This window comes from Pinus tabuliformis, chromosome 8 (genome assembly GCF_031772625.1).
Source record: "Pinus tabuliformis cultivar Carrire ecotype Pingquan chromosome 8, CPIR1, whole genome shotgun sequence".
Classification (NCBI taxonomy): Eukaryota; Viridiplantae; Streptophyta; class Pinopsida; order Pinales; family Pinaceae; genus Pinus; species Pinus tabuliformis.
The window spans coordinates 242,293,444-242,365,532 of record NC_142294.1 but is presented as its reverse complement, the minus strand read 5'-3'; the positions used below and the strand labels follow the sequence as shown (position 1 = coordinate 242,365,532).

At 35.4% G+C, this 72,089-nt stretch overlaps 2 protein-coding genes and 1 pseudogene across 2 annotated transcripts; all 3 read right to left on the bottom strand.

Moving 5' to 3' along the window:
• Positions 1-36,402: 36,402 nt before the first annotated feature.
• LOC149235043 (fasciclin-like arabinogalactan protein 19) lies at positions 36,403-37,008 on the bottom strand. The gene has a single exon (XM_089368445.1). The coding sequence runs from the start codon at positions 37,006-37,008 to the stop codon at positions 36,403-36,405; it is 606 nt and encodes a 201-aa protein (XP_089224571.1).
• Positions 37,009-51,068: 14,060 nt separating this feature from the next.
• Positions 51,069-51,641, bottom strand: LOC149235042 (fasciclin-like arabinogalactan protein 19). Its single transcript, XM_089368444.1, has one exon. The coding sequence runs from the start codon at positions 51,639-51,641 to the stop codon at positions 51,069-51,071; it is 573 nt and encodes a 190-aa protein (XP_089224570.1).
• Positions 51,642-62,673: 11,032 nt separating this feature from the next.
• LOC149235041 (type IV inositol polyphosphate 5-phosphatase 7-like) lies at positions 62,674-65,242 on the bottom strand (annotated as a pseudogene).
• Between the last annotated feature and the right edge of the window lie 6,847 nt (positions 65,243-72,089).

Genomic DNA, 72,089 nt, shown 5'->3' with positions numbered 1-72,089 from the left:
TGTTGGCCTTGTTGCTCGGTTTATGAAAAACCCACATGAAATTCATTGGAAAGCAGCTAAAAGAATACTTCATTATGTTCAAGGTACAGTTCAGTTTGGGATTCATTACAGTGCCGAAGCAGCTCCTCTATTGGTTGGTTTCACTGATTCTGATTGGGCTAGTGACCCTGATGATCGGAAGTCTGTGCCGGTTATGTGTTCACTCTTGGTTCAGGACCTATTACATGGGCGTGCAAGAAACATGCTGCCATTTCTCTTTCATTAGCAGAAGTAGAGTATCGTGGTGTTGTAGAAGCTAGTAAGGAAGCCTTGTGGCTTCGTCAGATCCTGTCAGAGTTTGGCTTTCAGCAGCAGCATCCGACTACACTTTGGTGTGATAATCAAACTGCCATTCAACTATGCAAATATCCAGTCCAACATCAGCACAGCAAACACATTGAACTGCACATGCCCTTCATTATAAAGCTCATTCATGACCATGTTCTTGAAGTGCAATATTGTTCAACAGATGATCAAGTTGCAGACATCTTCACAAAGGCTCTCACAGAGGCGAAGATCACTAAACTTCAATTTATGGTTGGAGTTTAGGAAGTTGTCACTAAGGGGGGATAGGCTCTAGTGTCTCCTTCCTTCTCCTATTATGTCATATTTGTAAATCCTTCAATCCTATCCCAAGTTGTTCTTAAGGGGGGATGTTAGGATATTCCGACACATAGGAAATAGTTAAGTACAACTTGGTCTAGTATAGAGTTAGGTATAGAGTTAGGTATAGAGTTAGGTAAAGTGTGTTTCTTTACCGTTGTACATTTTGTAACTTACAATCCAACGGTCACGATATGTAGTGATCCGACGGTTCATTCTCTCCTCGGTATTACCGACACTTGATCCGTGGCTTGAGACCCGATTGGTCCATGATTTCTATTTAAAGCGCATGGAGGGTCATTTGTAGGGTAATCCATGCATGAGAGAAGCATATGTAAATTTTCATTCTTTTATTAGTAAATTGCCTGAAGTGGCCGTGTTGGCTCAGGCGTTGGACTGTTTCCCTCTTTGAGGGTTTTAACCACGTCAAAAATACTGGTGTATTGATCTGTGATCTGGTTGTGAGCAGTGTCCTTTGGTGTTCTGTCTGAGGAACTTACCCTGTAAATTCCTACAATAAATTTCCCATTTAAATTAATGTAAAAAATATGTGTTTACAAAATTGCAATATATTCACAAATTTGAAAGAACTAATTATAGATATACCAACTTAGATCCATCGTATATCTCGATCTACCAAGTGTCTAGAGGAATTAAGTCTAGATTTAAGAAGGATCTAAGCAGGTACTCTTGCATTTCATAATTGAATTCCTCAAATGTTTAAATAGGTTTCATCATAACAAATACCATGGACAAATACCATGGGTTCTGCAATATGATGGGCTTGTTGTTGGTAGAATGGGAAAAAATAGGAGAAGAAACAACAAAGAAACCACAAAAGAATGACCAAGACATGAAACTGAAATAAGAAACTGAATTGGAATTTGTTATTAAACAATGAATCTCCGCACATTACATTTCATGGGCATTTGTTTCTTTTATATCATCGACCATCGTTACATAACTAATATTTCGGTATAAACCTGTAAAAACTGTCTAGTTACATTTTACCCAAAGTTACTACTAATTCGTTGTCAAACTAACAAACTCCACCTTGACAACAATTTTCCTAATTTCTTGCCCATGCCCATTCATCATCTTTTCAACAAGCCAAGAGAAGCTAAACACCACCGCAACTTCTCTATTGTAACTAGCTTTGTGAACATATCTGCACAATTCTCTCGCGTATGGACCTTTTAAGGAGCTACTTTTCCGCCATCGATCACATGTCTCAGAAAATGATACCTTACATCAATGTGCTTGGTTCTGCTGTGATAAGCAGGATTTTTATCCAAGTGAATAGCGCTTTGATTGTCACAAAGTACATTTACTTTCTCTTTTGTCCTTCTAATCTCATCGAGCAGACCCTTTAACCAGATTGCTTCTTTACTGGCATCTGAAGCGGCTATATATTCAGCTTCAGTAGTGGACAACACAATTGTTTCTTGAAGCTTTGACATCCAACTAATTGCTCCACCTGCAAGAGTAAAGACATAACCTGGAGTAGATCTTCATTTGTCCAAATCACCTGCATAGTCAGCATCTACATATCCATAGACTAATCCTTCACTACCGTTAAATACGATGCAATGGTCACTTATGCCTCTTAGATATCGAAGCAGCCATTTCACTGCTTGCTAATATTCTTTACCTAGATTTTCCATGAACCTACTGACAACTCCAACTGCATGTGAAATGTCAGGTCTTGTAGATACCATCGCATATATTAAGTTGCCTACAACGTTCGCATATGGTACATGAGACATATACTGCTTTTATTCATCAGCTCTAGGACTCAAAACCGAAGAAAGCTTAAAATGGGAAGCTAAAGGAACATTAACATGTTTCACATTATTCATAGAGAACTTTTCAAGTACCTTCTCCACATACTTCTGTTGTGACAACCAAAGCTTACCATTTTTCCTGTCTCTGTGTATCTCCATGCCCAAGATATGTTTTGCTGCTCCAAGATCCTTCATATCAAACGTCCTAGAGAGTTGAGACTTTAACCTGTTGATCTCTTCCATGCTTTTGCTTGCAATAAGCATATCGTCAACATACAAAGCTAAGATAATGAATATGCCATTGAAACTTTTCAAGTACACAAAATGATCATACTCACTTCTTATAAAGTTCTGGCTCACCATGAAGGAATCAAACTTCTTGTACCATTGTCTGGGAGACTGCCTCAGACCATACAATGACTTCATGAGCTTGCAAACTAATCTTCTGCTGTGACCTCGTACAAAACCTTCTGGTTGCTCCATATATATCTCTTCGTTTAAATCACCATGTAGAAAAGTTGTTCTAACATCTAAGTGTTCTAACTCAAGATTAAGCAACGCAGTTAGTGCCAACACAGTACGTATAGAAACAAGTTTTACAACTGGAGAAAAAATCTCATGAAAGTCTATACCTTCAACCTAAGAATACCCTTTCGCTACCAGTCGCGCCTTATACCTTTCAATACTACCATCAACTTTCCGTTTCAGCTTGAAGACCCATTTACATCCAACAACACTTCTCCCTTTAGGAAGCTCTACAAGATCCCAGGTATTGTTTTTGGTTAAGGAGTCCATTTCTTCTTCCATAGCCATTTTCCATTTCCTGCTATATGTATCATCTACTGCTTCCTGATAACAAGAAGGTTCCCCATCTTCAGTAATCAAAGCAAAAGATGAAGCAAAATCTTCATACCTTTTGGGAGTTTTCCTTTCCCTTGTAGACCTTCTCAGAGTGACTGGTTGCTGAACTGGTTCAGAAACTTGCACTGGTTCAAAAGCTTCAACGGCTTCCTTTGTGTCTTCAACACCTTTTCCTCCAGAAGTCTCTCCTTCCTTTCGACTGTCACCGAAAGGTCTAGCCTCCAACGGAACTCGTTGACTCGACGATACATGTTCTTGTTCAATTCTTTCAACATTTGATTTTAACAAAGAGGATTCATCAAATGTTACATCTCTACTAATGACTATCTTCCAAAATGTAGGATCCCACAACCTATATCCTTTCACTGCATAGTCATACCCAACAAAGACATAACATTTCGACTTTGGATCTAATTTTGAACGCTGATTTTTCGGAATAAGAGAATAAGCATCACAGCCAAATATCCTCAAATGTGAATAGTCACAAGACTGACCTGTCCAAACTTTTTCAGGAATTTTACAACCAATTGCTACTGAAGGTGATCTGTTAACTAAATAACAAGCAGTAGATACTGCTTCTGCCCACAACTCCTTTTGCAAGTTAGCATTGCTGATCATGCTTCTGGCTCTTTCCATAAGAGTCTGATTCATACGCTCAGCAACACCATTTTGCTGAGGAGTATAAACAACAGATTTGTGTTTAACAATGCCCTCATCCTTAGAGTATTGTTCAAATTCAATAGAAGTGAACTCACCACCATTGTCAGTTCTTAGACATTTAATAGATTTGCCTGTTGTTTTCTCTACCATTACTTTAAATTGTTTAAAGACATTTAATACATCATCTTTTCCTTTTAGCATATAGACCCAAACTCTACGGGAGTAATCATCAAGGAATGTTAAAAAATACAATGCACCTCCATATGACATAACAGGGGAAGGCCCCCACAGATTAGAATGAATGTAGTCTAAAACATCTTTACTATTGTGATTTCCAACTTTAAATCTATGTTTACATTGTTTTCCATACACAAAATGTTTACAGAAATCTGAATTCAAGGATTTTAGACCGGGAAGAGATTTACGTTTCATCAGTATATGAAGACCTTTCTCGCTCATATGACCCAATCGCTGATGCCACAGACGAGTACCTGCTTCTTCCTTTTCTGACGCAACCACTGCTTCACTGACCTGAGTACATCCTTTTAACCTGTAAAGATTTCCGACCTTTCCTGCCTTCATAACCACAAGGGCTCCTTTAAAGACTTTCAAGACGCCATCCTGACCTGTAAACTTATAACCATCTGAATCCAACACTCCCAAAGAGATTAAATTTTTCTTCAGATCAGGTACATGTCTAACACTAGTTAATGTCCTAACTGTGTTATCATACATCTTAATCCTGATATCTCCCATCCCAACAGTCTGACATGACACATTATTACCCATAAACACAGAACTACCATTTACATTTTCATACGAGGTAAACCAATTTCTATGTGGGCACATGTGATGCGAAGCACCAGAGTCTAACAGCCAACTATCAAAACTCTGAGAGACATTACATTTAGGTGAAGTTTCATCTATCATACATAATTCCTCAGCAGATAAAACTTCATCTATCATACCTGAATCGACCTGATTCGCTTCGTTCTTCGGGTTTTCAGACTCCTTCCATTTCCAACAGTCCTTCTTCAAGTGTCCAACTTTACCGCAGTTCCAACATTTTGCCTTACACTTCTTGCCCTTCTATTTCGACCTAGAAGACCACCTTTCTTTTGCTCCTCTTTCCTTTGAGCGTCCTCTAGCGACCATGGCTTCTGATGTAGCTATTTCAGTGCTAGATTTCCTTCGTACTTCTTCAGACAGAAGAGCTCCCATGACTGATTCAAAATTCAAAGAATCAGCAGAGCTGAAGCTGATTGATGTTACGAAGTGATCCCATGATTCAAGCAGAGAACACAGCAAGGTTATGGCTTTATCTTCTTCCTGTATTTTGACTTCCATATCTGTTAATTGACAAGTTAGTGTATTAAAAACATTCAAATGTTCTGCAATGTTTGAACCTTATTTCATTCGAAGACTGTATAACTGTCGTTTCAGATAAATTTTGTTGGTTAATGATTTTTTCATATAGAGGTTTTCAAGTTTTTCCCACAACCCTGACGCCGTAGTCTCTTCAACAATGTTGAAGAGAACTTCATCCGCTAGACATAACCGGATGGTACTGAGAGCTTGGGCATCCAAGTCCTCCCAGTCTGAAGTAGTCATGGTTGCAGGTTTCTTAGTTACCCCATCCAATGCCTTGTGCAACCCTTGTTGCACAAGCAGACCCTTAACCTTCAGTTTCCAAAGCAAAATTTCTCTTTTCGGTGAATTTCTCCACCTCGAATCTTGCATTTGACATCTTGGCCATTTTTCCTCCTTCCTAGGGTTTCAGTCTTTCTAGGGTTTTATATTTCCTTTTTTATTTTAAGTTTTCCTTCAACTAAGGAGTATATCTCCTTATTTCTCCAAATAGAAAGAACCCTTAAAATTTTTCTTTTCTTAAAAAAAAAAACTGTCTTCTTTTCCTTCTATTTCACTCACACATTCCTTTATAAAAAAAAATAACAATTGCTGAATACAGGGCCAGAATTTATTTAGCAATGGCTGAAAGGAAAAATGATACTCGGTCTTTTACGCAGCTTTGATCAGCACAAAATTCTTCATCTCTGGTACGTAACAGTGCCACAGTTCCGGCACCCTTTAGAACCTCCACGCAATAGCACGCAGCCTCCTCTCACGCAGCTTCTGCTGGTCTTTACACAGGTTCTCAAGCTTCCCTCACGCAGACAAAGATAACTGGCTGCAAGCTCTCACGCAGCAACAAACAAGCCCTTTCTTCAACACGATAACTGGCTGCAAGCTCTCACGCAGCAACAAGCAGGCCCTTTCTTCAACGCGTTCTGGACTCTCACTGGATTTCCTTTTCTTCAACGTGCAGGCCGGTTCTAGACTCTCACTGGATGCCTGACAGAGATAACTGGCCGCAAGCTCTCACGCAGCAACAAGCATGCTCTTTCTTCAACACGTTCTGGACTCTCACTGGATTGCCTTTTCTTCAACGTGCAGGCCAGTTCTTGACTCTCGCTGGATGCCTAACAGAGATAACTAGCCGCAAGCTCTCACGCAGCAACAAGCATGCCCTTTCTTCAACTCGTTCTGGACTCTCACTGGATCTCCTTTTCTTCAACATGCAGGCCGGTTCTGGACTCTCACTGCATGCCTGACAGAGATAACTGGCCGCAAGCTCTCACGCAGCAACAAGCAGGCAAAGGATCTACAGGCCGATTTTGGACTCTCGCTGGATGCCCTTTCTTCAATGCGGGTTCGCTTTCTTTCACGCCCAGGCTCTGATACCACCTGCTGGTAGAATGGGAAAAAATAGGAGAAGAAACAACAAAGAAACCACAAAAGAATGACCAAGACATGAAACCGAAATAAGAAACTGAATTAGAATTTTTTATTCAACAATGAATCTCCGCACATTACATTTCATGGGCATTTGTTTCTTTTATATCATCGACCGTGGTTACATAACTAATATTTCGGTATAAAACTGTAAAAACTGTCTAGTTACATTTTACCCAAAGTTACTACTAATTTGTTGTCAAACTAACACTTGTAAGCCATTATCAGTAAACCCATCAAATTACTAACTCAAACTTATTTTCTTTTTTTTTCCTACAATATCATGGGCTTGTAAGCCATCATCAGTGAACCCATCAAATTACTAACTCAAACTTATTTTCTTATTTTTTTCAAAGAAACAAGTATGAAAATTTTATTAAAAAAGAAAGTTGGGATTTGGCCCATAACCATTACATTTCTTCAAAATTACCAATATTCCTTTTAGGATTGAGATTGATCATGGAGCTCGAGAAATTACCCCAGGATATATAAATTTCAGTCTCTTTCCAGCTAAAATTTTCCAAAACACTCCCAAGATCCAAATGCATTTACATTTCATTTTCACTAATCTGGTTTATGAAACAGAGGGGATTATGAGAAAGGCGATTCCATTTTCCAAATGTCATTTCCCCATGATTTTTTTCGTGGGGAAGGTCATTTTTTTTGTCTATAAGAAGCCTTAGACTAGTCTCTTGTTAACCACAAAGATATTTTTTAGTTGTTTGTTTCAATTTTTATGTATAAACTCAAACCTAGTGAAGCCCACTCTATGACTTTTAGATTTCAAACTCTTAGATTTCTATTGTAATTTTAATCTTTAGAAACTTCATCATTGGAGCTCTGAGGTATGAATCATTATTATTAACATATGCATTTCTTGTGAGTTTTTACTGGTTGATAGCCTTTGGTGTGCAAGCTAAGGCATGGAAGGCTCCCATTGTCTTATAGTTTATACTTCTTTTCTTTGTTGTTCATAGCTATAGATGTTGATAAATATTTCCATAGATTTTCCCTTTATGCTTATACATATTTATGCAAGCAAAGCATAACTTTTGCGAAATTTCAAGTATCTAGTTTTTATCGTACTTTTTCTTATGGATAATTATCCATAACTCCCTGTTCTGAATTACCAACATTGTTACTTTATTAGTAAATTTAGTTTTGTTGTTATTTATGAACAAATAAAGTCTTTTTATCATAGACCAACCAATTCTCTTGAAAAGAAGCTTATTGATAAACTAGGTAAAAGATTAGGGGAGTCCATCAATTAGGAAAAACCCCTAATTGGTGCAATATTTCCATTTTTGAGTATTTCCTTCTATTTTAGTACTTGAAATCAACCTTGATATATGAAAATGCCATCATGCTTGACTTACTCAAGAATTCTTTACATTTCTGAGTAAGTCCTTTTATTTTAATACTTCAAATCAATAATGTTGGATAAATACAAGATTGAGGAGTCAACCATTGTAGGGCATTGAATCTAAAGAATCTATAACTTGTGAGCTAATGCATGCTTGTTCTTCCAATATATTTTAAATAAGTTGTGTGATTTTACTTGCAAAAAATGTGATTAGTTTCTTTCAATTAGTTGAGTTGTTAAATCATAGTTTTATTTCATGCTTCTTGATTTTTCCAATTTAGAGTCTTAAATTTTAATTCACCTACTAGTTAACTTAAACAACCTAGCTCTAATATTTAGGAAAAATTATAATTTTCCATTTTTTATTGTGACACTAAAACTAAGTCTGCACATACAATGCATGACAACTCACAAATTTACAAACTCTTGGATTGATAAATTTATACCCTAGTTTATGCAAATAAATTAGGAACACCTAGATTGATCTGTTGGAATGAAGTCTTCATTTATAAATATATTTCACGAGCCTTTTAAGTTTGGATATTTACTAAGTATTCCATATCTATGGTTGTGATAACTTACCTTGACATGGATCAACCTATCTTTTTTGTTGGATTATTTTTATGTACATTTTTTCTTTTATGAAATAAGTTGTTTCAATTTGTGACTTATTTTTTAGTTCTTCCTTTGGTGTTGTTAAAGTGTACCCAACATTTTTCTCTTTTATGCACCAACGATTATGAGATTCAAGCTTCTTTTTTTGCACTCGCAATCCAACTCAATTAGTTTATTGATTCCTCTATGATAGATTTGATGTATGGTTGATTTTCCTTACTATTTAGTGCCAAATTATTACTTAGTTTTTCTTTCCAACTCTTTAAGTGTTTGCTTTTTTCCATTTCTTATAATATGGCCTCCATTTTTTGTGATCAATTCTTGAAACATAATATTCTATGCTCAAAAAATTTAACCAATGTCTTTAACTCTATTTGATGTTCTACTTATCTTCTTTCTCTCAAATTTTGCAGTGAATTTACTGGCCCTTCCTTACTAGGTTGAAAATTTCGCATATGCCAAAAATGCAAAATGAAAATGAATAAGTAAATAAGAAAAGGAATGTAAATAACAAAGTATAACTATAACAACATATAACTACAACAAATATTCACCACAATTAAAATTAATTACATTGTGTGACTATCAAATATTCAACCCAAGTTCAATATTCACCATAGATATTTAAGGAGTAAGATATATAACTACACCAAATATTCACCACAATTAAATTTGATTCCATTGTGTCAATATCAAATCTTCAACCGAAATTCAATATTCACCACAAATATTTAAGGACCCAAATATTTACCATCCAAATTTATCAAGTTCAATATCAAATACCCCTTCCATAAAGTCTATCACTTACCATAGGTTCAATATTGAAAGGTTCAATATCAGACAAATAAACCCCTCCAGGGCTTTGGAAGCAAAGTATCAGGGTCTCTTAATAAAATTTAATTAGATAAATTTAATTAAAATTTAATTAGATTAATTAAATCAAAATTAATTAATTAAATTAAAAAATTTATTATTTAATTAATTAAAAAATTGTAATTAATTCTAAATAAGAATTAAATAGAATTTCTCAAATAATTAATAATAATAAAATAAAAGAAAATAAAATTAATTAATTAATTAATTAGGCAATTAAGGCTTAATAGGTTAAAATGGTAAATATCAATAATTAATTAAAAAGAATTATGGTTATAATTAAATTAAATAAAGTTAATTAATCAATAAAAGTAATTAATCAATAAATTTAATTTAATTATTTAATTAAATAAAACTAAAATTATTTAATCAATAAGATTACTTAATCAATAAATTTAGTTTTTTTAATTAACTAAATAAAAATAATATTAATTAATCAATAATATTAATTAATCAATAAATTTAATTTAATTAATTAATCAAATAAAAACAATAGGAAGGATTATAAATCAATTATTTAATTAATTTAAGTAGATCAATTAAATCAAAATTAATTAATTTAGTTATTCTATTCTAATTAAAATAAAAATTAAATAAAATTAATCAATTAATTAAAAGAATTAATAATAACCAAGGATTAACATTGGATTAATAAATAAATAAGTAAAATTAAGATTATTAATTAATTAAAGTAATTAATTAATTAATTAATTACAATGGTAAATAACAATAAATTAAATTAATTAATCAATTAAATTCAAATTAATTAATTAAATGAAAATAAAAACAATAAGTAAGAATTAAATTAATTAATTAATTAATCAAATAAAATTAAAATTTGTCAAATTAATAAAAACAGTTGGAAGGAAATGAAAAATTAAACTTATTCATGAATCGGATATATCAATTAAAATATTTTAGGTTCTAGGTAAATTAATAGGAATAAATAATTTGAAAATAATAATAATATAAATAAATAAAAAATAAATGAAAAAATTATTTACATAAGTGTCGGCTTCGATCTAGGTTTATTTATACCCAGGTCGTTATAGCTCTTCTCTCAATAAGTTTCCATTCATACTCTTTCTGATTTAATCCTTATGATGGACCCCCTTTGGGGTTTGAAACGTCGACGGAATGAACATGATATTGTGGATAATCCGGATCATACCACTGCAAAAAACTACCACAGAAGCTTAAAATCTAACATAGGTTCAATATCATTTACCATAGGTTCAATATCAAGTTCTAGTAAAATATTCTGAGTTTAAAACCATTGCAAAAATAATACTTGTAATAAACCATTCACAAAACTACTAATGTAACTATTTTTAATGAAGATGATTGTACACTTTTATGTTGACGCTCTGGAATAGAATAACTTCGTTGTGTTGAATGAGTCTATAGGGCTGACCTAGCACTAATAGCCTCTCTTTTTCCTTTTGGTTTCGGTTCAAACAGAGGCTGGCATTCTCCTACATGAGAGGCAAATTTCTTTCCTAGAAATATAAAAATATAAATATATGTCATCATTAAAATGAGTTTTTTTTTTTTTTTTTTTTTATATGACATTGTTCAAAATAAAAACCTAACACCCTTAGAAAATTATGAAAATATTATTTTACAATAAAATCCCAATATAGAAAAATGATTTGATAATAATAAAAGTTATTATTATTACCATCATCCTAAAATAATAACTCTAATTAATAGAAGTCCAAAACACACAATATTTAAACCATTTTTGAGCCAGTTTAATATAACCAATAGCTTTCTCAATAATTATGTGAAACATAAGCCCCAATTAGCTAATCTTATTAAGGAATGGTGAGAAGATATATCCCACTATTTTAGGGAATGGGTTTGAGGGATAGGATGAAAATGCTTAGATCATGATGGAATCTAGATATGTCTGAGGGCTGTGGAAATTAGTTCATAGTAAAGTAAGGTTTATGATGTATAAGTGACTCCACCAAGGATATATGAAATTGTGGGTAGTGAAGCAACTCTTAGGCCAGGCAGTAACTCTCCAAGGGCAGAAAAATTGATTGGTGTGTTTATTCCATAGGTATGTTATTGTTTTATACATTAGGAGTGATTGTTCAGTTCATCTTCCGATGACTGTTCACATTCCTGATTTATTTATTTTACAAATTCCCCAATCATGAAGATTAGGTGTCAACATTCCCCCCCTAATCTGAAGGGATGTTGGTGAGTCCAAGCATCATTCTGAATCGTTCAAGCTTTTCCTTTCCAAGTGCTTTGGTGAAGATGTCTGCAATTTGCTCATTTGTGGAACAATGACGGAGATGGATTGTTTTAGCCTCAACAAGATGTCAAATCAGATGATATTTAGTATTGATATGCTTTGTTCGATCATGGAACTTTGTATTCTTGGCCAACTTTATTGCAGAGGTGTTATCAATCATGACTAGAGTTGATTGCACTTGTTTTACCTGCAAATATTCAAGAATTTTCCTAAGCCACACAATTTCTTTCGTTGCTTCAGCTGCTGCCACGTATTCTGCTTCAGTTGTGGAATCTACTGGAACTGATTGTTTGCGTGATCTCCAGGAGACAGCTCCTGATCCAAGACTCATAGCATATCCTGAAGTAGATACCCCAGTTTCTTTGTCTCCATCGAAGTCTGAATCAGAGTATCCAATCAAGCTGAAGTCGTCCACTCGTGTATACTTGATTCAAGGTCTTGAGTTCCCTTCAAGTACCTTAGAACTCTTTTTGCAGCAGACCAATTTCCCTCACAAGGCTTTTGCATGAACCTGGAGAGGATTCCAACAGTAAATGAAATGTTTGGTCTGGTAGTAGTGAGGTAGATGAGACTTCCTACAAGCTGTCTATACTTTGTTGCATCCTCAAATTTCTTTCCTTCAATAGATGTGAGCTTTAAGTTTTGTTCCATTGGAGTAGAAAGAGGATTGCACTCTGTTATGCCAAATCTGTTTAACAAATCTCCAATGTATTTCTTTTGAGAAAGAAATATGGATAGGATTGAAGGATTTACAAATATGACACAATAGGAGAAGGAAGGAGGCACTAGAGCCTATCCCCCCTTAGTGACAACTTCCTGAACTCCAAGCATATATCGAAGTTTAGTGAACTTCGCCTCTGTGAGAGCCTTTGTGAAGATGTCTGCAACCTGATCATCTGTTGGACAATATTGCACTTCAAGAACATGGTCATGAATGAGCTTTCTGATGAAGTGCATGTGTAGTTCAATGTGTTTGCTGCGCTGATGCTGAACTGGATCTTTGCATAGCTGAATGGCACTTTGATTATCGCACCAAAGTGTGGTTGAATACTGCTGCTCAAAGCCAAACTCTGATAGGATCTGACGAAGCCACAAGGCTTCCTTACTAGCTTCCACGGCACCACGATACTCTGCTTCTGCTGACGAAAGAGAAATGGCAGCCTGTTTCTTACAAGCCCATGTAATAGGTCCTGAACCAAGAGTGAAGACATAACCGGCAGTAGACTTCCGATCATCAAGGTCACCAGCCCAATCAGAATCAGTGAAACCAACTAACAGAGGAGCTGCTTTGGCACTGTAATGAATCCCAAACTGTACTGTACCTCGAACATAACGAAGTATTCTTTTAGCTGCTTTCTAATGACTTTCACGGGGGTTTTGCATAAAACGAGCAACAAGGCCAACAGCAAAGGAAAGATCAGGACGAGTATGGGTTAAATACAAGAGTTTTCCGACAAGTTGACGGTATAAGGTAGCATCAACTTCAGGAGAAGTACAAGAGACTGAAAGTTTGACTCCAGACTGAAAGGGAGAAGGGGCTGGCTTACAGTCTTCCATGTGAAAATGACGAAGAATATCACAAGCATACTTGGACTGGGAAAGGAAAATACCCTCTTGGGATTGCAAGACTTGAAGACCGAGAAAATAGTGTAAGTGTCCTAAGTCTGCCATTTCAAATTTCTTTTTAAGGCTGGACTTCACATGGTTTATAAGGTTGGGATCACTACCAGTAAGAATAAGATCATCAACATAAAGAACAAGGATGATAAGAGAGTTGCCCACTTTCTTGGTGTAGACAGTATTGTCAGAATGACACCTAGAAAAGCCAGATTCTAGAAGAAAGCTATCCATTTTGGCATACCAAGCCCGGGGAGCTTGCTTGAGGCCATAAAGGGATTTCTTAAGTCGACAAACAAGGCTGGAGTCTGTTTGTATGAAGCCAATGGGTTGTTCCATATAGATTTCTTCCTGCAAGTCCCCATGCAAGAAGGCAGATTTAACATCCATCTGATGGACTTCCCATTTTAAAGAGGCAGCAAGGGAAAGAACAAGGCGGATAGAGTTCATTTTGGCAACAGGGGAGAAGGTTTCAGTGTAGTCAATGCCTTCAACCTGTGAAAAGCCCTTAGCAACGAGACGAGCTTTATGTTTATCAACTTTCCCATCTGGTCCATACTTGGTTCTGTAAACCCATTTACATCTAACAAGTTTGCGTCCCTTTGGTAGAGGAACAAGATCCCATGTATCATTTGTCATCAATGAATGATATTCTTCATTCATAGCTGCTTCCCAATGTGGATGGCCTGAAGCTTCTGCAAAAGTGTCAGGATCATGATTTACTGGAGCTTGAGCCAGTAAAGAAGAGGCTCTTTCAAACTGAGAACGTGTACGTCGCTGATCTGTAGGATCACCGGCAAGATCACCTGCTGCATCCCGAGTAGTACGGACCCATCGTGGAAGTTGAGGATCCTGAGAAGGTGGGGGAGGATTATCATCCTCGCTTTCATCATCTGAAGAAGAAATGTTTTCAAAAGTAGAAGAGATAGGAAGAGGTGGCACATCCGCCGAACTAGGCTCGCAGGCCGATTTATTTTCATCAAACTTTACATCTCTTCTAATGATAACATTTTTGGACTTAAATGGAATAAGTCTATAACCTTTTACATCTTCAGAATATCCAACAAAAGTACATTTCTCACTCTTAGGTTCTAAAGCTTTATGCTTTTCATCTGGAATATGGGCCCATGCTTCACTTCCAAACACACGAAAGTGACTTACATCTGGTTTAATGGAACTCCAAGCTTCTTCTGGAGTGATGTTCTCTAGAACCTTAGTAGGAGTGCGATTGATTATATAATTTGCACAATTAATTGCTTCGGCCCAAAAACTAAGACTGAGTCCTTTAGATTGCAGCATACAATTAGCCATTTCCTTTAAGGTGCGATTTTTCCTTTCAGCTACACCATTTTGTTGTGGAGTGTATGGAACAGTATGTTGCATTTGAATTCCATTTTCGGTGCAAAAGTTGATGAATGTGTTTTTAACATATTCTCCGTTCTTAGCTTAAGAATTTGATGTCCAGATTGTTTTTCAACAAATGCTTTGAAGGCCAAAAAAGTTGTAAATACTTCGCTCTTGAGTTTTAAGAAGTATACCCAAGTGCGTCTGGAGAAATCATCAATGAAAGTTAAGAAGTACTTGCAGCCAGAGAATGAAGCAACAGGAAGAGGACCACATAAATCACTTTGCACAAGCTGTAAAGGGGCTGAGGCGTGCCAAGAGGCACGTTTGTCAAAACTGTCCCGATGATGTTTTCCGAGTACACATCCGGAACAAACACCATCTTTGCAAGATACCATAGGAAGACCTGTCACCATATTTTCTTTACATAGATGCTGAAGGGAGCGATAGTTTAAGTGACCAAACCGCTCATGCCAAAGTTTGCTCACTTCATCATTATGAGCAACAAATACTGAGGGAAGATGGGATGACCCAAAGTTGTGAAACTTATACAACCTTTTGGAATCATCAGCAAGACTAGTAGCTAGAATCTGTTTAGGATCTTTTAGATCCTTGATTACAACATCATGAGGTGAAAATTCAACAATTTTACCTTCACCTGAATGAGTTATCTGATAGACAGATAGAAGGTTGCAGGATAAGTTTGGAACACATAATACATCATTGAACTGACCATTGTCTAGATGAACAGTTCCAGTCCCTACAACATTAAGAGATCTATCATCACCAATATATATATTTTTGGTGTTACAATCATTTAAAGAAGAAAACATGGCTTGGTTTTTGGCCATGTGACAAGAGGCTCCAGAATCAATGAGCCACTCATGAGAATGAGAAGAAGAAGAAGATACATTTAATGCATAACCAGACTGAGATGATTGACGATGACATGCAGAAAGTGCCGTTCCAGAAGTTGAAGTTGAAGTAGGCTCCAGATGGATGTTATGTTTCTTCATTGCGGCTTCCAAGGCTTCCATCTTCTTAAAGCATTTAGATTCTAAGTGGCCATCTCGATTACAAAAGTTACAATGTCTATCAGTCTTCTTCCATTTGTTTTTATTGGTCTTATCATTTTGCTGAAATGATCTTTCATTTTGAGGCTGAGATGGTTTAGGACCATTCTTTTGAGGATATGACTTCTTAGGATTCTTTGAATTTGGGTGCTGCTGGGCGGCTAACGCTTTCGTGGAAGAGTTTCCAAGATTAAGAAGACCAAGGTGTAAGAGTTTTTCTTGTTCTCTTATTAAGGAATCACAAAAGGAGTCAAAGGAAGGGGCCTTGTATTCTTGTCCTTGACAAATGAAAGCTTCCCTTGTAGAATGGAAAGTGGAAACAAATACAGAGTAGGCTGGTCCTAACTTAGTAAGGATGGAATAAATAAGGTTACCATCATCTTTCTTAACTTTAACACCTTCCAAGAGATATCTAAGGGTCTTGAATTTGGACAAGAAATCTTCAATGCAAGAAAAATTATTAGGATCCAAAGTAAGCAGCTCATTTTCAAGTTGATGGGATCTAATTTCATTTTTAATCCCAAAAACTTTAGCAAGTTTTTCTAATGCTTCATGAGGAGTCTCAAGTCCTGCAATGTGGAATCTAAGATCAGGAGAAATAGACATCCCTATCAAACCACGTGCTTGATCTTGTCTATTTTCCCATTTTGCCGCCTTGTCTTCATCTGTTGGTTTCTTCTCTTGGTTTGTGGCTATTCTGAAGAGACCTTTACTTCTAAGTAAATCTTCCATGTATTCTACCCATTGGAAGTAGTTAGTGCTGTCAAGAATGACTTGGCATGGACTTTCCATTTTTTTTTTAAAACTGAAGCTGAAGATGCTGAAAGTAAGTGTACCAACGGATAGATCTCGAAAAAATAGGTGGTTTTAAAAAAAACGGCTCTGAAAAAGGCTTCCGGATGAAGAAGTTATGGCTTTTTGAAAAAAACTTGTTGACGTTGCCGGCAAAGTGCGCGAATGTGCGGGAATGAAAAAATCCGCCCCCACAAAATGGAGACTTGAACCCAAGACCTCTACTCTCTAAAAATAGCTTTGAACCAATTGATCTATACAAAAAATTTGTGAGAGAGAGAGAGAGAGAGAGAGAGAGAGAGGGGGGGGCCTCGGTTTGCGTGCTTGCCTTGAGAAAGCTCTTTTTCCCTACAAAACACAAAACACAAAACCCAACACGAATATGCAAAGAAAAACGAACCTTGCGGCTCGAAGTTAGCTTTAGCCAAAAAACTAGAAATTTTTAAAAAAAATCTCAAGGTTAGCTTTAGCCGAAAAACTAAATATTTTTCTCAATGTTTCTGATTTTCCGAGATCACACTAAGGTGCAGGGAAAAGAGCATACGCATGAGAAAAATATTTCCTTTCTGTTTCTGATTTGCCCAGATCGCACAGAGTCGCAGGGAAAAGAGCATACGCAGAAATGAAAGGGATAGATCCGGTTAAAAAAAAGGCTAAATAAACTGAGACCGAAATAAGCAGAGAGAAATTAACAGTAAACTGCAAAAAAAAACACTGTATACCTCCCGATCTGAAAAATGACGCAGCTAGGGCTACCGGAAACCTTTTCGCGTGAAACGAAAGGGGTTCCTCACTGGAACAGATGCTCCGAACGCAACAGAGCAGTCCTCTCGGCCCGAAAGCAGTCAGAAACAGCAGATCTAGGAAACGACAGCCGCATGCAGTTCTACCGGCTTCAGATTTGGATCACCAACGGACGCGGCCCTCAAATAGCTCTGATACCATGTAAGAATTTACAGGGTAAGCTCCACAGAAAGAATACCAAAAGGACACCGCTCACAACCAGATCTCAAATCAATACACCAGTATTTTTGACGTGGTTAAAACCCTCAGAGTGCAAGGAGGGAAACAGTCCACGGCCTGTCCCAACGTGGGTACTACAGGCAATTTATTAATCAAAGAATGAAAATTTACATAAGCTTCTCTCATGCACAGATTACCCGAACAATGACCCTCCATGCGCTTTAAATAGAACTCATGGACCAATCGGGTGTCAAGCCACGGATCAAGTGTCGGTAATACCGAGGTGAGAGTGAACCGTCGGATCACTACATATCGTGACCGTCGGATTGTAAGTTACAAAATGTACAACGGTAAAGAAACACACTTTACCTAACTCTAACCTAACTCTATACTAGACCAAGTTGAACTTAACTATATCCTATGTGTCGGAATATCCTAACATGAACATAGCCCAAATCAGTCATTTCAAAACTTTTCCCTAATTCCTTCTTTATGGATGCAATGTAGCTTTCATTGTTCCCTGTCATTAAAAGATCATCTACATATACCACAAGACACACAACTGTTTTGCCAACTTTCTTGACAAATAAAGTTGCATCATCAAGATCAAAATGATTGAAGTTGAGTTTCAGAAGATGCTCAGTTAGTTTTTCATACCAGGCTCACGGTGCTTGTTTGAGGCCATACAAGGACTTCACAAGTTTTTATACTTTATGTTCATGTCCTTTCACAGCAAATCCTTCAGGCTGGGTGTTATGAAACCAGCTCACAAAAAGATAGAAAAGAGAGATCCACGCCTTAGAATTCAGCCTCTTCGAGGGGGCAACCTCCTTTACATTACATAAATGAACAATTCTTGGATGATACAAATGACAAAGCCTCCTTTCTATATATAGGAGTCTAAGGAGTCACAATATAATCCAGCTGACCTAACAATAATAATATAAAGCCACAAAAATAAAAATAGGGGGATTCTATGGGGCACAGAAATAACAATATGGGGGTAATAGGGGCACAACAATATAAATAGGGGGTATAACTACAATAGTAATGGGGTAATCACTAGTATTATAGGGACCCAACATGCCCCTCTCCTTCAAAAAAGTGTTGTCCTCAACGTTTGAGCAGTTATAGATACTTGTGCATAAAATTCTCATCCTCCCATGTGGAATCTTCAGCGGATAAGTTCTTCCACTTGATAAGATACTCTGAAATTGATCGATTTCGTAGCTGTCGAGTTCTTGTTTCTGTGATTGCTTCCGGTTCTAATATAATTTTTCCTTCCTCGTCAAGTTCTGACAATATTGTTTGAATTGGGAGCTTGTCACCTATAACCTTCTTCAAACATGAAACATGGAAAACTGGGTGCAATCGAGAAGCTGCAGGAAGCTCCAATTTGCATGCCATAGTACCAATCTTTTCCAACACCTTGTACGGACCTTAATACTTTGGTGATAATTTATTATTCTTATTAGCTTGCTTTAGGGACATTTGCTTATATGGTTGTAGCCGTAGGAATACCCAATCACCTACATCAAAACTTCTTTCACTGCGATGTTGATCTGCCTGTTGTTTCATTCTATTTTGTGCCAACACGAGGTTATCCTTTAAGAGTTGGAGGACTTGTTTCTGATGTTCGATGTGATGTTCCACTGCCTGAACCTTAGAATTTTCTCTTAAATATGATGTGATGGATGGTGGTTGATACCCATAAAGTGCCATAAATGGGGTCATTTTTGTTGCTGTATGGAAGGAAGTGTTATACCACCATTTAGCCAGAGGCAACCATTTGACCCATTGTGTTTGTTTATCAGATACAAAGCAACGAAGATATCCTTCCAAAAATTTGTTTACTATCTTAGTTTGCCCATCAGATTGAGGAAGATAAGATGAGCTATGAGCTAACTGAGTCCCAAGACAAGAAAATAATTCTGTCCAAAAATTTCTAGTCAAAATGGGATCTCTGTCACTTACAATAATCTTTGGGTTTCCATGTAGCTTTTGAACTGTTTCCATAAATGCAGTAGAAACTGTACTGGCTTTAAATGGATGTGATAATGCACAAAAGTGTGCATACTTGGTAAGTCTGTCAACTACCACCATGATGACACTCTTTCCCTCAGACTTGGGTAAACCTGTGATAAAATCCATTGAAACCTCCTCCCAACGTTGGCTTGGAATGGATAAAGGTTGTAATAGACCTGGTGTCTTAATTGTTTCAACTTTATTTTGCTGGCCAAACATTCCACCAAAAACTTTTGAATATCTGATTTAAGGCCATCCCAAAAAAATTCCTTCTTAACCCTGTGGTAAGTTTTTAAAAATCGTGATTGCCCTCCTAAGGGAGAAGTGTGCAATTCCATAAGAATCTTTTTTTTTAGCTGGGAATTCTTACAGAGGTATAAGCGATCTTTGTACCATAACGAATCATTTTGCCAGCTAAATGTATCAGAAGTACTGGAATCTTGTTGTAGCTTTTGAATAAGTGCCCACACTTCTTCGTCGTTCTTCCATTCCTCCCTTGCTTTGTTTATCCAATCTGGTTGGATAATAGAAATGGCACACAACAATGCTTCCACATCCTCATCCTTTCTTGAGAGTGCATCTGCCACCACATTTTGCTTCCCTTTTTTGTAGATGATTTCAAAGTCATAACCCAACATCTTTGTGACCCACTTTTGTTGCTCTTCAGAGGATAATCTTTGTTCTAAAAAGTATTTAAGGCTATCATGATCCGTTTTTACCTTGAAGTGTCTTCCCATTAGGTAGGGTCGCCATTTCTTAAGTGCATGGAGTATTGCCAACATTTCCTTCTCATAAATAGCTTTGCTTAAAAACTTTCCCTTGATTGGACGACTTTCAAAAGCAATGGGTCTTTCATCTTGCATTAGAACAACACCAATTCCATTTCCTGAAGCATCACATTCCACAATAAAGGTTTTTTGTGAAGTCCGCCGTAGCTAAGACCGGTGCTTGGCACATTGCCTCTTTAAGATTTTCAAAGGCCTTTGTTGCTTCCGAAGTCCATGAAAATGAATCTTTCTTCAATAATGTTGTTAGAGGTGCTGCTATTCTCCCATAATTCTTAACAAACTTGCGATAATACCCTGTCAACCCAAGAAATCCTCGCAGATGCTTTATGGATGTGGGGATTTTCCATTCCTTAATGGCTTTAATTTTGCTAGGGTCTACCTTAACTCCTTCATGAGATACAATATGACCCAAATATTCCACCTCCTGGACTCCAAAGAAACATTTGGATCTTTTTGCATATAATTGTTTCTCCTCCAATAGTTGTAACACCCTGTCAACATGTTCAACATGATCCTTCCAAGACTTGCTGTAGATTAGTATATCATCAAAAAATACTAACACAAATTTTCTAAGGAATGGTTTGAAAATTGAATTCATCAAACCTTGAAATGTTGAAGGTGCATTGGTAAGGCCAAAAGGCATGACCAAAAATTCATAATGACCCTCATGAGTTCTAAATGCCGTTTTCGGAATGTCTTCAATCTTCATTCTAATTTGATGATATCCCGAACGAAGATCCAACTTGGTGAAGTAAATTGATCCATGCAATTCATCAAGTAATTCATCAATAACAGGAATGGGGAACTTATCTTTAATAGTGAGCTTGTTGAGCTCCCTATAATCTGGACACATGTGCCATGATCCATCCTTCTTGTGCACCAATACTACTGGAGTTGAGAAAGAACTTTGACTCGGTTGAATTATACCAGCCTCTAGCATTTCTGCAACCATACGTTCAATTTCACTTTTTTGGACATATGGATATCTGTACGGCCTGATGTTTGGAGGAACACTTCCTGGAATCAGATGAATAGCATGATCATGATCACGCATAGGTGGGAGACCTTTGGGAGTCTCAAATACCTTGGAATGATTGTCCAGGACTTTTTGGAGATCTGGAGAAATAGATGATTCCAATGTGGAAACATCTAGCGAACATAATTGTGCAATTACACCTCTTTGCTCCTTTTTAGAAGCTTTTTCATGCCATTAGAGTTGATTATCTTTCCTGGTTTCCCTGCAATACCCCTTAATTCAACTTCCTTTCCTTCCACAGAAAATTTCATGAAAAGTTCTTGAAAATTAAAAGCTATTGTACCCAAGGATTGTAGCCATTGGACTCCTAGTACAACATCAGCACCTCCCATTGGAATGGAAAGCATTGGGCTAGTCAATACATATTCTCCCATGGATAGCTTGATATTATGGCACTTTCTAGAACAATTTATTGTTCCTCCATTTGCAATCATCACTTGACACTCTGGTGCTGGATATAGGAAGCAATTCAATTCTTTTGCTACCCTACAATGAATAAAATTGTGGGTGCTTCCTGAATCAATCAACACTATTACCTTTTTCTTCTTGATTTGTCCTTCTATATTGATGGTTTGAGGAGTGGTAATTCCCGCCAATGCATTACAAGATATGGTCGGATTTATTTGTTCTTCATCTATGCTTTGTTCCTGGAATATATCATCTTCTTTTGACCTTTCTTGCTCCTTTTCTTCTTCCTCTTCACAATCTATGTAGAATAATTTCTTCTCAGCACACTTATGACCTTTTGTGTATTTGCTATCACAATTGTAACAAATCCCTTTTGCTCTTTTTTCTTCCAATTGTTGTGGTGTCAACCTTGTAGGTTGTGGAAGACTATGGGCAACAACACTTCCGTCTTTATAGTTGTGAATGGTATGCTTCCTACTTGCCATAATTTTGCTTTCCATTTTTCTTGCTAACCTGAATGCCTTCTCTAATGAATCAGGTTCCCAAAGGCGCACATCATGTTGGATATTATCCTTTAAAGACCCTATGAACACATCAATCCTATGCTCCTCTGGAATATCTTTTACCCTTATGTTCAATTTTTTGAACTCCTCAATGTGCTCCATTATTGAACCCTTTTTTTTGAGACTTATCAATTGGCTAAAAAAAGTGTTGCTTTTTGTATCCTCATAATGTGCTATAAATTCTTCCGTAAAAATTGCCCAAGTGATAAATTGTTTACGAGAACAAAGCCATTGATACCATACAAACTGATTTGGTTCCAAATATAAAGTTGCCATACGTACCTTTTGTGTGTTTTGCACATTATTGAGATCGAAGAATTGCTCCATCTGTAATATCCATGTGGCGGGATCCTTGCCATCAAACTTCCTCATATCGATTTTTGGAACATGGTGAGTCTATGATCCAACATTAGAGTCTATGGAATCATGATCAACATTTCTTTTGTTCTCATCATGAGTTTCCTTTACTACCTTTTCACCATTAGTGACCCTTTCTTGTAGCAACTTCTTCAATTCTTCCATGTCTGTCTTCAAATCTATCTTCAAATTTGCCATTGAATCCTCCATCTTAGCTTCCATGCCCTTTATCTTAGATTCCACGCCATTTACCTTAGCTTCTATTAGCTTTTGTGAGCGTGACATTTGTTGCACTTGTTCTTGTAATTTTGATATATCATGTAGCATTTATTCCTCTTCTTCATGAGTCATGCTAGAGCTTTCAGGTTCCTTACTAGGTGTTTGCATTTTCTTTCCTCGGGTCATCAGTTACCGATAATAATGCTTTACTATGCCCTTTGAATTCCGTTAAACCAATCTTACACAAAAATTAAAAAAAACTACACACCTTTTTTCACTTTATAGAAGCCTGATATTGAATCTGATGTATCTCTGTAATTTTGGATCATACAATTCTGAAATTGCTACCTGTAGTATCCTTCCGCGTCCTCTTAACAATGCCACAAGTCTGAGCCAAATTCGATTCTCCAATGAAGAGTTATGTGAAATCTCCCACAGTGACTTGCTTTTAGACCGGTTCATTAGAGCGAACTTGTACGACGTGCCACGAGTCCCTGTTTCAACCTCTGAATCTGAAACACACATAAAAGAAACTACAGTCCGTCCTCTTTCTGTACCTTCTTACTAAATTTCAATCCGATCCCCAGAGAGAAAGTTATGACGATTTTCCCCAGGTCACCTGTTTTGAATGTAATTCAGGAGTCTGCAAAAAGACCAAGTTCCTCCGATCATATCTCCGCGAATATCGCGCGAAATGCTCTGAAATTCAGACCCAAGGTTCAGCGCGATTTCTTCTCAAATGGGTTTTTTTTGCGACTTCTGAAACGTCACAGAAAAAAAGTTATAGCGAAAATTCCACGATGACTTGTTTGGAGCAGCGAAACCCTAGAATCCAAAGCTTTGATACCAAATGTTATGAAACCAGCTCACAAAAAGATAGAAAAGAGAGATCCACGCCTTAGAATTCAGCCTCTTCGAGGGGGCAACCTCCTTTACATTACATAAATGAACAATTCTTGGATGATACAAATGACAAAACCTCCTTTCTATATATAGGAGTCTAAGGAGTCACAATATAATCCAGCCGACCTAACAATAATAATATAAAGCCACAAAAATAACAATAGAGGGATTCTATGGGGCACAAAAATAACAATATGGGGGTAATAGGGGCACAACAATATAAATAGGGGGTATAACTACAATAGTAATGGGGTAATCACTAGTATTATAGGGACCCAACACTGGGACATAAAAACATTCTCTTTTAGATCTCCATTCAAGAATGTAGTTTTTACATCCATTTGATGGACTTTCCAACCGTTCTGAGCAGATAGTGCAAAGAGTGTCCGGATGGTGGCCCATTTTGCTGTGGGGGAAAAAGTTTCCTCATAATCGACCCCTTCCTTCTGTGCAAAGCCTTTTGCCACAAGCCTAGCTTTGTGCTTGTCAAGTGAGCCATCAGCTTTGTACTTGTTCTTGTAGACCCACTTGCAACCAATTGGTTTGGTTCCAAATGGAGGATCAACCAGCTTCCAAGTGTCATTCTTTATGAGGGCATCATACTCCTTTTTCATCACTTCTTTCCATTCATCATGAGAAGCAGCTTCTTTGAAGGAAGTTGGTTCAAAATCTGTAGACAAGTTCAATTCACAATCATAAGTAACATCCATATCAACAGGTGAATTAGAGTCATCTACATCACCTCCATTTTGTCGGTTTGAATTTTTGGTTCCTGTTTTTCCAATTTCATCAGGATGAACACTTTCAAGTGTCTTTGTTAGCCACTTTGGGGGACCTTTCTGAGATGGTCCAGGCTATTCTATTGATTGAGTTGGGACTAAATCAAGATTGAGTCTCCCAATTCTATCAATTACATCACTTAAAGCATCATCCGTTGTTGGAGTTTCATGCAGGGGAGATTGTTCTTCAGAAGAAGATTCCACATGTTGATCTAGTATAGGAATCCCCCCTTCAAGATGTGGAATATGATTATCAAATTCTTGAAATGATTTTGTTTTTGCGAATCTATCCAAGCGATCAAGTTGCCGCTCAACAACATTGTCAAAATTGGATGATTCAAGAAAAATGACATCTCTAGATACAACAAACTTTTTATTTACTTCATCATAGAGGCGGTATGCTTTAGAGGTGTTTGAATACCCCAGGAAGATACACTTACGACTTCTAGCACCAAGTTTGTTTCTATGTACCTTTGGTATCAAAGCATAACAGGTGGAACCAAAGATCCTGAGATGTTTTACCGAAGGAACATGTCCATACCACAATTCATAAGGAGTCTTGTTTCTTATAGCATTTGATGGACATCTATTTTTTATATATGCAGCACATAGAACAGCATCAGCCCAAAACATTATCTTTACATTTTTGAAGAAAATCATGGATCGTACCATATTCAAGATTGTTCTATTCATTCTTTCAGCTACACCATTCTGTTGGGGATTATAAGGCACACTTGTTTGATGTTTGATCCCATGTTGGCGAAGATAGTTTTCAAATTCATTTGATGTATATTCTTTTCCATTATCAGTGTGAATAGACCCAATATGAGATTGTGCATCATTTTCAATCCATTTATGAAAATTCTTGAATGTTTGAAAAGCATCAGATTTGTTCTTCAATAAATAAACCCAACACATTCTGGTGTAATCATCAATAAAACTCATGATATATTTATATCCATTTGCAGAAGGAACAGGAATTGGACCACATAAATCTGAATGAATGAGTTCAAGCTTCCTATGTGCTCTTGAATGTGAATCATGAAAAGATTGTTTGCTATGCTTTCCTAGAATGCAAGCATCACATTGCTTATGTTTCCTAGGAATTGTAGGCAAACCAGCAACACCATTTTTCTTCAATAAGCGGAGACTGTCATAGTTTAAATGTCGAAATCTAGCATGCCATAATAAACTTGATGGAAGTGTACCTTCTTCATGATGAGAAATATATGAGAAATGTTGTGCATGAGCAGAGGTTCCTTGCAGTTTGAGAAGTCTTTCTTCTTCTATTCCCCTCATGACAAGTGAGTGGTCAGATGCTTTTCTTACCTCAAGCTTGCCATCAAACATATGAATGGAGTGACCTTGCTGGCGGATGTGGACCAAGGACAGCAAGTTTCTCTTGAGCTGTGGGAGATATAGAACATTATCCAGAAGAAAGTCTAGAAGACCAGGCAGTTTAAGCCTGATTGTGCCAAGCCCTGATGGCTTGATTTTTGACTGATCTGCAAAGTATACTGCTCCATCAACATTGTCAGTGAAATCTTCAAAAACATCTTTCCTATGAGTCATATGATAGGTTGCTCCTGAATCAAGCAACCAATCATCTTTTGAAGAAGCAAGTGAAGCATTAAACAAATCTTCATTTACTCCAATGTTACATTGTGCCTCAATATAGTGAGCAGATTCAGGTGCTTTACCTTTGTCTGTATCATCAGTTTTACCTTTCTATTGGTTTCTTTCTGCTCAAGTTTGTCCCATGGTAGCTTGCATGTAGAAGCATCATGTGATCCATTTCGTTTGCAGCGAATGCAATGCAGATCTGCTTTTTCTCCTTGAGAATGTCTACCCCCCTGCCTCTGAAGTATCTTCCTCTTCCTCTTCGTCCACCTCTTCCTCTTGTAGAATCTTGAGTGGGATGCTTTTCTTTATGAGCAAGGCAAACAGTCTCTTCAGAAGATTTAGGGACTGTCTTCTTTCCAAAGGCTTTCTCTCTTTCAGCAAACTTTTTCACAAGAGAGTCAAAGGTTATATCTTTAAGATTTCCATTTGCTTGTAAAGACTCAAGATAATTGGAGTAAGTAGGATAGAGTGCCTTGAGAAAAGCAATAAGAGGGATATCCGGCTCAACCTTAGTGGATATGATATCATGCATTATGGATTTTACTTCAGATGCAAGAGCAAGAGGAACATTATTTTTCAGTTCAAGAGTGAAGAGTTTAATCATGAGCTAAACAACTTCAAGTGCAGAATGTGAGTCATAGAGTTCTTTGAGCTTTTGTAAAGCTTCAAAGGCAATTGAATATGATGAAATATGGTGACTTACTTCTTCATTTACAGATGTTGCGATTAATGCATATGCTTTGCTGTTCTTGTTATCCAAAATGATGAGCTCTTTGTCTGATGTAGGTTGTACTGGGTCATTGTCTCCTTCTCCGACACACACTCCCTTCCACAACTCATTGAAGATGAGGGTGTGTTTTATCATCCGGGACCATTCAGGATAGTTCTCCTTGCCAGTGAGAACTATTCCTACCATAGAGATGATTGAATGCATTCTGTAGAAAATGCTTCTGCTGAAAAAAAAAATTCCTTACATTACAGCCTTATGCACTATATTTTCTTTAAATCCCTCTAATGTTTGATAGAAGCATCAACATTTCATGTACATATCACTTCAATATTATATATCACTTTAATGCTTTAACTTTTCAACGCAGCATTACCATTCAAATGATAAAAAACTGTGCAATACTACTATGTTTTGAATGATATATAAAACACGCAATACCACAAATGCTTTGATATATAAACCGCTTTGAATAATATATAAACTGCGCAATACTTTGAATGCTTTGAATGATATATAAATAAACTGCGCAATACTATTTGAACTTAACACGTATCCATAGACATTGTGGACTACCAAACGCAGTTTTGTTACCATACGCAGTTTTGTTATCTGTCCTCAGCAATGTTCACTCTCAAGGGCTTCCCACAGACGGCGCCAGAACGACAGAGACTGGCAGCATTACATGCATTAGCATCTCCTACAACTTTTACCCTTGCCAATGCCCTCACAGTGCGCGCAACAGCTCGCAGGGACTTGCATTAAATCTTGTCACTCGAACGCAATATCTAATTGTCTTGAGAGGAACGAGTTCTCTGCTTCTCTGTTCTTCCACTCCGCGTGCACAACTAATAATAAGCTGTCATCGCTTGGAGAATGCGTTCAAGTGGTCTTCCGGTGGATATGTGAGATAGTGTTTGCATTAATTTGTAACATTGAAAGCCTTATACCAATCTACCATTCGACTGCAAATGTCCAGGTCACGCTTGTCGCAGAATCACTGAGATTTGTGCAAGAAGAGCGGTGGATACAGATTACAGAGATATTGCAGGAGCATAATACAAGAGATCAGGCTTCATGGAAGCCCAAGGTGCACTAGAAACCGGGGAACAAAGCCAAAGGTAAGGCGGAATCAATTGTGGCACATAGGTAAGGCGGAGTAGCTGTAGAGCGCAGGTCATGGGTTGAAACTCACAGTAAATACACACAACAATATGGAAATCACACACAACGAATAGACTCCTTAACGCACTTCAAAGAATACATTAAACAATGAATGAGATTTCGCAGGGATATGACAGAGATGTCAGCCTGCAAAACATGGGCAAAATATAAGCAGAATATGCAGGAGGGAGTTACAAAGCAGAGGGAAACTAAAAAAAGGTGTTGGCTCTGATACCATGTCAGGCCAGGCAGTAACTCTCCAAGGGCAGAAAAACTAATTGGTGTGTTTATTCCATAGGTATGTTATTGTTTTATACATTATGAGTGATTGTTCAGTTCATCTTCCGATGACTGTTCACATTCCTGATTTATTTATTTTACAAATTCCCCAATCATGAAGATTAGGTGTCAACAGCAACACCACTAGGTTGAAAATCTTGTAAAAGAATAAAAATAATGCAACTCCAAATACATAATATCTTAGTTATGATTGGATATTAGCCTAAGAAAAGCTAGCTCAAATAAAATAAATATAATCATTTGGCAAACTTTTCCTTTTGTTTGCTGAGAATTCATATTTTAAAGTGAAAAATTAGATAAAATGTTAACATAAGACGTTTTCTTGACTAAGCATTACTCTAACCTAACCCTGTAAGTAAGAAAAAAGAATGATTTATTGCAATATTATGCAAAAAGAAGCAATAATCTATCAAGAGAGTCACCAATTTTGACGTCTTAACAGATCTTAGAAAAATGATTAGAGTTACAAAGGTTGTGGGCACCACTTAAACAATTTTTGTTGTGGGCACCACTTGAACATTTTTTCCTTTTCTCTAAGGTTTACCTAGGATGTTACTTGCTCATGAAGTAAAATTTCTTGAAACCCTAACATTGATAATCCACCCATTTCACCTCAACAACCATTCTCTCACAAATTTACCACATGTTTCGCTTCTAAATATCTTTTCTAAGTCTATGAGAGATTCATTTTATTTCATTTAAATGGTAATTCATTTTGATAGCTTGTATCTTGATAAATCCAAAGTAAAAATAAATCTTTACTAATACTTTTAGCTTAAAAAATTAAATTATATATATATATTATTAAATATAACATTACCAATATATAAAAAAATGAAATATTTTATAATATTATTTAAATCAAAATCAAATAAAATATAAATTCAAAATAAAATAAAATAAAATAAAATAAACATTTTTCCATTTAAAAATTATTAATATTCATTAAAAATTATTAATATTCATTTCAATATTTGATTTTCATTTGATTAATATTTTTATTTAATTATTTTAATAAATATTTTTAGTTACCTATTTTACAATTACATATTTTTAAATTTACAAATTTAAAGATCTCAAATTTTCACAATACATTTAGGAATTTATAATAGGTGAGACATAAGACTTGTCTATTTGTTAATAAGATGAGCATGGTAGATTTAAAGATATTTACCTAATGAAGACCCGTTATCATAAAAATTTACGCTTTATACAACCGATTCTTTGTTGCATAGCGATTTCAAATTTTCCCCGGAAGTGGATCTGGATAAAATGCCCTCTCCCTTTTACCAGAAGAACAGATCAGTTGGAGGTCCAATCTCACAGTGGCAAAACTTTTCAAACAATTATATATTGTAGGATTTATTAAATCATTTATATAGTTTTAAACAACTCTATGGCTCCCTGGCCCCCTGCAAAATCTATTAAAAATCAATGGAAAGAAAAGGGTGAAAATGCAGGCATGAAGCTATAAACATAAATATTAACTTTGAAATTTTATAAGAAATTGAAGTAATTAAAAGAAGATATCTTAAAACACTTTATAATCGTGAACAGAGATCGTTGCTATGAAATCATGCAATCAAACAGAGTTGATGATGTGAATCGATCCGTGTAGTGAGTTGGAGTTGTTGAAAGCCGTAACTTCTTGTTCCAGTGTAGTGAGTTGGAGTTCCTGAAAGCCGTGACTTCTTGTTCCGTTGATTCTCTTGTGGATGGTTTTCCTGCTTTCCACTGCACTCCTTCACATCCCCATCTTCCACGTTTCCATTGTCATCAAATGAGCGTTTGCAATGAGATCTCTGTTTTGTGTGGCTGCATTCTCCATGGCTGTTGTCCTTGCTTGAAGAGGTGCTTCCTGGCAACGACATGATTAAGGAGGTCTCTTGCTGGAGGGCGCGATGTGGTGACTTCAAAATTTTAAATTCAAAATTCAAATTTGCGGGAATGCACGACGAGATGTTCCATGGATGGATAGCTTATGTGATCGGCATCCAATAGAACTACATGATGCGTATGTGGTGAGTAGAACTAGCCGAGCGATGGGCTGTCGTATGTAACATCGGATTGCCAAGATGTGAATACAGAGAGATTGACCTCGAAGGGGGCAGAGGAATGGCCGGTAGCCAGAGTCGGAAATTATGTGAAGTCTATCCGGGAAATTTTTCCGCCTGGGTAGACTACTCCATAAACTTTAAACAAGCACTTTAAACACTATTTCAACCCTAACAATCCTTTCTCTGTTGGAATGAAATTTAAACTTTCAAATTCGAGCTTGGGAACGAGGCATTACCTCCATTGTAGAGGGACACAGCGCACCCAAAGCACATCCCCATCTTCCACGTTTCCATTGTCATCAAATGAGCGTTTGCAATGAGATCTCTATTTTGTGTGGCTGCATTCTCCACGGCTGTTGTCCTTGCTTGAAGAGATGCTTCCTGGCAACGACATGATTAAGGTCTCTTGCTGGAGGGCGCGATGTGGTGACTTCAAAATTTTAAATTCAAAATTCAAATTTGCGGGAATGCACGACGAGATGTTCCATGGATGGATAGCTTATGTGATCGGCATCCAATAGAATTACATGATGCGTATGTGGTGAGTAGAACTAGCCGAGCGATGGGCTGTCGGATGTAACATCGGATTGCCAAGATGTGAATACAGAGAGATTGACCTCGAAGGGAGCAGAGGAATGGCCGCTAGCCAGAGTCGGAAATTATGTGAAGTCTATCCAGGAAATTCTTCCGCCTGGGTAGACTACTACATAAACTTTAAACAAGCACTTTAAACACCATTTCAACCCTAACAATCCTTTCTCTGTTGGAATGAAATTTAAACTTTCAAATTCAAGCTTGGGAACGACGCCTTACCTCCATTGTAGACGGACACAACGCACCCAAAGCACATGCAGCCAAACTGCACCCACACGTATCCGCGCAACTCGTAGCTAATCCTTGCTAGTCGAACCCACAGAGCGAAATCGAACCAGCACAGGGAAACAAATACCAACTTTGTTTCACCAACAAACACCAACATTGAGCAGGCAATTTTTTTACAAACTATCAACCCAAAAAAATCCCATAATACTGCACCCATTTTAACATTTCAAAAACATCATAAAATATGTTATTGCACAGCCACCACACCCCAATATAGCTCCAAACATTCTCATCGTCACCCTTTGTAATTCTCTTGATCTCTCCAGCAAAAGAATTGTTACGTCGAATCTTTGAAACGGGAGGCAAAACATCCAAAGGGCGAGCCTTACAACAAATAGGTTACATCCATGGTTTACTGTTTGGGGTGACTAGCTTTCCCCCTTTCGAACGTTAGTTTTTTTTCCATTGTTCATTTTCTCATCTTTAACTTCAAGTTTTCTCCCCTTTTATCATTCCGAGGACTCTTGAGATTACTTCACCTTCTAAGTTTTCTCCCCTTTTATCATTTCGAGGACTTTTGAGATTACTTTACCTTCTAAGTTTTCACCCCTTTTATCATTTCGAGGACTCTTGAGATTCCTTTATTATATCTGTTTTGTTTAGACAAATTCACTGTAATACATACATCAAATTAAATCTTATATAATTTTTACATATTTTATATCTCAAATATATGTAATCTTTAAAATGTTTTCTATTTCATCTTTTCCTTTATCTTTTTTCAATTCAGTAATTTAATGTTTCGTTTTCTATTTTTGTAAATCCTAACTAAATAATTGCTAGTTTATTTTTAATATTTTCAAATATTTCATTATCAATTTAAAAGTCATTTTTTAATTTTTAATATTGAATATATAATATTATATTTAATATTTTGTTCCATGTCCATTATTCAATATTCACAAATAAATCCTATATTTAATATAAATTTTCTGCATTTAAATCTATATTTAATTTTCAATATTTGAGTTTCGTTTATTATTTCCTATTTAATTATACATCAATATTTAATTCAATATTTCATATTGCATTTCAATATAATATTTTATTTCATATTTCACATTTTACATGAAATTTTATAGTATTAATTTTCAATTTTTTTGGCATCAATATTGAAAATATTTCATTTGATATTTAATATTTGATACTTGATACCTAATTTCTTAATAAATAATATTTTTTTTTTTAATTTTAGTATTTCATATTTTTTATTTTATATTTTATTTTTAAATTTTTCATATTTTCCATATTTAATATATAGGTTTTTTTAAATCCAGGTTTTATTCGTTTATAAAAAATTGAGTAAATAGATATTAAAATGCAAGCAGTCTCATTCTGACTCAGTTAGTTGACTAAAGATAACAACATATAGCAAATAAACAAAAGCAAAACTAAAAGAACAATCCACAACTTAACATGCCACAAGAACCAAAAGACAAATGGAACTAGTAGAACACTTGTAACCATGCTCAATCAGATGCAGGGTTGTTTCGCCTAGTCCTTAGAGTGGGAGGGGGACAACAAATACACTAAACATTTTTCTCGAAGTGAGTCATCCACATTTCCATCTTTTCAAATAGTAGATTTTGACCACGCCAAGCCAGCGCAATCCTTTCCCTAAGATGGCATTGAAAGTAATGTAGTTGGTTGATCGCAGTAATAAAAGCCTCGTGTTCTTCCTTCCTAGCCTTATCATAAATTTCTAAGTGATCTAAGACAAACTGGACCAGATCTTGACAATCCTCAAAACACCGGTGTCATCCAACAACCACTGCACACCAAAACCAACACTCTTGGCCTCACCCAACAACTCCAACCCCATGAGTCCATTACAATGCTTTCCATTCCCCGCTACACAACCACCCCGAGTCGCTCTCACACCACCCCTTCTACCATGGGCCCCTAAGGCTTCCTGGACCATACTCCAAGTAGTTCTACCACCCCACGCTGAATGCTAAGTCACTTGGTCCGCCAATGCCACCTTTGACTCATTACGGCACTCGCCCTCGCTGGCCAAAGCTCCCCTTTGTTGGGGCTTGGAGCAAGAATTACATGACATAGGTCGTATTGTGAAGACCCAGGGATACACTTCTGAGACAGGAACACTAGCAAACAACAAAACCTCCCGACGCACCAAGAAACCCAACAAAGCAACAGGCACCCCAGAATTATCTAGCAGACTTCTACCTTGTGGAATTATCAAATTTTGCTCTCGAGCTTAGGGAATTACACGTGAAACCACAACTAGAAAACACACCAACCAAACTAAGACCCTGTCGTCAGCTCTACTAGAGGAAGCACCTAGAAGCAAAGTCAAAACTGAACGAATAGACACCCAACCAAAAACTGATAAAAATGTCCCCACAAACACCTTTAGATATTTTTGTCACCACCAAACCAAATTTCTCACCCAACAGTGAGTTGCAAGAATCCATAGGATATCTACAAAGATAAGAAGACCCAAAATATAACCAGTTGACAGCAGATAGAAACACCCTCCAAAATTAGAAGCCATCCATGAAGAAAGTTAATTATCAATGCAAGAAAGGTCTCTAAGGCCAGCAAAATAACCTTGCGTCACTCACTCAAACCCCTAAATAAAATTAGAAACCTTGCTTTGGGAGAGGAACTTAGTGCTTTTGTGAGCCAGAGGCAAAGGAGGAGATAACGACGGTGAAATATATACCATTCCTAGGCAAGCCAAAGGCAAAAGAAGCTCGTTAAACTACTAGAGCCTGGACCTCAAACATATAACCAAAAAATTGACACAACATAATAGCAATCTTGAAGCTAGGACAAGGTGACCATCCTCCTTACCATTGCTAGATGTTCACCTTCATGACACATGCATTAGAATAACCTCACTGTTTGTCACCCATAAGGGAATTTCAAATATATAAATATTAAAAATATGTAATATTTAATATTAAGTACTAAACATTTAAATATTTAATATTTAATATTTAAAATATTTAATATTCAATATTTAATGTTTAATCTTTGATATTTAATTTATAATATTCCATATTTAATATTTAAATATTAAATATTTTATTATTTAATATTTAAATATTAAATATTTTATTATTTAATATTTAATTTTTAATATTTAATATTTAATATTTAATATTTTAACTTTAACAATTTAACATAAAACATTAATATTTTAAGTTAATATTTCAAAGTTAAAAGTTAAATATTTTAACTTAATATTTGGCATTAAACATTTAGCATTTAATTAAAAAGGCAATATGGTTGGTATGGTGGTTTGCCGAATTAAATTATGAGCCCACGAGGCCTTGGATAGGCCGTGAGGATGCTCTGTTATGAAGATGTGAAGGCACTGGTTCAATTATCTATGCATCAAACTTGGACATAATAAAAATATAATCCCACCAATTTACGAAAAACATTTAAAATTTAATTTAATATTACACATATTTTATATTTATATTAAATTTAATATAATTTAATAGGTTTATTAAGTTAAATATTTATATACTAAATTACATGTTTACATGTTTTTGTTTTGAAGTTAAACATTTTTATGTTTATATTTATGAACACATCAAATTATATGTTTATGTTTTCAAGTTAACAAAAAATTGTATGTTTATATGTTTAGGTTTTTTTAATTAAATTATATATTTCATGTTTTTAAGTTTCTTTCTTAAATATATTCTACCTATTTCGTTCTCGCCCGATACTCAGCACGCGGTCAATTTTATCTTTAATTCCGTTAAAAATAATTTCAAAAATGATTTTCATTCGGTCGCTTGAGGCTCCCCATCCCCGCAGTCGTCGATTAGGGAGGAATCATATTACCTCATACTCGCAGTCATCCATATATTTAAAAATTATAAATGATCGTGGGTTCATCCACCGAGGGTCGAAATAGAAATAGAAACGCCTACGAGCGAAATATCATATTTTTAGTTAGTTATAAATAATTTATTACATGTAAATAATTTTAATTCAATTTTCTGATCAATATAAATAAAAATAGCTTTGGGATAAGTAAAAAGAAATAAGGAATATGGAAATAAACCCTAATTACCATTTAAAACTCTATGATATTAATTTATGTGAACTCTAATTTTAATATAAATTTATAGATATTTTTAAATATATATTATATAAACGAAAATTATTAAAATATTAATTTTTATTAATTAATTTAATATTTAATTAAATTATAAATTTAAATAATTTTTACTGAAATCTTTAAAAATGCATTAAAAGATTAGTGGGATAAATTTATTAATAACAAAAATACATGAAAAGATGAGTGGGATAAATTTTTGAATTCAAAATATATCTACGCTTTTAAGTGAATTTAAGATATAGATCATCTCGAAGCTGTTATGAATATTTATGATTCGACAAAACGTTTGAGATGGGTTTCCGTTAGATTCATTTCTTGAAGTTTTGATACCGTTGTGAAGTAACAAGCAGAGAAACAATTCTGTGTTTTAATTCATAAAACCAAATAAATCCAAAATTTTATGCACCAATCCATCTCCATATAAGTCTCCAATATAAAACATTAGCATATTTTTATTTATATGAATGCCATTGATATACTGAAAATATTACTCGGCACATGTACAGTTGCTCTCTTGATTATACACAGTATTTTAACAAACGTATTGAGATGTATGAATAGCATCAACGAATCGAGGATGCAGCTGTTTGAGTTGCCTAAGTTTCTTGGATCACATCAACATCAACAGAAGATTTATTGTTATGCAAATATCACTCATCAAGACGGTGTCGAGAATGAGAACGAGAACGAGACTGAAAAAGAGAGCGCGAGTGTTTTCATTGGTGATGATGGGGGTGGCGAATCGGAAATGCACAATTGACAATAACAGAAACATTCTGGATTGCATCAGAGCAGACATTTAATGGCTTCGATTCGGCTAAAGTGTTTCCGAGAAATTCGCTTGAGGGGCTTTCCAAGACGCAAGAACGGACAATACATCGACAGCCGCAGTGAGTCCATGAACGGCAAAGCGGTTGTCGTAATAGAGATCAGGGAAGGAAACGGCCACATTGTTAACCATCAGTACTGCATCCTCCTCCACGTCCTCGTCCGGCGCAATGGTGGTAAGAATAAGGCTCCGGTTCGGCATAAGCGTGTCGAGCTGCGCGCCGTCTGGCAGACGCCTGAAAATGTGATACGACAACTTGACGTTCACAATATGGTACTTGACCGCGTCCATGTATTCTTGCAACGATTTGCAAGAGAAAATTAAGTCGTAGAGAGCTTCGTCAGGCGGAGCGAAGAATGTGTACGAGTCTTCAGAGGAAAGCAGGGATTGAATGTCGACCATCTTAAGGGTGGCGGCGAAAAAATGATACCCCGACCCACTTAGAGCGCTGATCACCGACTGAATGTCGTCCTTCTGTGGAGGTAGATGATGATCAACCAGCGTCCTCATATGAAAGAACGCGAAGAGCTGGAATATCAGAAATAGTATTGCAGAAAGCTTAAGCCGAAGCCGGAATTCCGTCGGTATCGCCATGTCGTGTGAGTGAAACGAGGGCTAACTACTTTGGTTTTACCTCGTCCTTCCTCCTTTTCTCTTTGCAGCAGAGCAAAGGAGAGCAATAAGAGGAAAATGGAAGATACTGTAGGCGTTTCTCGTGTGTATCTGCTCGCATATTTATTCATTTGAATTCAGATTTAAAAGGAGCTTAGAGACCTTTTGAAGTCCGCCTAGTTGCCGTTGGAAAGGTTGTGAACGATGTTGACGGCAAACCGCATTTGAATTCAAATTTAAAAGGAACTTAGAAACCTTTTGAAGTCCGCCGAGTTGCCGTTGTTGGGATGGTCGTGAGCGATGTTGACCGCAAACCGCCGAGGGCTTGTCGCGTGATCCTAGGACGAGTTTAGGTATTCATCGTTTGGTACTCCGAAACTATTTAGTATTTGTTTCAATATCCCAAGTAGACTTCTTTGAATTACCTCAACTGCCACGTTACCAGTGGCAATTCATGATTCATTCCCCACAATACCACCCGCACTTGTGATTCAAATATTTTATTTTAATTTGTAATGCAAGAGGAGAGCGCTCCAAGAAATCACAGTCGTAGATGTAGTAATGAGACCAGGCATATTCTATGAACATTGAATCTGGTTTGTCGATTTAAAAAAAAAAAAAAAAATTCACAATCTTACACACCGTGACTTGAAATGAATATGCCTATCAGTGTAATTAACTATTTTTAGTTTAAGAGGGTTGTTAGTCGAAAATTTATATGAGTCTGGAGTATTAATGTACAATAATTGATTATAGTTTTTGTTTTGTTTTTTTTTTTTTTTTTTTTTTTGGTAAAATACTATAAAGTTATGGTAGATGAGGGTTTATTATCATCTAGTATAGTGAAGTTATAATTCAGTATGGCTTCTTATGGTTATCATGGTTGTTTGTTTAAATTTATGGTCGATAAGGCTTTATTGGGGACTTCATTTTGCGAATCAAATTTGATAAATTTAGAGGCTGGTCACATTTTTCCTATAGATAACTGTTGGGAAGTAGCAAAGGAGACAACTAGAGAAAAAGAAGGGAGTTGCCAAAGGATGGTTAGAAAAATCCAGACTTAGGCAACCATAGCCGAGATGAAAGGAACATTAATAGCTGATGAAGTAGACACAACCGAGCAACTGAGGCAACCGAAAGAGGAAAAAGGTGAAGCATTCGAGGGAGAAGTAACAATCCAAGTGAGCACATGGTTTAAGAAGGATGACAGGAAAACCAAGGGGGCAGGGAGACAAAGAGCATACTTAAATGTTGTTTTGGGGTCATTCAAGCCTGCTATGTTCCTTATTATCTTGTTTATGTATTTCCCTATCATGTTTGTTTTCTTGTTATGTCTACGAGGCCTTCAAGCCACATGAAATGTTGTACTATTGCGGGAATTAATAGAAGAAGAGATTACAGGGATATATCAGTAACTTTGTGTATAGCGTTATGTGGCTATTTCAAAATTTTAATATGCTTGTACCTATATGATATTAGTTCTCTGTGTGCGCTTGATCTACTATGTTTTGGTGGATAACTATTAGTGTTCAGGGTTTGCTGGGAATTGATAATCTCCATGTGGTTCATTTTGACATCGGATTCCAACCCCTTAACTAACTAAGGTCACAACACGCCTTGGGTGAAACACCTTATTCATCCTGAATAAGGTAAAAATGTCGATGTTGTGTTGGACTACTGGTGAGCCCCAGTATTGCAGCAATAATGCTGCAACTCCTGGAACTCCCTTCTTTAATTTTATCAACCCGGTAGTTTGTAACAAACTTGGAAGCAACGATGCTGTATGCACAAGTACTAGCTCTTGCCAAAGCTGTCACTTGATCAGCTGGCACAAGTCCGCTAGGAGCTTAAGCCAACTTCTATGAGCTCTTAGAAGAAGCTTTTTAACTGATGGATGAAAGCTAACTCAAAGGGGGCTAATCTACTTGCAGAAAGAAACTGAAAGCGGAAGGGAAATGCAAACCCTAACAAACCTTAATTTTACCAGCTAGTCCTACTGATGCAAGAACGAGGATGCAAGCTACTGAAAGAGATGCCATTGACTTCTAGGAAGGTAAAATGCATGTGTCTAAGCTACTTCTACATTAACATCTAAAAAAACATCTTTTTGTATTTTTGAATAAGTTGCCAGAATTATTATGCATGTGATTTGATTGTTTTGACTGTGCAGAGGTGGATTGGCAAGAGGAAATGTTTGGATGAGGTCGGGAAGGTTCAGAGAGGGCCTAAGGGGTCCCTAACACCCTTCCAGAGAGTTTCACAGAATTTGGCTATTAAAAAACCTCATTTGTGAGCTTCTACAGGAAGTCTGCACGAGTTCTACAGAATGTCTGTGGTTTTCTACAGGATGGCTGGAATTTTTCTAAAGGATGTTCAGAAATGGGATTTTGGAGGATGGATGAATGGACAAAGATGAAGGAGTGGGTATGGAGGTAGGATAAGGGCTGGAGGTGGTCCAGGACTTGGTGGATGGAGCTGAGAAGTGGCGAGGATGGTTGGATTTGTTCAAGGAGAGGTAGAGCAATGTTGCATGAAAAGATGGAAATTAGGTCAAAGTGAGGACGTGGCAATGGTAAGGCAAGGATCTGAAGTAGAGGGTGGAGCAAGTAGGTGGAGAAGTATGATAGGCACTCTGCAAGTTATTTTTCAAACTGAACAAACAATCACTTGGAAAACCAATGACCTAGTTACTTCACTCTAATTTGACCTAAGTAACAGCAAAAGGAAATGGACAGAAGTTTATTCGCAATGAAATACGTGAAATAACTATGCAACTAAGCAATCATAAACTAGAGCATTTAAACACAATTAATATCAACGTTTGCAAATGAGAATTCCAACACTAATGATTGCATAACAAAGCAAAAACAGTGTTTTTGTTGGCAGCAATGTCACCTTTGTCCCAGCTCACGATCCCACTGAGGGAGAGGTGAGATTAGAGGTGCTGAGGCCTTTTTCCGAGGATTTTTTCAGTAATCAACCTATCAAATCAATCTGAAAATGAAAAGCTACTTTAATCATCAAAAGCAACCTAAATAACAAAACAAGATTTAAATCTAAATAGCATATTTTGTTCTAAGAATGCAACAAAGACACATGAGAGTAAACAAAGGAGGTGTTGGGCACTTGATATGGGCCCAACCCCAAGAGCTACAGCCTCCTAAGAGAGATTTAGAGCTGGTGCAACGCTGGATTCATCTTTATTGAGCAGAAGAGTTACATCAAAAACTGTCCACAAGGGAAAGCTTGAAAATGTACTGAAATGCAAAGCTAATCTACTGACTAAAATCGAAATACAAACTAGCCAACTTCTGCCTACAAAGTGACTAACTGAAATGAGGCCTTAAGCCCTCTTATTTATACAAATTGAGGACCCCAACAGCCCTCCTAAACTTTAGGAACTCGGCTGCCAAAACTTATAGTTAACATCACTTTTACTGGCACTTGTTCGGCTGCCCTTGTGATAATTGATTTGGTGGCCCCTTAACTCCAAGCTGATGGTGGATAATTCGAGGTAAGGGCCCATAAATGAAGGGGACACCTTCCTACAAATCCTCTCCCTTGTTCCTCCACGAATTTGGCTGCCAAGTGCTCATTAAAACCTTTGATTTTGTCTCAAAATTGACTAAAAATCTGCACAAAACACCCATTAGACTTGTTGGCATAATTACTAACCCAATTCACTCTATTAGCATAAATATAATAAAAAACATGCAATAAACTAATGAGAATGGTGGATTAAGTCGAATTAGGAGGTTGAATGAGCCCATATAATTATCCATTTTTGAGGCTCATCAACTACGATGGAGCCTTTGTTGGTCCCTGTGCCTGAACCCAAGATCTCAACCCATCCATTATTTTTATGCCAACAAATGGTTCCATTGTCGGGACCTGAAAATTTCCAAAGGGGTATGGAATATGGTGTCGAGGATCTTTAAGAAGGAACTACAAGATTGGTGGCATGAACAAGTGGAATGGTTCGCCTCTCCACAAGTTCAACTCCGTTGACGAAGTATGAAGCAGCTGAAGAAAGAAGTCTTGCATGCAGAACCTGTGAGTGATCAATACGATATTTTCTGGTGCAAGTTCCTAGAGGAGCTTTACAATTGGTTGCAGAGATTTTAAATAAAGGGAAAGACTAGTGGACATAACCAGTCTAATCGTACTTGGACTTAAGCAAGTCTTGTTGAGCTACATCAGCTTGACCCAGATCCGACATGAGATATAGATTTTGTGGTGCAAGCCACAACAGAGGCATACATTATTCAGATTGTTGTGGAGAGTCATTAATAGTTCTCTAAGGTTGAGGTCGTGTTCAAGTCGAGATTGTGAGAAATACTGTTAAGGGAAATTATGTTGTGCATTAAGTTTTTAATGGTGGAAGAAAACTTGTTGGTGTCTCATAACCCACCCATGGCAGCGGAAAGGCCTAGTACTTGGGGAAGGACTTAAGGGGAGGGATGCTACCTAACTGGGAGTAATGAAAATATTAAAGAAATGGATGCGATAACTTCTAAAGGGCTAGAGATTTGAGGGCACAAAGGAGATCATAGAGACTTGAAGAATGGCGGGAGAGAGCTCTACACGATATTGATAGAAGTCAAAGAGAACTACACTAAGAAGGAGTGGTGTTGGGAAGTCTAGAGGAAAAAGAAAGATAAATAAGTCAACTAAAGTTGTGGAGCAGTGGGGACAGTGCTAGAGTGAAGACTTGTCAAATATGAGAGGCCGAGACAACTATAGTGATGGAGGATTAGAGGAGCAGTAGAGACTCCACCCTGCTAGAAAAGATGGGAATTTCAGATGGAATGGGATTCATAAGCTTTGAGGAAGGCCCGGATGATGACATGCACTTCACTATGAGAAGATTGTTTTCTTAGAATGATGTTTCCCCCGTAAGTAGTGATTCGTTGCCCAGCTAATCAGGTATTACCTCTCCCAAGCTTCCCTTGGTACTTTATCACAACCCTCAACAATTTTTGTCTAAGTTAATTAAAATTGTAAAGGTTCACAATGTGCACCCTACCTACAAGGTTGGTACCAGTGGTACTAAAAATAGTAATAGTAGTACAAGTCTCCAAGGTTCATTGCAATACAGTTCTCATGGATTTTACTCCTCCCACAAATTCAATCAAGCATGGAAAGATTATTTACTCGATATCTCGAGTTCTCTGGAAGAGGGAATGAGGACTTAAAACAATATTGGTACTTATGTGAAGCCATGTGGAGGACTCGCTAGACCGTGAATGGTACAAAATTGATTGAATTTCAAACCACTCTTTAGGAGAGGGAATTGTGATGGTTCATCAAAACGTCTTCATTACAACATAATCCAAAGGTAGATGAAGTCAAACAGGAGTTTGTTCAAGAATTTATGTTTCCCCAAACTAACCAACAAGGGTTGTCTAAGTTATGGGAAATCAAGCAGTGGGAAGGGGAAACTTACTAAGAACTAATGGTGGCGGTTTAAAGATGTCATTGGAAAGTTGAGATACCTGATTCACCTCAATCATCAAAGGGATTGGTTCATTAAAGTGTTATTACCCCTTACTGGCACGCCATTGACTCAGAAAAAAATTGAGAATCTACAATATGCCCTAGAAAATGTGACTCAAATCGAGGCTATGTTTAGATACCCACATGAATACAGGGGTGAGCAGCCTCAAACAACCCCTCTATATTAGGTCTAGAACATCAAATTGCAGATATAAAGAGAAGCTGGGGGACTTGCAACTAACACGACCTGCACAACTACATGTATGGTGTACCAACTGCCTTGTCGAGGGGCATTGTGTTGCGAAGTGCCCAAGGTTGCGGGGCCTGAGCACTCCCTCTGCAACATGGGGGCCATCCACGTCTTTACCTGTCGCAGGAGTTGCATAGATCGAGATGCACAGTCAACTATATACAGGAGGCACTCAGTTCCATGCATTTCCGAACTAGCAGAGCACAACACCAAGTACTGTGAAATATGCAGAACATATCGACATCTCCCTCACCTTTGTCCAATTCTACAGAAATACTCTAGTGTTCCAAACAATACTTTTTGTGAATTTTGTGGTTCGCCAACTCATCATATTGATTAGTGTAGGGTGTTAGATGGCCTAAATGATTGATTGGATTGAATTGCCTACTAGATGAATTAGAATCCTGGGGGACGAGGAGGAGGAGGAAAAACAGGGGGAAGAACAAGAGGCAGAGGTCCGGTTTGTTGCTTCAACTATGATCAAGAGGGGCACGTTACCAGAGACTTCCCACTACCCAGAAGACCTTTGTGCTCTCAGCGTAGTGTTAACACACATGCAATAGAAGATTGTCCAGAGCTGATTTCCTGGTGGTAAGAGCACAACTACCAAACGGGAGAAAATTTAATCAATTCTGAACCAAGGGTACCTCAAACAACTCTCCTCTCAAAGATCAACATAGTCACCCATGGAGGGAAGAAGACTAGAGTTGATGTTGGAGCCACTTAACAATGCAAAATCGTAAAAGCAGCCTCCCCAAAATGTTCATATGATTATGAATAGAAAAGAAGTACTACAAGGAATTCATAGAGGATTTTAACAAACTGAATTTAAGCAATGAAGCCCAAGGAGAACATCCAATATGTTTAAAATCTAGGAGCCTAGACCTACCACAATCTAATGCCCGACCCATAGAAGAATGGTTCAAGTTGTTTTTACAAATTGTGAATGATGATTAGATGGTCAGCAAATTGTGGGAAAATATTAAATTTGTTGTAAAGGAGGGAGAGGGCAACGAAGGACTCATTTTTGTAACCTTACTCGAGATACACTCTCGAAGGGTGTGAAGGACCAAGAAGAGAATAGGAAGGGAGTTCTAGATTGATGCTCAGATTTCGGGCTTCCAAATCAAGGATGAAATGTTGGATCTGGGCGATGTGAATATCCTAACAAGAAAAACCTGGGAAACCCTAGGAAGGTCTAAGTTTGTATTTTCTCCAATTCAGCTATGTATGGAAAATAAATATTTTATCCTTTCAATTGGAAGGCTAGAGGATGTAGAAGTTGACATAGAAGGGGTGAAAATTTATACCGACTTTGAAGTAATAAACATTATGGTGGGAAAAGACACCTATCTGACATTGTTTGGAATAGATTGGGCCTTTGAGAATTACATGATAATTGAGGTAAAGAAGGAGTTGATGCCATTTGAAGTGGAGAGAGTCAGAGTGATATAAACCCTAGAACCATACCAAGGACCAAGTTTCATCGAGCCGACATATAACACAGAAGAACCTAAGTTGTGTGGATCAGTTATGCCTAATAAGAACGGGAAGAAGAGAAGATTATATCAATCTAATGGCAAAGCGATCAATCATTGAGAGGAGCATTTAAAGCTCAAAGGCCATCTCTGAGGCCGCTTGGGATGGATGGAAACAAGGTGGGTACGAGATCAACACCAGGCATTACGCCATGATCCATCATATCAACTGGGTTGGTATTAAGTTTTGAGAATTCCTTATATTCAATGGAATGGAATCGGTTAATGATTTTATTAACATAGTTTATGAAACTTTCTTTGAAGAACAAAAATTACCCTTACTAGATGTCTCCTTAGAAGCAACACCAACAAGGTGGTGGAGATCTCACTTCAACCATCTTGGAGAATGGTAAGAGATTAAGACAATGATGAGAGTCATATTCGGGCATTCATAGGATTACCCATAGAAGTTCATTAAGTATAGGGGGATCTCCAACCCTTAGCGACACCTACAAGATTGTAAGGCTAGTTGGATCAAGGAAGGGCTTCCAGAGGACTTATGGGTGGACAAATATATACACAACTTGTGGACATTTATGAATGCATGGTATGTAAAGGAGGAGATAAGGAGACAGAGCGATGATTGGGACTATATGGAAGCTCAATTTATTAGATATTTTTCCTTTACTGCTAGTGGTGAACAAATCACGACTCTTTGCAAACTATTGAATGGGTTCTTCTTACAGCAAGAAAGTTGACAGAGGGATGTACAGAACATGACACCTTTGAGCATCTATATGAATCCAGATTCCATGACGTCGTACCTTGTGGAAAGATCGAACAAGAGCCACATGAGGATGACTTAGAGGAATTGAGGCATATGATGTTTAAGGAAACTAACGGAACAAAGTGTTGAAGATGGGCCTATCACCAATGGTTCGCAACTACTATCTTTGAAGTTGAGGAAACATAAGTTCGACACTAATGAGAATCTAAAACTAGCCTCAACCAGAGATTACTAGGATGAGCCAAGTACCAAGGAAATATTCGATCTCCTAAGAGAATACAAAGATTTTTTCACTTTGTATATTGAAGAGCTTAAGGGGATCAAGGGAGAGTTAGGGGGAATGAAGACTATGCTTAAATTTGGTGCAAATCCAGTGAAACATCGGTCGTATAGGCTATATTCGAGAGTCAAAGAGAAAGTGAAGAAGGAGATAGATAAAATGTTGGTGGCAAAGCTTATATTCCCAGTCAACGAGGCTGAATGGGTTAGTCCAATTTTTATACAGAACAAGAAGGACACTGAAGGAATTTGGGTCTACATGAATTTCTGCAGTCTAAGCAATGACCTCTTCCCTACCTTGTTAAGCGACGAAGTTCCAGACAATGTGGCAGGAAATAAATCTTACTCGTTTCCAGATGGATTCTCTAGTTACCATCAAGTCTAGATTATGGAGGAAGACAAGAAGAAAACCACATTCACCACTGAATGCGGATCTTATGCATATCATGTTATGCCTTTTGAACTCAAGAATGTGCCAGTAATATTATCAAGAATTGTAATTGCTACTTTCAGGGATTATATTCACAGGGTTCAAGAAGTTTACATGGATGACTGGACCATCTACAGTTTGTTAAATAAGCATTCCAGTTTGCTGAGTGATGTTTGACCATTGTAGATAGCTACCAATGTCCCTAAACCTAAAAAAATGCATATTCGTTGTTCCTTTCGAGAAAATTTTGGGCCATATAGTTTGAAAAGATGAAGTATGTATTGATCCCACTAAGGTCGCAATGATTCTAAAAATTGGGCTACCAACAACCGTCAAACAATTGAGATCTAACCTTGGTCACATAGGATCTTATAGGAGGTTCATCCGCAACTATGTTACTATTACTGCGTGACTGTAGAAGGTATTGAAGAAAGTCAAAAGGTTTACATGGTCAAAGGAATGTGAAGTTTCTTTTAATGTGCTGAAGGAAGAACTAGCATGTGCACCAATCCTAGTTTATCCAAATTGGAATAAGAAATCCCATGTACACGTTGACGCATTGGGTATCGCCTTATGGGATGTCCTAGCTCAGCCTAGAGACAAAAATATTGATCACCCCATTTACTTTGCTAGTAGAAAATTATCCACGAAAAAAAAGAATTATACCACGACTGAGTGAAAAGTGCTTGTGACTATCTTTTGGCACTACCTCTTGGGGGATCCATTCAAATTATTCACTGATCATTCTACCCTAAAATACTTTGTGAATAAGCTCGTACTCGAAGGAAGGATTTGAAAATGGCTTATTTTGTTCCAAGAGTTCACATTTGAAGTAATTGTCAAGCTAGGTAGATAGAACGTAGGCCTCGATCACTTTTCTCGATTAGAGTCAAGCGAAACTAGAGGGTAAGTAGATGATCAACTACGAGATGCTGACCTGTTTCAAGTCGAATCCCTACCAGACTATTTGGAGGACATTGCAGTATTTATAGCCATAGGTAAATTCTCGGAAGGGTACATAACGACACAATGAAGGAACATGGTGGTTCGCATTGCAGATTACCAGTTGATCCTAGGACCACTATACAAGTTGGGCCTTGATCAGATATTGCGAAGATGTGTTCTTGATCATGAGAGACGGGATGTATTATGGGAGTGTCATTTAGGAGTTGTGGGTTGGTATGTTTGGGGCAAGGTGACCATGAGGAAAGTGTTGCAAGCGGGACTCTGGAGGCTCACAGTTTTCTGAGACACAAAAGAATACACCTAGAGGTGTGACATTTACCAAAGGGTTGGAAATCAATCGCATTAGGATGAACTTCCTTTACAACAAGTACAAACACTGTAGGTTTTTGAGACAGGAAATTGACTTTATAGGACCTATTAACCCACTATCACACCACTCCCATGAAAAATATATTATCACTGCCACAGAGAACCTTACCAGATCGGATGAAGTGGCATCAATCAAAGATTGCACTGTAAACACTGTCACTAGATTCATTTTCGAGAATATCATCACATGTTTAGGTGCCCCCGAAGCCTCATAAATGACTAGGGGATCCATTTCATTAATGCAATTCTCACCTAATTTCTACAAAACTTTATGTTATAGCACCATAAGAGCAACTCGTAACACCCTCAAGCAAATGGTACTATGGAAGTTTTTAACAAAATCTTAAAGAGGGGACTCACCAAGATATGCTTGCTGAACAAAGATAATTGGGACTAGTGGGTGCCAACTACCCTATGGGTTATCGTACGATTGTCTTGCGATTACACAAGTATATGCCCTTCCAATTAGTACAGGGATGACAAGTCATAATCCCTGTTGAATTTACCATCCCCGACCTTTTTATTGCGCAGGCCACTCACATGACAAAATATGATTCAATTCCAAAGCTGCTAGAAGAACTCTGGGAGCTGGATGAAGTTAGGTTTCTAGTAGACCTCCACCAAATTGTTGAAAAGCAAAGGCAGAAGGCGTGGCATGACACACACATCAAATGGAAATCTTTTATAGTTGTAAGATATGTTCTTCTATATGATAGTAAGTTCTTAAAGCACCATGGGAAAATGAAATGCATTGGTTAGGATCATTCATAATCGTGGAAGTGATGATTTTTTTTGGCTTCTATATATAATTATACAAAACCATTTTAATGAAAAGATGAATAATATTAATTTATTGATCACAAAAATACATAAAAAAATTAATGAGATAATTTTTTGAACTTAAAATATATTTTCACTTTTAAGTGAATTTAAAAAATATATCATCTCAAAGCTGTTATGAATTATGATTCGACAAAATGTTTGAGATGGGTTTCTCTTATATTCATTTTTGGATATTTAAAAATGATATTTAGATAAGTGGAGAAGAACATAGAAAGTAGAATCTAATTGCGATTTTGAACAATTATATAATAATATTTTATCGTTAACTTAAATTTTATCATAAATTTGTAAAATTTATAAAATTATATTATTTTTAAATATATATTATACAACTAAAAATTATAAAAAATTACTTTATATTGATTAATATTTTAAAATTTTTAGTACTTTTTATTAAAATATAAAATACATAAACATACTTTTTATTAAAATATAAAATACATAAACATGCCCATCTTTCTTTCCTAGGAATATACATGTAAATGTGTGGACAGTGTCAACATAAAATAACATGTCTCTTTAACAAAAAAATGATCAACCAAAATATATGAGATTGTAATTAGAGTGGAACTTCAGTATTCAAGTTTGATCGGGCAACTTTCAACATTTGAGAATTTTTTTTACTTTTAAATATAGAATTATACAAAAATTACTTTTATGAAAAAAATAAAAAAAATCAAATAAATAAATCTATTGATCACAAAAATACATTAAATTTTAAATTATTAATTTAAATTTATTAAAATTCAAATCTAAACAAAAGAACAAGTTTTATTGATTAAAGTTCAAATCTAATACAAACTTTTATTTTTGGCATTTTTATTTTTAAAATTCAAATTAAAAAAAAAATAAAAATTTATTGATTAGAGTTGAAATCCAATAAAACTTTTATTATTAGTTTTTTTTCTTATATATAAAATGTTAATTTATTACTTTTATTTTGTATAGTAATTTGTCTATCATACATTTTAGTTTATTTAGATTCACAAATTAACTATAAAATTATATTATTATTCTATAATTATTTTTCAAACTTAAAATAGATTTTAAAATTCAGTCTGTAAATCTCTTTCTTACTGGTTAAGGTTCGGGAGAGAATTAACTTTGACCAAAACAATTGCCCAAAAAATAACATACCATATACTTTGGAAAAAAAACTACCCAGTTATGTTAATTCATTAACATCGGAAAAATTAAAAATAAATTTAACATATCATATACTAAATCCCATGTAATGAATGGCCATATTATCCAAGACTAAACAGAAGTCGCTGCATTTAAAAACGAAAAACGCAGACAAGGTTCTCTTCAGCTTTCCCTGGCTGATAATAAATAGCATTTCATTATGGTTTTCCTTCCACTTGCCAGTAATTCCTTCCACTTGCCAGTAATTGATACTTTCGGGTGGTCCTGTGGTTGTTCCAGCTGACTATACTAGAATGTTCTATTTCCACCAAAGAGCAGTGTTTTACCTAACATCGGGGGCGTCTTTTTCTTCTTGCGAGCAGGTTTATTTTTGGTCTTTATTGTTCTGTGTTTGTCTTGTTAATGCACTGTTACTCTGATTAATTAAATACATTAAATAGAATAGAAAAAATATTTGACTTACAAATAAAAAAAATTCATACATTGAAACAAAAAATTACTCAAACACAGAATACCAAATTTATGTGGAAAATCTTATTTTGGTGAAAATTATGAAAGAAAAGTTTAATAGATTTTGTTATGATAATAAAAATCTCTACTTATTTCACTCTATTCTTTCTCAGCCTACATTTTTTTTATTCACACCCTTCTCTATACAAATATTTCATTATAATACTATATACCCAATAAATCTACTTGAATATCAGAAGTACTGACACTTTAGACTTGATTTAGTTTTACACCTAACTAATCTGTTACAATTATTTAACAATTTCATATAGAAAAAACATTTATTATATAAACTTCTTCTGGGTAGCATTTAGGAACACAAGTATTTAGTGATGATCAAGCTCACTCTGCTCTGTAATGAGGAAAAATGTGACTTAACAATCATGCAATTGTAACTATATTTTGTCTTACTTATAAAACAAATGACAAAGATTTATCATTGTCTACTTTATAAGTTTATTGTTCTTCTGACATTCATTCTGAAATACATTGATTCCTGATTGCATTAATGTGTGATTCCAGAAAACTGCCATGAATCTTCACCATTCCACGCTTTCAAATATAAAGATGATTTTTATGACGAGGAAGGCGCCATTCCACTATTGGAAGCTTTCTATTCTAAAATGTTGAAAACATTTTTATTCAATTATTCTGTATTTTTCTCATTATAACATGGTTTGGTAGTTTATATCTCAATTTTTAAAGTGTTTTTGAATTCAAAAGATGGCTTCGCTTTTAATTGAAATAAAGAAATATTTCCTCCCAAAGCTGTTATGAATTATTATTCGACAAAACGGTTGAGATGGGTTTCTGTTATATTCAAGGAAAGTTTTAATACCATTGTGAAGCCATCGGCAGAGAAACAATTCGGTGTTTTAATTCATAAAACCAAATAAATCCAAAATTTTACGCATCTACATGTAAGTTTCCAATAATAAAAACATGAGCACATTTGTATTTATGTGAATTGCATTGATATACTCAACATATTACTTGGCTCATGCACAATTTCTATCTTGATTATACACATTATTTTACCAAAAGTCTGAGATGTATGAGTAGCATCAATGAACGAACTGAGCGTCTTTTGCCGATGATGCAGCTGTTTGAGATGCCTAAGTTTCTTGGATGACATCAATATCAACAGAAGATGTATGGGTATGTACACATCCCACATGAAGACGGTGGCGAGAATGAGAGGGAGACTGAAAGAGAGAGCGGTGTTTTCACTGGTGGTGGTGGGGGTGGCGAATCGGAAATGCGCAAGTGAAAATAACAGAAACATTCTGGATTGGATCAGAGCAGACATTTAATGTCTTACGTTCGGCTAAAAGATTGCCAAGAAATTCGCTTTCCCAAGATGCAGTAGCCATCGCTTGAGGGGCTTTCGAGGACGCAAGAACGGACAATACATCGACAGCGGCAGTGAGTCCATGAACGACGAAGCGGTTGTCATAATAGAGATCAGGGAAAGAGACGGCCATATTATTAACCATGAACGGACAATACATCGACAGCGGCAGTGAGTCCATGAACGGCGAAGCGGTTGTCATAATAGAGATCAGGGAAAGAGACGGCCATATTATTAACCATGACTGCATCCTCCTTCTCCACGTCCTCGTCCTCGGCTGGGGAAACGGTGGTAAGAATAAGGCTCCGGTTCGGCATAAGCGTGTCGAGCTGCGCACCGTTTGGGAGACGTCTGAGATTGTGATACGACAACTTGACATTCACAATATGGTACTTCACGGCCTCCATGTATTCTTGCCACGATTTGCAAGTGAAAAATAAGTCGTAGAGAGCTTCGTCAGGCGGAGCGAAGAATGTGTACGAGTCTTTAGAGGAAAGCAGGGATTGAATGTCGACCATCTTAACGCTGGCGGCAAAAAAACGATACCCCGACCCTCTCAGCGCTCTGATCACGGATTGAATATGGTCCTTCTCTGGAGGTAGATGATCATGAGCCAGCGTCCTCGTATGAAAGAACGCGAGGAGCAGGAACAGCAGAAATAGTATTGCAGAAAGCTTAAGCCGAAGCAGGACTTCCGTCGACATTGCCATCTCCTGTGAGTGAAACGAGGGCTAACTTCTTTCTTTTTACCTCCTTTTCTTTTTGCAGCAGAGCAAAGGAGAGCAATAGAAGGAAAATGGAAGATACTGTAGGCGTTTCTCGTGTGTATCTGCTCGCATATTATTCATTTGAATTCAAATTTAAAAGGAGTTTTGAGACCTTTTGAAGTCCGCCTAGTTGCCGTTGGAATGGTTGTGAATGATGTTGACGGCCAACCGCATTTGAAACGAGGGCCAACTTCTTTCTTTTTGCAGCAGAGCAAAGGAGAGGAATAAGAGGAAAATGGATTATAATGTAGGCGTTTCTCGTGTGTATCTGCTCGCATATTTATTCATTTGGATTCAAATTTAAAAGGAACTTACAGACCTTTTGAAGTCCGCCGAGTTGCCGTTGGGATGGTTGTGAGCGATGTTGACGGTCAACCGCCGAGGGCTTGTAGCGTGATGTAGGACGTGCTTAAGCATTCATCGTTTGGTAATTTCCATCAACAAAGCATAAATTAGTTGAAATTATCGGTTCGTATACCGTCCACAACGAACGAAGCTAAATGATGTCATATCGTTGGACTGATTTGATATGATATTTATTCATGTTTAAAAGAAAAGCGCCCAATTTTAAAATTAAGAAATATTCTTCACCGAAACTGAGTATTCAATTACGCCTTTCTTTTTCTATCTAACGCTGAATGTCAAATTTAAAGAATCTGATATAAAAGTTTTATATATATTACCACAATCACATTAATTTAAATCAATGTAGTTGATATATATCAATAAACTTATATCAATTACATATACGATAAATTTCGAAAATATAAATTTAATATTAATATTAATATCAATAAGTATATAATTTTAATAATATTATTATTATAATAATTATTATATTATAAATTTTATATAATTAGTTAAATTTTATTTAATAAAATGTTGTAACCCTCTCCAACGAGCTATTATACATCTTAAATAAACTTTGTATGTAAAAGTTGCACCGGCAAGAAATTGATATACTAGCTAACTATTACATGGCCAATATAGCTTTTGGTATTTTATCTTGTAGGGTTATGTTTTTGGACCTCTAGGGTTCTTTATTTATATTAAAAAGCTATTATTTCAACCTCTTGTGCTACGTTTTATGAATGAGTGTAAATTTCATCTCTCCTTTTAGAGATAAACTACCACCATTCTAGTAAGTTCTTGTTCTAAGTCATTCTACTATGTTATTTATTAATAAAATTTGAGTTTTCACCATATTACTATACTCTCATTTTTATTTCCTTGTATTTGTGTGTTTGTATTTCCTCTCTTACCTTTCATTTCATTCTTTATATAACCCAAATCAATGTATAATAACAAGATGATCCTTATTATTTTTTAGTGCATGCCCCAAAAAATGCTAGGGTACAAAGGGTTAGGTATCAAGCTAGTTTCACTAGGGAATATTCATTCTCACGAAGTCAAATGACCTCCAATGGTGAAACAAAAGAGAGATGATGGAGCAAGAGATCTTATCAAGTTGTTGCTAGATGAAGTGTCCACATGACATAAGAATAATGTGATGGACAATTTTTCCGAGATCGTTCAACCACTACCAAGAGTGGTCAAGATACCTTTAACAAGTGGTAATTTTAGAGACATGATATCCTTCAAGGTAAAAGTTAACTGTGATATCCCATTATTTGAAATCCAAATATATGTATATGCTTTCAAGAAATGTTTAAATATGTTAAAGGGCTATTACTCTATCCAAGAAATTTTTGACAATGAAAATATCACTCTTGTGCTCCTGAAATCCACTCCCCATGTCAAAGATTGGTGGGAAGACTACTAAGAGAGACATTGAGAAGATAAATATGTGAAATTCATGATTGGATCAACTTAGGAAACTTTTGTTGATTCCTTCATGGATGAACTCTACCCTATAGGGAACAACAATGACCAATACACAAGATCTATAACTCTGTGAGAGGAGAAAGACTAGACAATATCAGAAAGCACCAATATTTCTTATACCTTCACTCAAAGAGAGAGTTCAAGAAGAACCTAGTTCTAAAGTAACATAATAGTGTACAAAGGTAAATCCAAACAAAGATGGATTTCTTGTGAATCTCCTCACTCAGAGTTACTTATTAATATGATATCAAAATTGAGAAAATATTGAAGCAAAGGAATAAGTGAGAGTTCAAGTTTGTAAATCAATTTTAATAGAAGTCTATAGAAGGAAGCACTAACTTATAAAACAAGGGATAGAGCAAGTAGAGCCAACCTCAAGATAACCAACAAAAATCATAAGAAAAGAAGGGTGATGAGAAGTTGAGGAAGAGCACGACGAGTTCCACAAAATTCCCTAGCACAACACTAATAAATGCTGCTTGAAAGACTCATTGTTGGTTGAGTCAAAACAAAAATAAAGGGGCTCTAGCTCAGATTCTTATTTGGAACAGAATAAAGGAAATCATATCATTGATGCATAACTCAATACTATAATCACAACTAGAAAGATATAACCAAAATAGTCAGAGGAGATTAGGAAGGTTTGCACCTTTCCATTCACAAATGTGGTGATCGAAGTGGATATCAATTGCACCCACGTCTTACACTGACTTAATAGTTCTCTATCTTCTTGGCAGGTTTTTTTAATGGATTTTTGGTTCCCAAAAATCTAGGGTTGTTTTGAGGTAGTAAATGATGTGTTTTAGTGATTTTGGGGGGTTATGGTTCCCATGGCATTCCCTAGCCATAGTTAGAAGTGGTGACCCTCCAATATTTTTTTTCCAATAAGCAATTATGTGCCAAAAATGAAGAGTGCACACTATATGCAAAAGTCATGACTCTTAGAGGAAGTTGATGTACCAACTAACCACCTCGAAGCCCACAAACCTTTTTATGCTTCATCTTCTAGGGTTAGGGTTTTATACCTCTAGGGTTATTTTGTTATATTAAAAGTTCACCCTTTTGGCCTCCTGTAACAACATTTTGTGAATTCATGTAAATTTGATCTCTCTCTCCCTCTCTCTCTCTCTATTTTAGATATGGCTACCACCATTTTATATAGTTTTTGTTCTACAACATTCTAATAATTTTTTTTATTAAAAGAAGTTGTGTTTTCACTGTATCATTGTGCTCTCTTTTATATTTATGTGTGTGTGTGTGTGTGTTTTATATATTTTCCTATACTTCATTTCATTCCTTGGTACAACCTAGATGATGTGAGTGAAGGTGGCCCCACTACATTTCATTGTTTATAGTGGGAGAAAAATAACCTAATCTCAAACGAGGTCATCAAGATATTGAATCTTTCAATAATGCCACAACCCCAACCATACACCATTGGTTGGTTAATGCAATGATGAGAAATCCATGTAATCCAACAATATCACCTATCATATGACATTAGGCCCTTCAAAGATGAGGTATTATGTGATGTTGCCCCACTCAAATTTTTTGATGTTTTTTTAGGACAACCTTTTATGTGGAAACGTCAAGTTGTTTATGAATCCCATCCCATTACTCTAGGGGGTCATCTCTATAAGGTACTAAAGGTGGTTTTGACTATTAAAATTTGATTGATATCAAAAAAATAATGTCAAGAGGTAATATCTCAAAGTACAAGGAAAAAAGTGAAAGGAAGGTCATTACAACCACCACAACCTCAACATGGGGCTCTCTACACAATAAAAGTAGGTGAAAAGGATTATCGAGGCATACAAATATATATTTTCTTCACCTATAGGTATGCTTTTGATTTTCTAGGTAAAACACTCAATTGAATTGATACTTGGTGTTCCTTTACTTAATGGAACCATATATAGACATTGTCTCTTGGAGAATAAGGAAATAAATGTCAAGTTGATGAGCTCATCGAAATTGGCCACATTTGACAGAGCTCCTCATCTTGTGGGACTGCATTTGTGTTAGCATAGAAGAAAGATGGTACATGGAGTATTTGTATTGGTTATAGAGCTTTGAACAAAATCGATATCAAGAAGAAATACCCAATATTGTTGATAAAAAATCTTCTTAATCAACATAATTGTGTCAAGTTCTTTAGTAATATCAATTTGAATTTAGGCTACCACCAAGTTTAAATTGAATAAACCAATGTATGGAAGACAACCTTCGAATCTAAATAAGGCCATTTTGAGTGGTTTGTCATGCTCTTTGACTTGAATAAAACTCCAACAATTTTCATAAAGATGATGCATGATATCCTATGGTCGTTCACATTTAGTATAACCTAGGAAGGAAATTTTCATCACATTTAGCAGGTCCTTATCAACATATGAAAACACAAGTTGGATACCAATTTGGAGAAATGTTCATTTGGCATAAAAAATGGTATTTGTGATACATCGTGGAAGAACATGAGTGCATATGGACCCAACCAAGATCCAAATCACTTAGTATTGGCCATATCTAATGGCTATGAAAGAGCTTTGTAGCTTCTTGGGCCTTACTAACTTCTATCAAAATTTCATGTTGGGTTTCTCTCCTACGAGTTAGCCCTTAATTCAAGTCACCAAGTTTCGATCCAAAATAATTTTTTCTTAGCCCGATTCACAAAAAAAAAGCATTCAAGTATCTAAAACATTTCCTCTACTATGCACCACTCCTCACCCTCCTATACTTGCAACAGCCATTTGAGATCACGATAGATGCCTCCAACTATGCTATGGTGTAACCGTCCCTTAGAAAAGACATTTGGTGGCATGTCATAGTGAAACACTCTAATATTATATAGATATACCCTACCTAAGACAAGGAGATGTACTCCATCACATAGGCATGTTCATAGTGGAAGCATTACGTGATGGGGGGGAGGAAAATATTTTCCGCAATGATCACATTCTTTTGTAATTCATGTAGACATAATGAAAGTTACTTAATGACTTCCATAAAAATTGGTCCACATACCTGCAATAATTCCACTTGAACATAAGAAATGAAACGTCAATTGTGTTATGAACTACCTCATTCAACCCTTATTTTTGGTGTTAACCATAATTCTTAACTTCCGAGGGAATGATACCTCTGGGTGGCCACAATTATAAAATAATGACTCTGAATTTGTTGCTACATATCAAATGTTGATAATGGAAAAACGAGTTCAAAACATCCATCTTTAGGATGTGCTCATGTGCTACTTAGGCCACCTTTGTGTTCCATCAAGAAAGTGTGCCAAGATTATTTGGGAGGCATATTATAGTTGGGTGGTAGGGAACTTTGGTGTGGATAATATAATAGAAATACCTTAAAACTATTTATTATGACTAAAGATTTGACAAGATGTCAGTTGATATACCAGATCACACATTACCTGTGCCATCAACAAACTAGCCATTAAGAAGGAGAGGTTGTACACTCCTCTACCTACACCAAAGAATTCCCGAAAGTCAATATCCTTGTAATGCATGTCAAGTTTTTCCCTCCATTGAGCATGGAAATGTTTTTGTTTTTGAGGCTTTCGATCAATTATCTTCTATGAACATGTTGGGGTTCATTTTTGGCTACCTCAAATGATTATTTAAAATAGGGGAAATAAGGTTCTATGTACCTTTTGATCTAGCATGTGGTCTATGATGGATGCCAAGTTGAATAAATTGACCGTCTTTGAACCCCAAATAGATGTGCAAATAGAAATGGTCAACATGATGATTGTGCATATCTTGTGCATGTACAACTCCAAGCATCTACCTAAATTGGATGGAAACATTCCATATGTTCATCATAACGATAATAGATCCTCCATAGCTATATTGGCTATGATCCCTTTTGGGTGTGTTGTTATGCAACCAACTCACAAAAGAGAAGAAAAGATAGATCAACGACTTAAAAATTAGCCTCTTCGAGGGGACAACCTCCTTTAATTACATAAATGAACAATTCTTGGATGATACAAATGATGAGAGCTCCTTGGTATATATCGGATTCGAACGGGTCACAATATAACCAGAGCCTACATAACAATAATAATGTAAGGACACGACAATAACAATAATGGGCTTCTATGAGGCCCAACAATAACAACATTGGGGATACATGGGCACAAAAATAACAATAGGAGGTTACACTAACAGTAACAATAAGGGGAGTTGACCAACTATTTTAGGGGAGCCAACACTTTAGCTAATGTCAAATCTTGTAACAAACATAAATGAGCATGATATTTAAAAATTTCACTTAGAAGCCTTAAAAATAATTAATTACAATTCTATGGTTTATAAAACAAAATGTGTGTTACTATTTGTATAAAAGAATTTGGCAAAATAATTTCACCCTTTTGCTTTTTAGGATCCATGTTTTTACAAAAACATACAAACCCCATTAATATCATATTTTTAATTAATTATATAAATAATTTTAATTTAAAACTCTAATCAATCTAGAGAATAATGATAAGCTTAGATTCCAAGTAAATAAGAACATGAAAAGAATATATTTTATTATGATTTATACTCATATAATAATTTTAACTATATACAATAAATTATCATAATTGTAAATATCTAAAGTTAGAAGATTTATTATTTTCAAATGTATCTTATATAAATAAATCTATAAAAAATTTACTTTAATAATTTTTTTTTTTAAATATCTTCTTAAATTATATAAAATACAGAGTAAATTTTTCATTATCCTAATTATACATTTTTTTCATTATTGTTGACCTTTAGATATAGAATTATACACAAACATCTTCATGAAAAAATCTAAAGATAAAGTTAGTACCCACCGAAAAATACATTCAATTTGAATTACAAAGTTGGTCAACCGATTTTATTAGATAAAATTAAAGTTTTATTTATTAAAGTTTATAATAAATATAAAAGACAAAATAAATAAAATTAAAGTTTTAAATGAAAAAATCTAAAGATAAATTTAGTACCCACCGAAAAATACATTCAATTTGAATTACAAAGTTGCTCAACCGATTTTATTAGATAAAATTAAAGTTTTATTTATTAAAGTTTATAATAAATATAAAAGACAAAATAATTTATAATAAATATAAAAGACAAAATTTTAAGTTGGTTTCTTGTGAATATTAAATTATTTATTATTTTTCATTAAATTATATATTATATTTCATTTTAAATGGTTTAGAATGATTTATTTGATATAGATAAATTTATTATATAAAATAAATTATTAAAATTCAATTTTTACAAATAATATATTATTTTTAACCAATATAATTTATTAATTTTCTCTCTCAAATAATAAATATTATTTTCTTTTAATAATATTTTGTTATATTTAAATTTTATATAAATTAAAATTCACAAGATAACCATGAAATTATATTGTTATTCAATAATTGTCCCGTAGGTTTTGAAAGTGTCTCCGTCGGTAAGTTATTAAATAATTTAATTAAAATAAATAATCCTCCCTCATTTTATTTATTAGAAAAGTGTTTTCAAAACAAGACTACTAACATCTTTATTAATTAGAAATTGATAGAAATTTTCAATTTTAGTTAATGTAATTAAAAAAAAAAAAACCAAATTATTTAAGTCATTAACATATACAAAATTAAAATTAAATTTAGCATATCATTAGATTAAATCCCATGTAATGAATTGTCATGTAGGGATCAAATCACTTAGCTATAATTTAAAACAAAACATAGAAAAGGTTCCTTGAAACTTTCCTTGGTTGATAATAAAATAGAATTTGTTCACTTTTTTGGAGCTAATTTCTTCGTCCGAGAGCCATTTGCAGCTACTTCATTGCACAGAGACGGGCAGGAGCAAATAGCACAGGAGCAAATAGCACTTTTGTGGAAGAGGAGTTCTCAATATTTTTCTCCACCGGAATAACAAATACATTGTCGACTGAAATAACAGATACATTTAATGCCTTCCATTGAAAATTGGCTAAGTATTGATCAAATTGAGTGAGTCAAACAGAGGATAGAAGATGCAGGTGCAAGTTGTGTTCAAGGTTAGCACATATATTGTATTTATTAAGATTCTTTGATTAATGCAATACAAATAGGAAGGGGTTTTGAGCATTTGCTTTCCTCTAGATAAATTTCTGTGCATGTGTGTTGAATCGTCATGCATGTTTTTGATATGTGTTCTTGATCGTGAATTTGCTTCCGTGAATGAGTAGAGTAGATTTGAGTCTTATGTTTTAAGAAATTACATGAGTAGTTTTGAATATACATTAAAATTCTACATTAAGGTGTCATTGCATTTACAGAAAGGGCACTTCATAGACCCCCATAAGGAGCTCCAACAAATCTGATATGGGCTCAACAAATTGTAAATTGAATAATGACCTGGGTTTTGGGGGGAGCTCACAAATGAATGGCCCAAATTCATTCAGTTACTTCTCTCCAATATATGTCTTAGAGAAGATATGACAAATGAATTAGCCTTGTTTAAAAATGTCTGAAACTAGTATATAGACAACTAAGCTAGGCTATAAACCTATGATGGAACTCGTCAATGAAGAATCTATCCCCTGGTGGTGGTCTAAAATTTTGAAATGGCATGGGCTCGTGAAATCCAAAATCATTTTGTGGCTTGCATTGAAACATAGGATATCGATGTGGGACAATGGTATGAAATGACCTAGCAAGGGCCTAGTTCATGTGCATCATGCCATAGTAATGATGGTTACATTTTTCATTTAATTTTAGAATGTTCATATGTCAAAAACATATGAATAATCTCTAGCAAGCAATTAAAATCAAAATCTTCCACAAACAGAAATACCCTCACTCACTGCATTCAATAATGGATCACAAATGCTTCTATCTCTGTTTATGTTTTGCATATATGTTATGGTGGGTGTAAAATGTAATAATTTTTCAGAATTTTTTCATGCCTAAAGTGATGGTTTTAGGTCTTGTTCTCATGATGTTATAGGATGATAAGTGTGAACTAAAACAAACAAAAGATTGAGTCTAATTATTTGAGGTACTGATTATGAGACTCCATGGTGCTTATTTGACGGAGCTATTCGAAGGAATCCACCTTCATGTTGATCTAGAGTTATCTATTCTAATGTGTTGCATTGGGTTTACATCCATTATGCCTTTTGTTCAACTTCCAACATGAAGACCAAGTTGGAAACCCTTTATTATTTGTTCCACATTGCCTCCTTTTGGTGCATTCATAAGCTTTAGGTTTTTAGTGACTCTAAAGTTCTAGTTGACTAGGAAGAAGGTATGAAGAATATGGAACATTTAAAGTTTCAACACCTTTTGGCTCAAATTCGATAACATATTGTTTGAATGGAATAGATTTCATAGTCTCACATTCTACGATAGCTCAACTAATTTGCATATCAATTGTCAAAAGAATCCTTAGAATGTCAAGAGGGCTCATTCTCGACTATTGGGTATAAGTCCAAGAGGCCCAATATATGTCTTTCTTCTTCTGATGTTGCTACTTAGTTTTAATGCTTTTGTTTTTCTTGAAAAATGTTGATAAAATTGAGAATGTAAATTGCAAGGATAAAATTGTTATACTTTTGGTTTTGTTGTTGTAACGCCTTCAATTTCATGCTAGTATATTTTGGGCTTCGATACTAATGAACATGTAAGTGTATCAACCAAATTCCCCAATCAATCGAAATTTATATGTAATAGAATTGGGAATGTTCTCATAGGTACGAGTCTACAATGACCTTACGTTTGGAGTCGTTAAGGACTAGTACATGTATCTTCTCTTCTTGGAATATAAAGGATTTTTCCATGGAAAAATGTATCTCCCTAGATAATTTGACCAACTATTTTAAGGGAGCCAACACTTTAGCTAATGTCAAAACTTGTATCAAACATAAATGAGCATGATACTTTAAAATTTCACTTAGAGACCTTACAAATAATTACTCGCAATTCTATGGTTTATAAAACAAAATGTGTGTTAGTATTTGTATAAAAGCGTTTTGCAAAATAATTTCAACCTCTTGCTTTCTAGGATCAATATTTTTACAAAATATGCAAACCCAATTAATATCATATTTTTAGTTAATTATAAATAATTAATCATATATAAATAATTTTAATTAAAAACTCTAATAATATAGAGAATAATGGTAAGCTTTGATTCCAAGTAAAGAGAAACATGGAAAAAGACTTTTTATTGTGATTTGTACTCATTCAAAACATTTTAACTATTTACAATACATTATTATAAGTTTTAAATCTATTGTAAACATCTAATACTTAGAAAATTTATTACTTTCAAGAAAATGTATCTTATAAAAATAAATTTATAAAAAATTACTTTAATATTAATATATGTTTTAATATTATGTTAAATTTTTTGTAAAAGTATATTCCTAAATTATGCAAAATACACTAACTTATCTTAATAAATTTTCCCTACCCTAATTATACATTTTTCATTATTTTTGACCTTTCGATATAGTATTATACCCAATCATCGTTAAAAAATCTAAAGATAGATTTAGTACCCACTAAAAGTACATTAAATTTGAATTACAAAGTTGCTCAACCAGTTTTATTAAATAAAATTAATTAAAATTCAAGTTTTATTTATTGTAATAAATGTAAAAGACAAGTTTTTGAGTTGGTTTTTTCCTTTTGTGAATATTTATTATTTTCGGTTTAAATTATATATTATATTATATTTTAAATTGTTTGGAATGATTTATTTAAAATAGATAAATTTATTATATAAAATAAATTATTAAAATTTAATTTTCAGAAATAATATATTATTTTTTAACCAATATAAATTGTTAATTTTCTCTCTCAAATAATAATAATTAATTTTCTCTCTCAAATAATAATAATTTTTAATAATAATATTAAGTGATATATAAAATTTATATAAATTAAAATTCAAAAGATAACCATTAAATTATATCGTTATTTTATAATTTCCCGTAGGTAAGTTTCTTTCTAACTTAACAAGTGTTGCATGCAGCCGGTAGTCCCTGCCTATATAACCGAAAAATTAGCAAGTTGCCGAATGTTGTTGCAAGTGTGTGACAATTGTTGCCGTTGGCAAGCACTAATTGGAACGAATTGTCCAAAACGAAATTACTCGCCGATGCCAATTCCCCATTTCATTTCTTCTGTTACCAGACAGGGGCATATGGCCGGCTTGCCCGAGCAGAGTCCAGCTCTGTTTAGAAATTCTAGTAATTCATGCTCATAAGTTCACTCTATTATTGAGCATATTAAGAGATTCATAATTTTGACAACCTCTCCTCAAAAATGTGCGTTGTAACTCAAATATACTCCATAATCATTGCGCAATACCCATCTAGTTACTGAGACTTATCCATAGCCAAATAACTCGACTGCAAATTTTATCCACAATATCAAAATGGACTCAAGCAATAAGCAAAATAGAACATAAATCCTTCAGAAACAGTTTAAAATATTAAAGTTCAACTCAATGATGTGGGAACAAAAAGATGATCCTTCTAAAGTATTCAATTCAGACTTACTCGTGCTCCAAAATAGTTTCAGGTGAATCCTCTCCAGCAAATCTACAAACCCGTCGAAAGCGAGTCTTTTTTATGATTTCCATGACATCAGAATTCCCCCGGAGCTCATCGCCATCTTTCTGGCCAGAAGTCAAATTGCTACAAATAAAAAGCTTGTTTGATGGAGAGTCATGCTAACTGATATTGAGCCCTGCAAAAGTATGATTGAATCAATATGTTTAATTGGAGAAATTGATCTAAACCCCTATTAACTCAGAGACGTCATGTGCATTCAGCAATGACTAGGGTAAAAATCAAACATTCTTAGGGGTGCAAAACATAAAACGTCATTGTCCATGTTTGGAACAGCAAATGCAACATCATAAAACATGAGAATCACTTTTTGACAGAAATGTGCCACACCTTGTTGCCAAGGTAACCCATCAGGCCCCTTCCAACACATGACACTTTGAGATTACGTATATAATGCCTCAAATCGCTTCTCACCCAAACTAAGAGGAATATGCCAACCATTTGCTTGCTGGCAGCTAAACAGTAATTCATCTGGCCATAACTAGATCTATCGTCCACTGCAGGGCTATCTGGCACCAGAGAGAAAAACATAGTAGAAGCTGAAGGCGAATCTGCTGCACATGCAACATATTCATCATCTGAGTGCAAAGATTTGATAGTATTATCAGAATCTGTCCTTCCTATAGATCTGCCCATCAACATTTGATCAGAAACACTGAAATTCCTCTGCAATTTTGGCTCCCTATTGGCAGAATCATCATCCATTTTGGAACCCTAGCCTAGGACCTGAAATGATCTCCTATGGTAGAAAGGGTCGTTCTTCTGTGACCTTGAACCCTCAAAATCAGAATCCAAACTTATAACTGTGTCTACCATGTCCGTGGACTTTGCACAACCTGGTGATAAAGAGCTTCTAGAATTGGTACTGCCTTCACGCTGTGACTTATTGAGTGTTTTCCGAATAAGGCTAAGCCATTTGGCAACAGGACCATTATTCTCTGACCCCATCACATTCCCTGCATTTAAAGGAACAATTTCCTGAAACCTGTAAAAAAGGCTTCTCAAGAGCGTGAATTGAAAAATTCCTCGAACATAACTTGCCCATCAAAAATCAGAAATTTTATATCTATATAGGCTTTCCAGAAACTCCTTAAATGTCAAACAACAGTATCATTTGTCCATACCCCAAGACATAGATAGCCGCTGGAGGTGAGTTATTCAACCATTCTTCCAGATTCAAGCCATTTGAAGGAGCTTTGCCTCCCACATTCCATGTTGCCACAAATAACCTGTTTGCCCATTGAATTTTAATGACACTGGCAATCGGAACACAAATTCATTGACAAGCTGAACAAATGCAACACAGACTTCAAAATTTACATACCGAAAGTCTTGGACATCGGTGACTTGGGACATTTCAGGTTCCATTCTTCCGCGCTTAATTTTGTCCGGGTTCTTTTTCAACCACCTATCTGCAAGTAGAGTTAAAAAACAGAGAAAATTAAAATAAATAGAAAATTTAGGTTTGATTTTGACATGAGGAAGTTCAGCGCTCAAATTTAAATCCATGTTCTGCCTTTGGCTTAGGAGGTCCGCAACAGGCCAAACAAGAAGATAACCAACAAGCAACAGATAACATGTAATCTCAATCTAAGGGTCTAGATTCTAGTACCTGCCGGACTTTTCCTAAAGACGAAGGAATCCTTATCAGAGCAACTTCAGCGCCTTTCAATGAACATTTCCTCATTATCTGTATAGCACGCAGATTAGAAGGAAGAAAAGCACTTAGATATGGCCGTCCCTTAGGGAAACCTGAAAGAAGGCAGGGAAGAGATAAAGAAAAAAGAAAAAACTAGCATTAAACATAAGGGTAAGAATCACCTTTACTAGCGTAACCTTCTCCAATTTCATTTGCATGGAATTTGTGAGCTTTACTCTTAATATTGAACCATTTCTTAACTAACGTCTTTGGCCAAGAGAACTGCGCAAAAGGAAACATGAATTCAACAATTCCTTCCACTGGATCCCTAAAAGCCTGCAATTTCTTGTCCCATGCAGTCAATCTAAAAGACATAAGCAAGGGCCTCAAACTGATTTGTCCACAATGAAATTACCTTGCTTTTCTTCTCACAGGCAGCTTTCATCGTTGCCTAGTGAACACTTAATACAGATCCCGATTAGCATCTAGATGTCAAAACCTATGCAAAACAGAACAGCAAATCAGGCATTGAACTATGACAAAACTAGTTAATGTAGTTCAAGCATTTCATAAAATACAAAGCCTAAAACTCCGTGTTCCATTTTTATTTTATAGCAAAACCTAAATCGCCAAATAAAGGGGTGGATAAGCATGTTATTCATTAAATAAAATATTACAGAATTTTATATAAAAATCCTTGCATCTGCACCTGAAAGCTTCCATCACCAATGCATGATATTAAACGCTTCTCTGGCGTTGCTTGAGCATATCCCAGTGTTGCTCCTACAGACCAGCCTATCGATCCATACTGCATTTGGAACTCATACCTGCCAAACATACATTTAGCTCAACGAGCAAACAACTGCAAATATAGAGACAAATATACTTGCGAACAGAGCACCATGAGAGTGACAAATAGAGCAGCATAATAGTAGGTCCCTCTCATCAGAGAACAAACATTTCTCTTTCATCACTCATTGCTGCCACTCCTGCCATTGCAGACGTCGGCTTTGAAGCCTATCCAACAATAGTCTCACGGGAAACCTTCCTCCGAAGATGGTAAAGACTAATTTCATATTGTGTTTGGTGGCAAGAAATTGAAAGGCGGTGGTAGCCAGCTACCTGAGAGGTGGCAGACGGTGGTAGCCAGCTGCCTGAGAGGTGAGAGGTGGCAGCTATATAATAAACTTTGCATGCGCCTAAGTTTCATGTTTGTCACCACAATTTTCCAGACTTTGGATAAAATATAACTTGTCACCACATTTTTACATTGGTATAAGCGAAGCTTGCAATAAGAGGTCCTTTCTTGCCCAGCCAAAAACCTTTGTTAAAATTTTAATAGACAAAAATTATCATTCTAAAACATTGGTTAAATGATGATAACGCCAAAAAAAACATGGTCAACGAATGAATTAATCCGCGATCAATGATCCATCGATCGCTATAGTCCCAGGCAGGGACTAATAAGGTTGTAGGATGCACTTACGTGACACGAAAGAAGATTTGAAAAAAAATAAACACAAGGTAACACAACATCATTTTTTTCTCTTAAATAATTCTAGGGCATAAAAATTAATTATTTAATTAAAATAAAATATCCTCCATTACTTTTAAAAAAGGTTTTCAAAACAACACTACTAACATCCTTATTAAATAGAAATTTTCAATTGTAGTTAATATAATTTCAAACAAAAAAATACCAAATTATTTAGGTAATTAACATATACAAAATTAAAATTAAATTTAACATATCAGAGTTTAAATCGCATGTAATGAATTAATTAAATCCCATGTAACGAATTGCGATATTAATATCATAGTTTAAATCCCATGTAATGAATTGCGATATTAATTGTAGGGATCAAGTCACTTAGCTATAATTTAAAAACAACATATACACAAGGTTCCCTAAAGCTCTCCTTGGTTGATAATAAAATAGAATTCGTCCACTTTCTTGGAGCTAATTGCTTCGTCAGGGAGCACAGAGACGGGACAGGAGCAGGCAGCACTTGTGCGGAAGAGCAGTCCTCAACATGCTTCTCCAGCGGAATAACCGATATATTCTGGATTGCAATAACACATACATTTAATGGCTTCGATTCGGCTAAAGGATTGCCGAGAAATTCGCGTTCACGAGATGCGGTAGCCGTCGCGTCGGGGACTTTCCAGGACGCAAAAACGGACGATATGTCGACAGCGTACCATGAACGGTAAAGCGGTAAATTTTAAATAATTTAAATACACGATCCTGTAGCCTTAAGAATGGGCGAGGAACACTCCCAAATTTAAAGCTAAAACAAAAATCATTATAAACTTATTAAAATGTTTTTTCACAAATACTAAATTGCAATTGAAATTTTGAACCATTTTTTCAAAATATCCCCTTCAATTCCACAGTTCCAAATACAGTGTACTTTCCTAAAAAAAATGCATTCATTCAATTCAATTGTGGTATAATACTAACATAATTACATTAATAAAAAAAAACATATTTATTATTATTATTATTTTTATATATTAATATTAATAATATTTGTCGACGCGTTTCGAACCAACCAGTGTGGTTCATCGTCAGGACAAGTTGAAAAACAGATCCAGCTTAGCCTGTTTAAATAGCTAGAGCAAAGACACCAACGGTTATGGATCACAGAAGCCTCAACTCTACAATTAATAATATTATTATTATTATTTATTAATTATAAATTCATTTTTTTGTATGTAACGTAGTTCTTTTCTTTTCTATTCACAATAAGCATAAAAACCAGATACAAAGTTATGGTGGCCTCAACCTGCCCCAAGGGGAAACCAGGTCTGTTGGCCACCTCAGTTTACTGTAGGCATTCCAAAACCAAAATTTTATAATTCTGTCCTTACTGGCTATATAAACATAACATGTGAAATTACTTAATAAACTTCTATGCAACATAAAACAGTATTTTTAAAGAAACAAAAAACCTCCAGTGTATCGTCCTCCGCATCAGGCAGTTCTCGTTCCAGTATCTCTGTTTGTGTCCATGGGGAACTTCGCATGATCCTCCTGGCTTGTGACCAAACTTGCTATCCTGGACAGGGTCTGAGATATCTCTGCCAACTTATTGTTTTGGTTGATCATAATGGTTTGGAAATTTTTCATTTCCTTCTGAACGTTTGGGATTCCATTGGCAATTTCAGCGATTTCTTTAGCAACTTGTTCCAGGGCCTTTGCCAAAAGACTCTTCAAAACCCAATAAATGTGCAGAGATCTTCGATTTAGCGTCTGTCTCCCCCTTGTATTGCTTGGGTCACTAACTAGAGTAGTCCATTCTTCCTTTTCTGAGCCCGACTGTTCTTCAAGGATTCTTTCCTCCAGATTTTGAATTATACGGCGAATGTCTTCGTCCGTTTCCTCTTGGTATGCACGGGCTGCCTCTTGGCTAACAGTCCGGGCAGACCGCCTCTCTTTATGTTGATTCTTGGGTTCCTCCACAGGCCTATCACCCTGATCACTTTGTCTCGGGCGACCCCTGCCTCCTCGACCATGCCTTCGACCCTGTCGAGCCATCCTGGCTTCTACCTCCTCCTGTTCACACACATCAATCACAGGTGTTAGATTTACAACAGTTTCATTCTCTTCATCGGGAACCACTTGACTCTTTGGTATTTCGTTCCTCCTACTACACTCCCCTTCCATTTTTATGCTCTGTTCATGATAATCCTTTCCCGAGTTCAGGGGGTGAAGCTCTCCCTCTGTCATGCGGGTCAGGTACCATTTTAAGGGGTCCATCGGCAATTCTCCGACGTCAATCTCTCTTTTGCTTCCAGCCATGGATGTCCCATTCTCGTTTTCCTCATTATTTCTCCACCTTTGCTCCTTACTGCAGTTTCTTCCTCATCCCTGGGATCTCTCCAGATGGTCCTCATACTGCGAAACATGGGGCCTTCCCAGTTTTCCCAGAATCTTTCCACCTCCCATCTCCTCCCACCACTGACTGTTATTCAATCTACTGATAAAAAGGAGAACAAGTAAGGTTATAAGAGCAGTTTGTACGTACCAAAGCTTGCTGATTACCCTGGTAATGTTTTCCTCTTTCTCCTCAAGCCGTTCCTCCTTCATTCCATCCGCATTATCATTTTCTTCGCCTCCCATCACCTTCTTGTTATGCTTCTTCACCGTCCTTCTCTCCCAGTCATAACCACCGCCATTTTCCTCAATCATCTGTACTCCTCCTTTCCCACCCCTGCCACTTGAAGTTTTGTCTGACAGAGTATTCATTTCGCTTGTTGGGACGGTGACCTGATACCTGCGGTCACTTCCTTCTGTCCCATCCTTATAATAAATTCCCTTGCCATTATCACCTCCACGTTTCCTCATCCTGATCGGGAGATTATAAATTATTATTATTATTATTAAACAATAATAATAATTAAGAAAAGTTTTTTGGTATAAATTATATAAGAAAAATTTTAGGCCAATGCCCAGTGTGATTCACCATCACGGCTTATAGATCACAAAAACAAGATTTTAGAAAATAATAATAATAATAAATAATAATTAATAACCTGTAAAAAAATAGTAATATTTGTAATAATTAATTAATAAATACTAATTTTAAATAATTAATTAGTTAATTATGGATCACAGAAGCTTGAATACAGTGATCAGTTAATTAATAATAATAATAATAATAATAATAATGAAATAATTAGTATGTAATAATTATTAATTATTAAACAAAGTTATATTTTTTATAATTAAAATTATTAAATATAAATTAATAAAAAATTAATAATAATAATAATAATAATAGTAGATAATAATAATAATAATAATAATAATAATAATAATAATAATAATAATAATAATAATAATAATAATAATAATAATAATAATAATAATAATAATAATAATAATAATATTTTATTAGTAATTGCCCACGGGGCTTTGGATTGACGGTGAATGGGTGCTTTGTTAAGGCACTCCTTGCGATAGGTCACCGGTTCAAATCCCCCTGTGGGTACTTAGGTTAGTCTTAACTAGGAAAAAAAATAAAAATATTTTATTAGTAATTAATAATTATCATTTAAAAATGATAATTATATTTATTAATAAATAAAAATAATTAATAATTAAATTTTAATAAATTAATAGTTAATTAATTAACAACTATTACTATTTTTAATATTATATATTTAATATTATTGATTAATTAATATTATTACTGAATAATTACTTTATATTATATAATTTAAAATGAAATAATAATAAATAACAATTAATATAAACTAATAATTATTATTAAACCCTAAGATTAATATTATAAACTTGATAATTAATATCAGAAACCTTAGGATCAATATTATAAACCCAAGGATCAATAAACCCATTAGACTAATATTAAAAACTAGAGGGTTTATAAATCCAATGGAATAACATAAAACCCTAGGACTATAAACAATAAGATTATTATTAAAAACCTTACGATTAATATTATAAACATAATAGATTAATAAATCCTAAGATCAATATTATAACCCCTAATTTCATAATTTATAAACGCAATATTAAAAGGCCCTAGTATCATAAACAAAGTATTAAACCAAAGTTTTATAATGTAGCAATGTGAAATAAAATAGATTCCAATGTAATGTAGCATTGTGGGAATGATTCATAGATTGATTTTTATATGGAGACAATCTTTGTCACAATGTGACGTTGGTCCTTGGTTCACCATGGTTTATTTTCATATCGAGACAATCCTTGTCATAATGTGACGTTGGACCATGGTTGATTTTGATATTGAGACAATCTTTGTCACAATGCGACGTTAGACCACGTTTGACCATAATTGCCCCTGGTTCACCTTGATTGACCATGGTTGATTTTCATATTGATACAATCTTTCTCACAAACCGAAGGGATAAATATTACAATCCGAAGGGATATAAATGCTAAGGTAAATATTATAAACCCAAAAGTAAACATCAAACCCTAATGATTGACCATGATTAACTACGAATGACATGGATGATTTTCATATTGAAACAATATTTGTCACAAACCCAAGGGATTAATATTATAAACCCAAAGAGATAAACCCTAAGATAAATATTATAAACCTTAAAATAAACATCAAACCCTAACATTAATATTATAAATCTTAGGATTAATATTATATCCCCCAAAGGATTATAAAGCCAAGGGAATAACATTAAAACATAGGAATAATATTAAACTGTAGGAATGTAAACTCTAAGATTAATATTGTCAACCCAAGGCTTAATACTAAACCCCAAGAATATAAACCCTATGATTAATAATATAAACCCTAAGATCAATATTATAAACCCAATGGAATAAAAAACTCATTAGATTAATATTAAAAACATGAAGGATTATAAACCCAAGGGATTGATAAACCCGAGGGATTAATATTATAAACCATGGTTGACGATGATTGATCGTGGTTGACCATTTTATTAAGAATAATATTAACCTAATATTAATATTAATATTAAATCTAATATTATAAATTATAAACCCAATATTAAACTTTAATATTATAAACTCAATATTAAAAGGCCCTAATATTATAAACCTAGTATTAAACACAAGTTTTGTAATGTAATAACGCAACATTGAATACATTCCAATGTAATGTAACATTGTGATAATGATTGTTAGATTTATTTTCATATAGAGACAATATTTGTCACAATGTGACACTAAACCATGGTTGACCTTGATTGACCATGGTTGATGATGGTCGACCATAGTTGACTATGATCACCCATGATTTATTTTCATATATAGACAAGCTTTGCCACAATGTGACGTAGGACCATGGTTGAACATGATTGACCATGGTTGTCCACGGTTAACTTTCATATTCAAACGATCTTTGTCACAATGAGATGTTGGACCATGGATTACCATGGTTGACCATAATATTAAGAATAATATTAACCTAATATTATAAACCTAATATCAATATTGATATTAAATATAATATGATAAATTATAAACCCAATATTAAGCTTTAATATTATATACTCAATATTAAAAAATCTTAATATTATAAACCTAGTATCAAAGCCAAGTTTCGTAATTTAATAATGAGACATTGAATACATTCTAATATAATGTAACATTGCGACAAATTATTGTTAGATTGATTTTCATATAGAGACAATCTTTGTTACAATGTGACGTTGGACCATGGTTGACCATGATTGACCATGGTTAATTATGGTTGACTATAGTTGACCATGATTGACCTTGGTTTATTTCCATATTAAGACAATATTTATCACAA

What these genes read in the sequence shown, in the direction of transcription:
- LOC149235043 (XM_089368445.1), bottom strand. Translation starts at nt 37,008, where the DNA reads ATGGCGATACCGACGGAATTCCGGCTTCGGCTTAAGCTTTCTGCAATA.
- LOC149235042 (XM_089368444.1), bottom strand. Translation starts at nt 51,641, where the DNA reads ATGGCAATGTCGACGGAAGTCCTGCTTCGGCTTAAGCTTTCTGCAATA.